The sequence below is a fragment of the Musa acuminata genome, chromosome BXJ1-1, assembly GCF_036884655.1.
Source record: "Musa acuminata AAA Group cultivar baxijiao chromosome BXJ1-1, Cavendish_Baxijiao_AAA, whole genome shotgun sequence".
Lineage (NCBI taxonomy): Eukaryota > Viridiplantae > Streptophyta > Magnoliopsida > Zingiberales > Musaceae > Musa > Musa acuminata.
In genome coordinates this window covers 10,980,978-11,043,211 of record NC_088327.1, presented here as the reverse complement: position 1 = coordinate 11,043,211, position 62,234 = coordinate 10,980,978, and the positions used below count along the sequence as shown (strand labels likewise).

The 62,234-nt window shown below is 39.9% G+C and overlaps 9 protein-coding genes and 2 long non-coding RNA genes across 31 annotated transcripts; 9 read left to right on the top strand and 2 right to left on the bottom strand.

Moving 5' to 3' along the window:
• The first annotated feature begins 4,143 nt into the window (after positions 1 to 4,143).
• LOC135673012 (pyridoxal kinase-like) lies at positions 4,144 to 14,449 on the top strand. 2 transcript variants are annotated; one of them, XM_065181673.1, is made up of 13 exons: positions 4,145 to 4,489; positions 4,603 to 4,702; positions 5,813 to 5,906; positions 6,063 to 6,167; positions 7,432 to 7,515; positions 8,219 to 8,292; positions 9,165 to 9,229; positions 9,599 to 9,662; positions 11,174 to 11,239; positions 12,353 to 12,409; positions 13,066 to 13,110; positions 13,221 to 13,274; positions 14,071 to 14,449. In XM_065181673.1, exons 1-13 carry the CDS (start codon positions 4,416 to 4,418, stop codon positions 14,209 to 14,211), a joined length of 1,023 nt encoding a protein of 340 aa, XP_065037745.1. In that variant the 5' UTR covers positions 4,145 to 4,415; the 3' UTR covers positions 14,212 to 14,449. The 2 variants fall into 2 exon arrangements, with proteins under 2 accessions (XP_065037751.1, XP_065037745.1); XM_065181679.1 differs by lacking the exon at positions 12,353 to 12,409 and having other exon boundaries at positions 4,144 to 4,489.
• A 1,188-nt stretch (positions 14,450 to 15,637) lies between these two features.
• Positions 15,638 to 17,571, top strand: LOC103992201 (uncharacterized). Of its 2 annotated transcripts, none has more exons than XR_672244.3 (3): positions 15,638 to 15,743; positions 16,093 to 16,926; positions 17,181 to 17,571. It is a non-coding gene; the product is annotated as an uncharacterized LOC103992201 (long non-coding RNA). The 2 variants fall into 2 exon arrangements; XR_010513202.1 differs by having other exon boundaries at positions 15,653 to 15,743; positions 16,796 to 16,926.
• A 6,280-nt stretch (positions 17,572 to 23,851) lies between these two features.
• LOC135673004 (uncharacterized) lies at positions 23,852 to 24,500 on the top strand. The gene has a single exon (XM_065181657.1). It carries the CDS (start codon positions 23,904 to 23,906, stop codon positions 24,363 to 24,365), a length of 462 nt encoding a protein of 153 aa, XP_065037729.1. The 5' UTR covers positions 23,852 to 23,903; the 3' UTR covers positions 24,366 to 24,500.
• A 360-nt stretch (positions 24,501 to 24,860) lies between these two features.
• On the bottom strand, positions 24,861 to 32,841 carry LOC108951151 (ATP synthase subunit beta, mitochondrial-like). Of its 12 annotated transcripts, none has more exons than XM_065181610.1 (10): positions 31,902 to 32,841; positions 29,665 to 29,740; positions 28,800 to 29,150; positions 28,533 to 28,710; positions 28,123 to 28,454; positions 26,489 to 26,652; positions 26,357 to 26,408; positions 25,779 to 25,850; positions 25,640 to 25,687; positions 24,861 to 25,530 (listed from the first exon to the last, which is right to left on the bottom strand). In XM_065181610.1, exons 1-3 carry the CDS (start codon positions 32,370 to 32,372, stop codon positions 29,017 to 29,019), a joined length of 681 nt encoding a protein of 226 aa, XP_065037682.1. In that variant the 5' UTR covers positions 32,373 to 32,841; the 3' UTR covers positions 24,861 to 25,530; positions 25,640 to 25,687; positions 25,779 to 25,850; positions 26,357 to 26,408; positions 26,489 to 26,652; positions 28,123 to 28,454; positions 28,533 to 28,710; positions 28,800 to 29,016. The 12 variants fall into 12 exon arrangements, with proteins under 12 accessions (XP_065037682.1, XP_065037690.1, XP_065037657.1 ...); XM_065181618.1 differs by having other exon boundaries at positions 25,640 to 25,692; positions 25,779 to 25,846; XM_065181585.1 differs by having other exon boundaries at positions 25,779 to 25,846.
• A 3,523-nt stretch (positions 32,842 to 36,364) lies between these two features.
• On the top strand, positions 36,365 to 40,251 carry LOC135672958 (2-hydroxyacyl-CoA lyase-like). The gene is made up of 2 exons (XM_065181537.1): positions 36,365 to 37,866; positions 39,709 to 40,251. Exons 1-2 carry the CDS (start codon positions 36,475 to 36,477, stop codon positions 40,021 to 40,023), a joined length of 1,707 nt encoding a protein of 568 aa, XP_065037609.1. The 5' UTR covers positions 36,365 to 36,474; the 3' UTR covers positions 40,024 to 40,251.
• Positions 40,252 to 40,982: 731 nt separating this feature from the next.
• Positions 40,983 to 44,681, top strand: LOC103992231 (alpha-1,3-arabinosyltransferase XAT2). Its single transcript, XM_009411863.3, has 3 exons — positions 40,983 to 41,564; positions 41,659 to 41,733; positions 42,932 to 44,681. Exons 1-3 carry the CDS (start codon positions 41,423 to 41,425, stop codon positions 44,122 to 44,124), a joined length of 1,410 nt encoding a protein of 469 aa, XP_009410138.2. The 5' UTR covers positions 40,983 to 41,422; the 3' UTR covers positions 44,125 to 44,681.
• Positions 44,682 to 46,906: 2,225 nt separating this feature from the next.
• LOC135672949 (beta-1,2-xylosyltransferase XYXT1-like) lies at positions 46,907 to 49,273 on the top strand. Its single transcript, XM_065181519.1, has 4 exons — positions 46,907 to 47,213; positions 47,320 to 47,400; positions 47,827 to 47,949; positions 48,055 to 49,273. The coding sequence occupies exons 1-4, from the start codon at positions 47,087 to 47,089 to the stop codon at positions 49,245 to 49,247; spliced, it is 1,524 nt and encodes a 507-aa protein (XP_065037591.1). The 5' UTR covers positions 46,907 to 47,086; the 3' UTR covers positions 49,248 to 49,273.
• On the bottom strand, positions 49,048 to 49,856 carry LOC135672954 (uncharacterized). The gene is made up of 2 exons (XR_010513191.1): positions 49,656 to 49,856; positions 49,048 to 49,563 (listed from the first exon to the last, which is right to left on the bottom strand). It is a non-coding gene; the product is annotated as an uncharacterized LOC135672954 (long non-coding RNA).
• A 329-nt stretch (positions 49,857 to 50,185) lies between these two features.
• Positions 50,186 to 52,774, top strand: LOC135584698 (alpha-1,3-arabinosyltransferase XAT3-like). Of its 4 annotated transcripts, none has more exons than XM_065181503.1 (3): positions 50,437 to 50,562; positions 51,044 to 51,245; positions 51,357 to 52,774. In XM_065181503.1, exons 2-3 carry the CDS (start codon positions 51,140 to 51,142, stop codon positions 52,562 to 52,564), a joined length of 1,314 nt encoding a protein of 437 aa, XP_065037575.1. In that variant the 5' UTR covers positions 50,437 to 50,562; positions 51,044 to 51,139; the 3' UTR covers positions 52,565 to 52,774. The 4 variants fall into 4 exon arrangements, with proteins under 4 accessions (XP_065037560.1, XP_065037566.1, XP_065037575.1 ...); XM_065181512.1 differs by having other exon boundaries at positions 50,438 to 50,562; positions 51,053 to 51,245; XM_065181488.1 differs by lacking the exon at positions 51,044 to 51,245 and having other exon boundaries at positions 50,186 to 50,562.
• A 523-nt stretch (positions 52,775 to 53,297) lies between these two features.
• On the top strand, positions 53,298 to 55,811 carry LOC135672932 (alpha-1,3-arabinosyltransferase XAT2-like). 5 transcript variants are annotated; one of them, XM_065181463.1, is made up of 5 exons: positions 53,298 to 53,357; positions 53,620 to 53,811; positions 53,896 to 53,967; positions 54,095 to 54,178; positions 54,471 to 55,811. In XM_065181463.1, the coding sequence occupies exons 2-5, from the start codon at positions 53,679 to 53,681 to the stop codon at positions 55,658 to 55,660; spliced, it is 1,479 nt and encodes a 492-aa protein (XP_065037535.1). In that variant the 5' UTR covers positions 53,298 to 53,357; positions 53,620 to 53,678; the 3' UTR covers positions 55,661 to 55,811. The 5 variants fall into 5 exon arrangements, with proteins under 5 accessions (XP_065037535.1, XP_065037527.1, XP_065037516.1 ...); XM_065181455.1 differs by having other exon boundaries at positions 53,330 to 53,524; XM_065181476.1 differs by having other exon boundaries at positions 53,341 to 53,361.
• Positions 55,812 to 56,703: 892 nt separating this feature from the next.
• LOC103992282 (alpha-1,3-arabinosyltransferase XAT2) lies at positions 56,704 to 59,152 on the top strand. Its single transcript, XM_009411921.3, has 3 exons — positions 56,704 to 57,277; positions 57,360 to 57,614; positions 57,824 to 59,152. Exons 1-3 carry the CDS (start codon positions 57,139 to 57,141, stop codon positions 58,999 to 59,001), a joined length of 1,572 nt encoding a protein of 523 aa, XP_009410196.2. The 5' UTR covers positions 56,704 to 57,138; the 3' UTR covers positions 59,002 to 59,152.
• The last annotated feature ends 3,082 nt before the right edge of the window (positions 59,153 to 62,234 follow it).

Sequence of the window (62,234 nt, the reverse complement as noted above, 5' to 3'; positions counted from 1 at the left end):
AGATTTTAATATATATTACTAATGTACGATTTTTGATTGATCTGTGAAATATTTTATTATTTAAAAGTTTTGAAAATAATATATTACGTATCTTTGCAACCATTGAAAATGTATATGTTTGTTTTATAACTATTATTTGAAATAAGTATTGGCCTACAAAATATTTTATGGCTTAAAATATTATAAAATTCTTTTGCAAAATTAGTTCTAAAAATGCTATATGTTTCGGTAAAATATTTTATAAAAATCCGTTCAAAAGTTTGATATATTAGTTTCTTTGAACTCCGACACAAAAAGATATATATTATCTATATGATGAGGTCAAATATGATTTTGAGTCTTACGAGGATATAACATGTTAAGTTGTCATTGCAAAAACCATATTTGTTCGACATATTTTGGGTTCAAGACACGTCACAGCTGACGTCATACGCTAGGTTAAAATCCGTACTAAGGTGTTGCTCGGCACGTCACGTCTTGAGAATCCCGAGACGACGCCACCCCTAAGACACGCCAAGTCAGAATTCGTACCAAGGCATTGTTCGACACGACACGCTAGGTCAGAATCCATACTAAGGCGCTGCTCGACAAATCACGTTTTAGGAATCCCGAGACGACGTCGCCCCCAAGACACGCTAAGTCAGAATCTGTACTAAGACACTGTTTGGTATGTCCACCGCACCAACTTGCGTACGACCGAACCACGTACAGTAATATAAAGACCTCTGGCCGGCATCTGGCCAAAGGGAGGAGAGGCAAAAATCAATTGAAACACTCCATTAACTTGCTCGTCGAAGGGGCCAAAGTCAGGAATCACCCGACGAAGGCCATTTTTGCAGGAAAGCGACAGCTCACGATCCACAAGCGTCTCAACCCGGGAATCGCCATCCAGTGTACGAAGACGTGCTGCCAACCACCCCAGAGATGGAGAGACGTGACTCAGCATAAACGGTGCACGGATCGGCACACCGAGGAACGTTGATCAATACCCCATTGCGAGGGCCCGGTCGACCTCGGCATCCAGTTCAGCCGACAAAAGAGTCCCAATATTGACCCGTGGACAAGACCGTGCTGACTCACCAGCCACGACATATTTGTTCACCAATAGTTCTAATACGTGATATATATATATATATATATATATATATATATATATATATATATATATATATTCATCATATAATCTTATAATTGTTCGTGCTCATCCATATTTATTATTACATCTTGACAATAATTATTAGATGATTCATAGACCATTACATGGTTACATGGTGTTGATTTATGCACGGAATATATTTGAGGCCATTGTTTGCTTTTCATTTTAGAAGGCCTAATACTTAGTTATGAACAACACAAGGTTTTGTATTCTTAAGTTACCTAAGATTATTTTAAATTGTTGATTAGCTTAGTTAGAAAATACTTTAATAACTTTGTCACTTTTGTCTTTTATTCTTTACAAACAAAGAATATACATTCTTCAAATCAAACTCTTATGACATTTATTCTTCCCAATCCTCCTTGTGATATCTTTGTTTGATAGGAACAATAACAAGAACACCCGTGCATCATATTTTACATGGATCATCAAAATTAAAATGTCGAACCATCCAATGGACTCGCATGTTTTTTGATTGGATGCTTATATCATGCCTCATTTCAAAGGAAACTTCTTCTTTTACAATTTATAGTACAAGATTAAAAAAATAATAATCAGAAGAAGTCAACCAAGATACCTCAATTCAATCATCAAAAGTAACCTCAATAGAATCATAAAAAGAAACAAAAAATCATCATCAACATGGTAGAAGTTAGATAGTTCGTGTAGGTCATAAGAACACAAGAATTGCATTTTTTTTTTTCCAAAAGATTATTTAATTAAATAATATATATTATTTAATTAAATAATAAAGGTGGAATCGAATATAAGATACAATGATAAATCGAATGTCTCAATAAAAATAAAGATCATGTGTTAATTACATTGATAGAATTGTATGTTAAGTGCATCGACGCAAGCATTAATCTTTCCGCGATGGACTTGCAAGCATTAATCTTTCCGCGATGGACTTGTAAAATTTTGACGTAACATGATAATGGAAAAAAGGGACAATATCGCTTTTGTTAAGTAGTTTCTCTAATATATTTTTTTACGATCAACGATTTTATTGTCGGAATGGGGGAGGGGAGACTTTCTTATTTGATCTACATTTTTTTGTAAGAGAGAAATGGTGATTAAATCTTTATATTTCTAACTCTATTAAGTCAAATTTTAATAGATCAGGATTAAAATATATATTTATTTATTTGATAAGATCATTTAGTCTCATATTGATTAAAGAATAGGGGAACCAAGAGCTAATAAGTCTGTTGGGCGTTCCTTATTCGTTTTTTGAAGCTCACGAGCTTCGAAAGAACAAAATTGTGATATATACATTCATTACCCAAAGCGGATAATTTTTTATAAGCCTACGCATTGCACCAATGGCGGACCGACCAAATATTCCTTTATCAGATTAGTACTAAAAAAAAGAGCAATGAGCCATTAGCTCCTATACGGGAGGGAGTACTGATAAGATCATTTAGTCTTACATTGGTTGAGGAATAAGGGAACCAATAGCTCATAAGGCCATCATAAGATTACCGGATCTCCCTTACATTTAGAGATTCATTTTAAAGCTCACGAGGGAGGGGTATACTCATCGCTCAAAGTGAACAATTCCTCGTAAGCCTATGGACTACACCAATAATGGACCGACCAAATATTTTCTTATCATGTTTGATTTTTTATTTGGAGATAGTTTGATTTATATGTCATATACGAACGATTTAATAATACAGTATAAATTATAAGCATAAAGGAGCTTACAAATTCTTCCATAATTTTAAAATATAAAATCATCGATTCCTTTGGATTTGATTTTTTCAGTTTTATTTTTTTCAAAAAAAACTTGTTGATTTATTCTCATTATTTGGCTCTCGAGTAAAAAATGTTTGACTTTTTATTATTTACTATGGATTTGATAATTATCATAAGCACTTATTAGAGCACATAAAAATTACCCATCTACTTAGTTATGTATTGCATCACAATCTCTATATTTTAAAGAAGTTATATTATTATTTCTATGCTTACAAAAGTAAAACATTCAATTCTATTTTGTTTACACTATCGACTATGTTAAGAGAAGATATCGCACATAGTATCATGTGTAGAAATGATGCTAAAAAGAGATAAAAATATAATTTCTATCCTCATCGTGCAAAGAGATTAATTTCATATAAAGATAACTAATGTCAAAGCTTCACTATCCTCCCTCTAGTTTTATTTTATTATTCTCCCGGATTGTCTACCCAATGACTACGTTGGTAGTGATCCTCATCTCCTACATTATCCCATTTTTTCTATTTCTCTATCCTCTCGGAGGACCTACCCAATGGTTGCTTTGCTTTCTTGGACATCGGCTTCACTATCCTCTCGAACGGTCTACTCAACGGTGGTGTTGATGATGCGCATAAGGCCGGTGGCTCTATGTGAAATTAATCTCTTTAGACGATAAGGATGAAAATTTTTTATTTATTCTTGTTTTAGTATCTTTTCTATACATGGCAGCACGATGTGGTAGCTTTCGTTAGTAGAGATCGTTAGTAAAGTCAACAACGTGAGGAGAAACATGATTAAATATTTTACTTTTGTAAATATAAAAATATCAATATAATTTTTAAAAATACATATATCAAAATACTAAACATAGCTTACAACAATACGTAGTATGCCTCAATTTATTTATGTGATGAGTTTCGCAAGTCTTGTACTCCCTACTTTTAGTCTAATTTAAATTATATTTGGACGGAATTTGATATCTAAACTCAAACCTAAATCTAAATTACTCGTCATTGTATTCACTCCAAATTCAATTAGAAAAAAATGACTAAAATTCTGAGTCAACTGGATCCTACTGATGTCATATACTTAGGTTCTTATTAATTGTTTTATAATCATAACAATATACCGTCTCATATTTTTATTCGAATACAATATATCGATAAAAAGAACAAAATATTTTTTTTTGTTCAATTTAATTATTATTATTTCCCATAATGACTTTATGCGAAAAAGAAAAAAGTCCAGCCTCTCGTTGTCGGGTTAAAGAGTTCCAAGCCGCGAACGCCATCCGTCGGATGCGTCGTTGCCACGGCGGCTGGCGCACTTTGCTTTCCTGATCGGGAAAACGGACCTGCCTGCCACGCCGGGTGGTCGGTACAGCCACGAGAGAGAGAGAGAGAGAGAGAGAGAGAGAGAGGAGAGTCGAGGAGGCGTGCGCGTTCGCGGTCGCGTGGGCGCATCATCGCAGCCGTGGAAATGGGGATGTAGTCCTCCCCTCTCCCATCAGCGTCAGCCGTTCCGATGAGATGAAATGAAGCAACCACTGGTGCTGCTCCCACGCCGCCTCCACATCGGCCTACGAACTTCCCCTTCTTATTCGGCGAGGTAAAAGTTGATGGCGACAGAGATACTGATTAGCGCGGATTCGCCTCTCCCCTCCCCTCCCCTCCATTCTTTTAAAGCGAAGCATAATAGGTTGTTTTGCTTCGTATTCGTAGGTCGTCGGGCCGATCGGCGATGACGCCTCCACCGATCCTCTCCCTCGTGCTGCCCTCCGAGACCGGTCGGGTCCTCAGCATCCAATCTCACACGGTCCAGGTGTCCTTCTATTCCTTTCTTGGCCTCTTCTTTCTTTGTTACTCTTCTTGATCTCGTGCTTTTATGCGCCTTCTTTCCAGGGCTTTTCACATGGTAGTTGAACTTTTTGACTAGGGTAGTTCTTGTTCTTGGTTAAGAGAATCTGATGACACAATTCTATGTGGTTTCGCCATTGTTTAGGGCTCTGGCTGGAGCATGCTTGAGTGACACCATGGATAAGAATGTTCTTTTTAGTATATAAATATCCCCATCGGCTGCAGGGGAATCTTCTTGAGTGTCCATTTCACGTGGTTTCTGACCACATTTTCACAACTAAGTGATCGATTCATCTAGTCGTGATGCAATTGTCTGCTTTTGAAACGCGCTTCGTCACTATAGATGGTAGATGGTAGATGGTAGAAAGAATCATAAACTGAAGAAAATTTTGTCTTCCTTTTGCGATGTCACTCTTTATATCATTGTTCTGCTCCAGGATATGTGAATGTGGGTTGCCTATAGTTGGTCTTGTGGTTTGGAGCATTAGAAGAAGCCATTATGGCAGCCAATAAAATCATGCAGCTCTAAGGCATTACCTTCTGAGTAGCATCTCTACGGGGCAGTTTAATGTACTCCTGGTCAATACAATTCTCTGAGCTATCAGTCTTAGACTACCCTGATTATTTTCTAATCTCTTTACATGCCTATCATTGGATTTGCTAAGTAACAAGATATTAGTTATGTATTACTTTAACCGAAAAAGAAAAATAACATCTGTTTTAACTTAACAATTATAGGTGTATCAGAATTACGTTTCATTTTTTATTACCAGTACTTGTTTCTTCGTCAGAGTTGATACTTTATATTGTCATCATGCTAATTCATGCTTTAGGCTTCCTCTTTACCTCATCATATCTAGGAGCTACAACAGCAGTCCTGATAGACAGAATTCCTTGGTGTGGTTAGCTGAAAATATGGAATGAAAGTCGACTTAATTAAATAAGGCCCATAGATTTTTACAGTTCATGGTGGGATGGTGGGATTTTATCTACTACTTTTTGGCTGCTAATCATGGTAGTTTTTCTCTGGTTACATCATTGTCATAATGCTTGGACTCTGTTTCTTTGTTTCCAGGGATATGTTGGCAACAAATCTGCTGTCTTTCCTCTTCAGCTACTTGGCTATGATGTGGACCCTATCAACTCAGTTCAGTTTTCGAATCATACAGGCAAGCTGCTTTACATAACTTCCTTCCGACAGTCTCGGAATCAGAGGCCTCATTTACGGTGCGATATTATTTGCTGCTGTGTACGAGTGCATGGTTGAGCGGTGCACAGTTTGGATCAAATTCAGTTAGTGGTTTAACCAATAGTTGATTTTGCAGGATATCCAACATTTAAAGGGCATGTTCTTAATGGCCAACAGCTGTGTGATCTGATTGAAGGCCTTTCAGAAAATCATCTATTATATTACACCCATTTATTAACAGGTTGGCCTTTTATTTTATGCTGCATTGCTGTTGCTCAGCAATTTTGCAAAACAAATTACCTGTTGAAGATTTAATGGATAAAGTGACATTTTTCTTTACTTAATTAACATTATCATTTGTTTATTTAAACTTGTTTTTCATCTTATAGCGGAATTGTCTTATTTTTGTGTCTGTTTTTTTTGTCATGCAAAAATAGTTCGCACCATCAAATCGAGTCAAATGAGTTTTTAGTTATGCAGGGCAGTGATAGTTATCATGTACGATTCACATTTCCAACCATGATCATGGGATCTCTGGACAAAATCAGAGTTCAAGGAGCAGTAAGAAGGGCCCATAGACTTAGCGTCTGCTGTAATACCAGAAGCTTCTTTATGGATACCAATTAAGGTGTTGATATTAAGCACTTGTATTTTTAATCAGGCAAAGGCCATCTTCATCAACAAAGAAATATTTTGGGGATGTGGATCGATTATACTTCTGGAAATTGCAAAAAAGAAAAAAAGAAAAGAATCTTTTGGCAAGCTTCAGATATCAATTTGCTATTGTCACTGGAGAATAACTGTTCACTGTACGAAGGAGCCCATGTTGTAATTGAAGGGTAGGAGGGAACAAGTGTACATATGGTGTCAAAGTGGAATTCAACCTATCATCCGATAGTGCTTTCCATAAACAATAAATAGTTCTTTAAGAGGATCTATCAAACAAAAAGTGTTCCAACCTATCTTGTGTTATTATGATGACATCAAGAATTGTTTCAACCTGAAAGCACCAGGTTCTAAACAGAACTAAAAAAAATTAGGAAAGTAGTAGTTACTGCACAACTGATCAGTACAAGATTCTACTTCTAAATGCTATGATGCGATTTCCAAGATGAAGAACAATGTAGGCAATGACTTTGTAGAGACTTGAACATGCACCATATGTGAATGCTCATGTCCATTTATGGGATTAATGTATAATTTCAATTTAAAATTTGTGCTACACGCTTGATGTTCCTTAATGTTGAAATTGTTAACTGTCATTCTTTAGCATAGATGTGATGTTATGTATTTGAGTGACATCTAGTGTATTAAAAAGTTTTGTTTCTATGAAGTTATCATTGAGGTTTAGCAAGTCTTGTTTGTATTTGCATGCCACTATTTATTGTAAACCTATCTGTAAATTCTGGAAAAATGTATTAGCAGCAAATGCATTGTTTTTATCACAGATCTTCTATCATTTTATTTCTGCACAGTAAGTTCTCACAAATTTTGCAAGTCTGCAGGTTATATTGGTTCAGTTTCATTTCTGGAAATGGTATTACAAGTTGTGGAGAGACTGCGGGTGGTCAATCCTGGACTTCTATATGGTTAGTTTTTGACAAACTTTCTTTTTCTTAAACAAGCGCAGTGTTTGACTTGCCATGCATTACAAGGCTTGATGGTAAATTTGTCTTAATTCTCTAAGAAGCATCCAAACTTTTGATTTTCTGTTATGGGATACTGAGAGAGTGTATTGGTCAAGTTATATTTTGACTTTACTCGATTTTTTAAAAAATGTATGATTAACAAATTTGATTACTGTACTATGGCAAAAGATAGAGATCAAAATATTAAAAATAATGAATTGTGAAATATATTTATCAATGTTGAAATGATATCTAGATGATATACTTATGTTCTCATGTAATCTTCCTATTTCGAATTGAGCCTGTGTAAAAGAAATAAACACCTTAGTTGACTTAACCATCTGAATGCAATAGATGGTTGTTCTGGAAATATTTACTTGAGCAAGATGTTGGAGAAATGAGAAATTCCACATATGAGATTTTCCAGAAAACCAATTTATACAGGAGTCCTTTAATTATCTTTGAGCCTGTAGCCTCTTTTATACTTTCAAATTTAGGGAAGTAACCTTACAAAGTTTGATCAAATCTTCTGTAAAACTCTATTTTGAGTTGTACCAGGTAGCCTGTTTGTAACTGTTGGTATAATTCTTCAGTGATGCTGTTGATAGGGTATACTTTCACAATATTTTCTCATCCTGGAATTTATTAGACTTATTCTTACTAGTTTGTGATCCTGTTATGGGAGATGAAGGAAAGCTATATGTTGCACCTGATCTGGTTTCTGTATATCGTGAGAAGGTCAGTTATTGACAGCTCGTCTTCTACTTTGGCACTTGTTGTTACTTCATTTGTTCTGAAATCTCTTTAATATTGGTTTATATACAGTCATTATCGGTTTTGATGGTCTGTAAACTTATTTCATACATAAGTTAAATTTGGATTTGAATGAAATGTGTTACTTTAATTTGGGATAAATCATGCCTGATATTGATATCTGAGAAGCATAAAATTAATCTTTTTGGGCAAATTGGATGGAAGTTTTCAAAACAATAGTACATGAAAGTGATGAAACTGATGAAAGCATATGCAAACTACTGAACAGTCAGGAAGAACTAAAAAATGCGATTTTATATATATATATATATATATATATATATATATTGGGGATAAGACGCCACTCCAGCAGATTACTTATTATGCTGCTTGGCTCCTCCAAGTTTATATTAAAGGCTTTAGAGTTTCCAATTGAATGAAAATCACTGACACCAAGGAAACCAACTGGCAACCCACTTGGTGGATGGTAGAGCACTTCGAACAAGATGACTGTCATCCCGATATGCTAGCTCCTCAAGAGAAAATCCACTTTGTTAGAGATGACAATAAGTGACACATAATTTTTCGGTCCATCTTCACAATTTGCTACCATATGCAACTTATGGAAATCACAAAACAAAACAAAAAAAGACCTGTATTTGTCTTCTATTGAATTTATAGAGCTTCCCAGTATTTACTTTATTATGACTTGAACATGACCTTCATATCAAGTTGTTCCTTTGGCTATATATATCAGACTTGCTAGATAGTAGATAGTGCTTTCCATTTTTTTCCTTTCTTTTCTTTACTACCTTATTAAAATTCAGCTGGAAAATACTAACAATATTCTTTGGTAGGTTGTTCCTGTTGCTTCAATGCTTACCCCTAACCATTTTGAAATCGAGCTGCTAACAGGATTGAGGTACAATTGCATTTTTCTTGTTTGAATTATCTTGATAAAGCCCCATGAAAAAATTCTTAGGATATCAAATCATTAATTGAGAGGACTGGATAGCATTGTAATCCTTAGGTTTTGTAATGTAACATTTGATCAGATGGTCAATTGCTGAACTTAACATTTTGGATGTTCTAGTAGAAATCATCTATGGTGCTGTTTGAACTAGGATTTGCAAAAGGAATACTCATGTTTCCACGTGTTCTTGGAAAAGGAATCTTGCTTCTAATAAGCTGGGAATTGAAAAAGGATAAGCTAGAATATATTTTTTGATAATGAAGGAGAAAGAACTATTTTTGTTTGAATTCTTTTAATAATATTTTTTTTATTTTGTAGAATTACATCTGAAAGTGATGGGTTGAAAGCTTGTAATATTCTTCATGCAGCTGGACCTTCAAAGGTTTATTTTTATTACATGAAAGCTACTCATTTACCTCCCTTTGCCTAATTTTAGATTTGACTAGCTGGATAGACTTCTCATGCTACCATACACTAATTTGTCTTCAAATTTTGAAAATGTTACTTGTGCTTAAGTAATTGACTTCTGGAATTATAAATTGCACTCATGTGCCATTTCACATTTCTTCGTACTTTACATATGCATACATGCACCCTTTCACACTGATCATTGGATTAATTGACAATATTCTTCAGTTAACACATGTTTGCACAATGCTGGTCGGGTGTTCCCTGCCATGCCATTGGGCATGTTGTAGTGGTGGCCTTGTGGAGTAGAGCTCATGTTGGCTGGCATGTAACTTACCCATAAGATTGAAAACCTTGGCTTGCATGCAGACACTTGTTTTTTGTACCAAGCATTTGATAGAAACCAAGTTTGTAAAATTACAAAGAAATTATAAACGGTTTAAACAAAAAGATTTCTTTCTTTTGATTGTTTTAGGATTAGGCAAAATGATTTGGATATGAATGTCTTTATATTATGGAATTATTTGAAAGGTTGTGCCTTCTTGGAGTGGTACAGTTGTCCATTGTGGTCACGACATATTGGGTTTTGAGTTGCGGAACAAGCACTTTTCAAGTGGGGTTAGTTTTATGGACATTTGATCCATCATAAACCACATAATGACTATTGACACCTTATTTATTGATGGATATTTTTCAGAATTATTGGAAAATGCAAATAAAAGAGTGCATTTAGCTGAAGTATTGCTTATAAACTTATCGAGCTGAAGTACATCAACCATGTGTCAGATATCGAGTCATAAATGTAAACAAAATGCAGAATATGTTCTAAGTGTATGCTCTATATTGCTGTTGTATTATGTAAGCAATGAAATTAACTATGCTAATCGACTATGTCATCAATGTTTATAATTGAGGCAGGATCCAGTGGAACATTTTCATACAAGTACAATGTAGAATATTTGAACCCACATAAATGTTAGTTTGACTTGCAAAATTGCCCCTTGATGGAGCTTAATGGCAGAAGATGATCTATGTAGTCAACCCTATAGCTGGGATCTGTGGCTCATTGTTTGTATTGCCTCATGGGCTACTTAAGCACCTAAGGGAATTGATTCTATTTAGTAGTAAAAATAACTCTTCAACACATTGAAAGTTGAGATCGGTGTTCCAATCCGGAAAAAAACATCATATTTTTTGCAACATTTTATTATTCTTTCTTTGCAACTAACGACAAATAATTTAAGTTAAACAACTTACATAACTTGTGATACTTATTTTACAGTTAGGCCCAGTTTCACTTTAATTTACTACCTGATTTATCCATAAAATTTGCAATTATTACTGGACGTACCAACTGAACAAGCGTTTAGTTTCAAGCACCATAATTTTATTTTTATCTTATATTCTATGATTTCTTCTGCTCATGATTCTGTTTTCTTCTTTTCATTTGCATAGTTGTGATTCAATTTGAATTCTTAACTCCAGGTGGTGATAACAAGCTTGAGTATAAAAGAAAAAGTCTTCCTCATTGGCAGTCATCGGAAAGTGAAGGTATTGTTCCAAAGTTCATAATCTGCATGTTAAAACATCCTGATGATGCTAATTGCAGGGAGATTGACACTAATGAAGTTTTTGACTAGTATATGGAAGGAATTTTTGTTGATTATTTGTGCTCTATACATTTCATTTAGAATTTTAAACTATTAGTTTTGCATCTAGTCCATTTATTCTTGCATGGAAATAAGCTGTCTGATGAGGCATTGTGATATGTTCTATATCATTCTTTTTTTTTTGCCTTTAACTCTTAAAATAAGCTTTCTCTCTTTTTAAAGAGAAACAGAATACTTCAGTACTATATGATGGATTTCATTTTACTATTTCATAATAAGGGGTGTTTTTGGAAAGTCATTGGTACATGCATCTTCCTTTAGCAGCATATTTGTTGCTTAAATAAAACTTGTTTTCTTCTTGCTCTTTTACTAATAATTTGGGATCACCAGTTGCATGTTGTTACAATCTCTCTGTTTTAGTTGGTTTACAGCAGAACACTGCTGCTTCTTATATCATTCAAAGTCTCCTCTGCGTAAATAATTGTCAGTTCCTTGTTTATGTTGATCAATAACTTGGAAGCACTGGATGCAAGTTGTCTATAATGTCAATGTCTCTGGATTTTGTTCATGACTATTTTTTATGTAATTCAGAGGCTGTATAATGCTTATCAGTTCCTTGTCAAAGTTTATCACTTAACATAGCTTGTAAATCTTGGTTCTAACAAATCTGTTAAACCCTCTTATAGATGGCATGCTGATCTAAGCCATAACAAACCAAATTGTGTATGCGATGAACACATGGCAATCATGATGACCTGCAGAAGATGTAGAGATAATGGTTTGTTTTCTAGAACATTATGTGAATCACAAGGGTGAAGTTGGTAGCAACAGATGGTACAGACCAATGGATAGAGTAATTATTGAGTTAGTGAATCATGCCTGCCTGCTAATCTACATATTCATTATGGAAGTTTTAATTCTTGTTCAAAGACAATTTTAAGAGTGCATAATAGAAATCTTTGGGTACAAAAGGTGAAACTGTTAATCATTCTATTCTGCTACTTGTATATCTATTTTGTTGCAAGACAACATCAGCTCATTGCCTGATTTGCAGGGTCAATCACCACAGCAGTTTAAGATAGTGATTCCTAAGATTCCTGCATATTTTACGGTATGCATTACATATTACTGAAGAAATGGTTTTCTGGGTTCTTGTAAATTGCCTTTTTCCTTTTATTTTTTGCATGTATTTCTGGTATTGATGCTATTTTGAAACGGTCCACAAATTGAATTCATATGATATCTTTTTAGTATCAACCAAGCTATTTCAGATGTCTTTGATGAGATGGATCATTTTTGCAATATGATTTTTTTTGGAGGTGGATAAGCCTTATGTCCTACACCATTTCTATCATATTGAACATGATGTCATTATGGTGTTTTTCCTGTAAATAACTGGCTTACACAAGTGACCCCCGAGTGTTTCAGCATTTAGCTTGCTTCTCGATATCAACTTACATGGGAGGATTTCTGGCTTATTCTTCCTTGTATGACTTGAAACTTGAACCTTGAAGTCCACTGAGTCTTAATATGTCTTTTTAATCAATTACCTGTAATCATGATGTCTCTTTTTTTCCTATGGATGCCAATCGAATTCTTTGTCATACTCTCTATCTTGTTTTTGTTACATAATAATAAAGATGCTTATGCCAGCAGAACTAACTTTTTGCTAGTCTTCTACACTAGCTCATCTTTTTATTGTTATCATGGAATATAAATGCTTATGATGTTGATCTTTTTACATTATGGTGGGGTAATAATCTGCAGGGCAGTGGCGATCTGATGACAGCACTTTTACTGGGATGGAGCAACGTAAGGCTTCACATTTCTTGCTACTTGACCTTGTTATCGCAAATCAATTACTTCTGCTTTATGGAGTGTAGCAATGTTTATTTCTTTTCTTGGGTGTATTTGATGTTTAGATATATCCAGATAACCTTGAGAAAGCATCAGAGCTTGCAGTGTCAAGTTTACAGGTACTCATTCTTTGGCCTTAGTATTACTACCAACTCAAAAAGGAAAAAGAGAAAAAACTATCAGACAATCTTTCAGAGCTTTTTTTTTTGCTTCTGGTTGGGTCTCATCTCTTTTGCAGGTTCTTATTTGTGTTAAACTACTCATGTTTAAATATTAAATGTGTTAAAAGGTATGCATATGAAAAATAGTAAACAATACTAAATACGAAATATATGATCAACCTAACATAGTAATATGCAACTCTAAAATTCAAGTTAAACTACTCCTTTTGACTACTCAAAGCTCAGGTGAGACTTATGAATTGTCTGTTGCCAAAATCATAAAAAAAAACCATCCATATATGCTCCTGTTGTGCACCTGATACCAACTCCTCTATCCCACTTTTATTCTAAACAAATTTGTTTCTCCATCGTCCATATTATTCTGAGCACTCTCATTCTTTTACAGAATTTCCACTTGCTGTGCTTGCTAAATTTGTTTGCCAGTATATACAGCCATGGATTCTCCTGTCTCACTCATAGTTTGATGATTCTTTGATGCTTTATATAATGGTTCTTTATCAAACTTTGTTACAGACAATTTTAACTTCCATTTTTTTTTTCCGCGCTTACATCCTTCAGTACTTGGTACATAAACTCGTATAGTACAAGTTTCCTTGTAAATATTCCAAACCAAACCAAACTTGTTTGTATTATGACTTGAATCAAGTGCTTTCAACTTCACAAATTAATGTTTCATTAGGTGCTCCGAGCGCACCCATATTCCAGCATGTGATAACGTTTTTGATATCTGCAGGCTGTGTTGCAGCGAACACTGGCAGATTACACGACCGCAGGTTTTGATCCACAATCGAGCAGTCTAGAAATCCGATTGGTACAGAGCCAAGATGATATTAGGAACCCAGAAATTAAATTGAAGGCGGAGAGTTATACTTGAAGAAGGCTTGATCATCGTGGTTAAAGGATTACTACTTGCTTAATAAGGTTGAGAATGATAAAGGCATCACCCAAGCCTTTTTGTACGTCATCCTTTTGTTGGAGAAACTCTTTTGGGGGTGTTGGGGAAATCCTTTGAATATATATCAAGGACAAACAGATCAATAGAAACCATCTTATTCTCTGTTAATCTACTCAACAAGCTTTTAGCTTTAGTTGGCTGAAACAGATTTAGGAAAGATTTTTGTGCATTTGCAAGTTCTACTCCTGATCCTTTTAGGAATTCATTGCTTCTTATATGTTATTTCAGGACAAATAGCATATGGGGCAAGGATATTTGCGAAAAATGTACTCTTTATTTCTTATATATATATATATATATATATATATATATATATATATATATATATATATATATATATATATATATATATCTGTTAAGAAATGATTTATTTTATATAAAACCTTTGGATCGCACTGAAATTGAAATTTGCTGTGTAAATCATAACCCAAGGGTTTATAGTGAAAGATAAATCAAATCAATCACATAATAAATCATGATTTCTAAGAGATGTCAAATCTTTTTTTTATAAGGTAGGAATTAGAAATATCTAATCTTCTCATGATCATAAGAATCATTATGATATGATTGGATACGACATCCAACTTGTACACATGAAGCTCTCGAGTAGTTATCATTGTCAAGTACACAGCTACCACATCATAATCTAAAACAAGGAATCATGAGACCAGATAAATGCCTTTCCATTAATAAATTAATAAAAAAAGAAGGATGCCAAATTAGCAAAGAAACAAATCGATCCACAGTGCAACGAGAAGACAATCATCGATCCTTATATAATCTCAAATGTGATGCACGAAGCCAAAACATGGACTCTACCGGACAAGACCTTACCAACCCAATATGCTTGATCAAGCTGAGACCATACGATTATGCTGGCACATGACCTGAATGATCCGTGCTGTGTTATACATGCAAATTAAGATTCACATCCCAAAGTACCGGTGCTACCACCACATGGACATGTAGTAGTAGTAGTAGTAGTAGTAGTAGTAGTAGTAGTAGTAGTAGTACGACAGATGCTGACCCCCCTATTCTGTCAATAGTAATCGAGCAACCACTTGCGTGAATGGCATAATTCCGATGGATATGGCTGATAGAATTGGTAATAATTACTGGTTTAATAGGAGGCGCTCCTTGATTCGGTCAACGAGTAATTACATGTATCAGTCCCTCCCTGCAACCGATCGTGTACTATCAACTTATGACACGAGACATGCAGTACTACTAATGTTCGTCCTCCACTGTTGCATGCAGTACAAGGCGTGGAGGAGGAGTACAACTGGGAAAGATGTACCGCAGCTGCCTGCCTGTGAATGTGTGTGTGTATACGTTACTACTATATATGGATCCCAATTCCATCAAAACCGATATGGAATCCGCCTTGCGAATGGAGTTGCTGAAACCTTAGACACGAAGTCCATTTCGCAGCTGGAGGACTCGGCCAGTATGTAAGTCTTAGTCTCTTTACCCCCACATGTACATGCCCCCATCCTACCTATATAAAAGCCTGTAGACAAAGTTCTTAACATATAAATCGTGCACTAATCGAAGGTTATGTGTTGTAAGTAGTAATACATAAAACACATTCTACGTGTTTTCATCTCGCAGTGATGCATGGATTTGCTCAACTTTCTGTGTCACGCACATACACTGACGGTAGAAAAGGAACACATGTCCTTTCCGATCTGCAGTGTTTAGTTAATTCTTTATAGCGCACTCTTTGATGGCGTGTTCTGTGCTTGCTCAGCGTTCTATTCATGCTTGTTCGTGACCATGCCATTCCATCGTGTCCAACAGATAAACGAGCTCCGCGATGGGTAGGAAAAGGAAGTGAGGACTCACATGGCAGTGGTAGACGTAACCCAGGCACAGCAGTGGCATCAGCTGCTTCTCGGATAACCTAACTACACGATGAAGATAGAGATTTGAATCCAGGATTTTACGATGACCTATTATCAAGGTTTTTATCATCTAGGTGTCGGAGGGGGTGCGCTTGAGTGTGGCGGCTAGGTCGGAGACCTTGCGGCCGAGCATGAGGGAGGCCATCATCTCGTCGGTTACTGCGGATGTTCTCCAGCCGCCGGCGCTCGTACTCCGTCAGGGTATCCGACGCCATAAGCCAGTCGGCGACGAGAGAGAGAGAGAGAGGGCTTATTATCATCTAAACTAGTCAACCCCAAAGTCAAATATCTGTCATTCCCACCTACACCAATTGCGTACCTATATATAGATTTGAGTCATATCCCTTTTCTTAATATATAATCATCAAACCAATATTTGAAATATTAGTACTATGGTCCACATGTCACATAGTTCTATCTTGTATGGATTAGGATCTATCATTAGGCTAGCAAATAATTTTTTTTATTTTTATTTTTTTTTTAATTAAAATTATGATTAATTGTAAATAATTTTAATTAATAATGTGATATGAGGATGCATATTTCTACAAAATTTCCAAAGGTAGGTTAGTCCCATATTAATGATCGGTTTGATGCAGAAGGCCGAGCCGGGTTACGTCTGACATTGCCCTGCGAGTGTTCATCACCTGCGCCACCTGTTTGCCGGGTTAGGCATCGTGCCATTTCGAATCAACGAGACTGCTCTTCGATGGCTACATGTCGAACGAAGGTATGGGGTTAGTGCAACCACAGACAGTCTAATTATGCTTCCATTGTTCTAATGTCTTCGGACAGCAGCACTTCCTATGTGCTTCGACCACAGTCTTAGTAGGATCACCAAAGCAGTAACAACAGCTTTTACATGGTCGGGGATGAAGAGAGAGTGAAGCCCATAAATCGAGACACATCAACATCTAATACGATTACAGGAAGTTTATACGTAATTCGTCTCCTTCACATCTATTGCTTGGATCAATGTTGCAGCTTGGATCGATGACCATAAATCAACGTTGCATGTTGCACTCCACCGCGCTGATCTTCTGATCACCTCCCACACCTCGGTGTTCCTCGATTTCAGCATCTTCGTCGTTGGGTCTTTGAATCTCTTCCCGTTGATGTACAGGTGTGTCGGGTTGCTCGTCGCGCTCTGTGTAGTCATACATCACGATGTACCTCGTCACCATCGCCTTCCTCTCGTCCACTACCAAATAGTTTTGATTAAGCTTGACGGTATCCTCGGTTCATTCATAGTCTTCTTCGATGATAGGATGAACTTCATCACCTTGCTGTTGAGGGTGCTCGTCGGAGTTTTGTTAGGGTACGAATATGGTGCGTTGTTAGTCAATAAAATCGTTGAGGTGTTTGACTTGGAGAAGTCGATGACCACATCATAGATCTAAATCGATGCGAGGATGATCACTGATGTGGCGATGGGCTACATGCTATGGAACTCATAAAATCGTTGAGGTGTTTGACTTGGAAAAGTCGATGACCACATCATAGATCTAAATCGACGCAAGGATGATCACTGGTGCAGCAATGGGCTTATGAAGGTACGTGCTATCGAATTTGATGACGGTGATATTAAAAATCGATTCATAGATAATTATCTTAGGTAGTTATCATTCTAGTTATATTCTAAGTAGTTCTATGTAAGTAACCTATGATCTAAGAAATTATTGTCATGAGAGTAGTTTCTATATTTAACTTATTCATGGGGGACATGAGACGGTGAGGTAGTTATTATTAGGTTCTATAAATAAGATTATAGTTTATGAAGTAAATGGTGCGCACTTATGAGTATTATGACTTTCAATGGTAATTTCATAACTCAAATCTCTTATTCTTTTATTCTTCGACAAATGTTATGAATTTTAAAGTATTAAGATGAAAACTCTATTTAAATTTCAAGATCTTTAAGACTTAATAGAGAATGAATTTATAGATGTACATGAGATAATCTTCTCAATACTTATAGTTATAATCTCAAGACAAGCTTGATTGATGCTTCAAAATGAATATCAAGGCTCATCGAAAGTGATTATGATAAAACTTCAAACCTTTCGTCATGAGTTTGATGAAATTTTGTTCATGAAAAGTAATGAATCAGTGTAAGATTTTCTTTCTTGAGTGACTGAAATTCTTAATCAAATGAAATCCTATAGTGAATATCTTCATGATCATATTATTATCGTAAAAATTTTGAGAAGTTTAATTTTAAAATTTGATCATGTTGTTATTGTCATTGAGAAGTCAAAAGATTTATCTACCTTTTCATTTGATAAACTAATGAGTTCCTTACGAGCACGTAAAACAATGTTGAACGTGTCACTTGAGAAAAATAAAGAATAAATATTTCAAGTTAAGGGAGAGTCTTTTTCTTCAAAAGAAGAGAAATAAAAAAACAAGAAGAGGGCATGGCAGAGGGGGATTTTATGGTAGAGGAAATGGAAGAAGAAGAGGAAGATGATACTTTGATGAGCATGATGAACACAAGCAATCAAATTATAATTAAAAAAATTATAAGAGTAAAATTCAACATCATTATTATAAAAAGTTTAGTCATATAAGAGCATATTGTTGGAAAAAATAAGTAAGCATATGGAGAAAATAAAGAAAATAATAAGTTATTTATGACTCATTCATAAGTTAATGATATTTAACTTTTGAATAGTGGATGTTCTAATCATATGTCAAGCATAAGATTAATATTTAATATTGAGAGATTTTGATGAAGTTCATAAATTAAAAGTTAGAATATGAGATAACACACAAATCCAAACGGAAGAAAAAAGGAACAATTAAGATGAAAATAAGTCGAGGGAAGGTAAAGTACTTTGATAATATTTTCTTTACTCATAGTTAATCATATAACTTGTTGAGCATTGGACAATTGATGAATGATGATAATTCATGTACTATTAAATATGAAGATTTTTATTTGATTACAGTAAATGTTTGCATAACTCAAAAGAATACTCTTATTGCAACTCAAAAGAATGAGTTTAATTTGTGACATTTACGATATGGACTCCATAATATTAAGAGTTTAAAGTTGTTAAATAAAAATAAATATTTTTTAAATTGCCTAAAATTAATACACTTATACAAGTAAATGATACATGATAAGTAAGAAATCATTTCCTATTGAAAAAGTACATAGAGCATCTAATTATCTTGAATTAATTCATGCTTATTTATGTGGATCTATAAATATAAAATCATTTAGTAAAAATTAATATTTTTTATTTACTAATAATTATAACCGCATTAGTTGGATATATTTTCTGAAACTGTAAAATAATATATGCATAAAGATAATTCAAACATAGATGGTGAATTATTATTTAATGAGTTTAATTCTTTTTTATGAAGAAAATAATATTCATAGGAAATTGATAGCATCGTATATAAAACCGAAGTAAAATGATATAGTTGAAAGCAAGAATTGGACTATCATTGCAATGACAAAAAGTTTGCTCAAGAGAAATCATCTTTCAAATTAGTTTCAAAGTAGTTGTAACAATAGTTTATTTATTGAATATTTTACCAACAAAGACTATTATAAATCAAACTTCTTTTAAAGCTTGGTATGATGCGAAGCCAAGTACAAGTCATTTAAGAAATTTTTTATTATATTGATTATGCTTTAGAAAATTTATAAAATCATCATAAGCTTGATGAAAAATCTAAAAAATATATTTTAATTGATTATTCCTTACGATCTAAAGCATATCGATTACATAATCTTGTTAGTGGCAAAGTTATTATTAACAAGAATATTATGTTGGTAAAGTTATTATTAACAGGAATATTATGTTGGTAAAATTATTATTAATAGGAATATTATGTTTAATGAAAAGATAAGTTGAAATTCGAAGAACAATGAAGGTGAAAAATAAATTCAGATTCTAACACTCTACAAAATCAAATGATAGATCTTACTCCAATAATTTCATCATCATCCTCACCCAATAGTAGTCTAGATTCATCATATGATTCCTTAGATGAAACCCCTTCAGGAAAATTCAGATTACTGATAAAAATTTATGATTTAATATTTATTTTATTTATTTCAGATCCTATTAGCTTTTGAGAAAGAAGTTGAAAAATAGAAATGACGAAAGACAATGAAGGAGGAAATGAGTATTCAAAATAAAGTATAATAAAAGTATCTAAAAGCACAAGGCTCTAACTTATAGCAAAAGGATATTTATAGTAATAAAATATTAATTTTTATGATACTTTTTCTCTAGTTATTAGATTTGAAATCTTGAGAAACTCATTGGTTTTAGTCATTCACTTGAGTTGGCATGTTTATCAATTTGATATAAAATCTATTTTTTTAAAATAGAGATTTATAAGAAGATATTTTTTTAAACTCAACCTAAATATTTTTTAGTTAAAAAACATGAAAAAAATGATGTATAAGCTAAAGAAAACTCTTTATGGGCTTAAACAAGCTTTAAGGCATGCATGATATAGAAAAATTAATTCTTATTTTCATCAAAATAGACGTAAGATGAGCAATAATAAATCTATTCTTTATTTAAAAAATAAAGATAAACATAACCTTCTTATTATTTCTATTTATATTGATGATATTATATATATTCATCTAATTCTCTTATGGTAAAATTTAAGAAATACATGATGAATAAATTTGAAATGTTAGATTAGGGTTTGCTGTATTATTTTCTTGGGTTGAAAGTGAAATAAGAATTAGATAAAAAAAATTTATTTTATAAAGAAAATATGCAATAGATCTATTTTAAAAGTTGATTACTTACAAAGTTACAACAATACCCATAAATGTAGATGAAAAATTAAAACTTGAAGTTGATACATGTTTGACAAATACAAGATATTACATAAGTTCGGTTAGATGTTTGATTTATCTAACTCATACTCGATTGGATATTACTTTTCTTATTAGTGCAATATCCAAGATTTTACATGATCTAAGCAAGCATCATCCTAAAATTATTAAAATAATCCTATGTTATATTACTAAAATTATATATTATAACATTTGAATTTTTTATATTTTAAATATAAATTATTTTGTTTCACTAATAGTAATTGGGTAAAAGCTTTGGCGATAAAAAGAGTACTTCATGAAACATTTTCAATCTTAGATCAAGAGCTATATCTTAGAGTTAAAAGAAGCAAATAATAACTATATTGTTAACATTAAAAGCAAAATATATAGCTGCAACATCATCAACCTGTCAAGTAATTTGGTTTAGAAGACTTTTCGAAGATTTTTATAAAAAAAAAGTATATAAAATATTTTATGACAATAAAGTCACAATTGCAATGACAAACAATTTAACCTTTCATGGAAGAACGAAGCATATAGAGATACACTATCATTTTGCTTAGGATTTTATAGTAAGTAGAATTACAACGATGAAGTATTGTAACACGAATGAACAAGTTACATATATTATCACTAAGTCTTTTTTATTTCAAAAATATATTTATTTCATATTTCAAATTGATATATGTAACTATAAATAAACAAAAAAATATTGAGAATTGATTCATAGATAATCTTAGATAGTTATCATATTCTAGATAATTCTATTCATGTTCTAAATAGTTCTATAAGTAACTCGTGATTAAAAAATTATTATTATAAGAATAATTCATATCTCTAACTTTATCATGGATGATCTCTTCTATCAACCCAACTCCACGTGGATGCCACGGTTGGTTATATAAACCAAGAATGGCCACTATGATGTTGCGAGAGGGGTAAAAGATAAATCAAAAGCCGGCAATTGCAGGCCGATCCAAAAGAATCCACTGGAGTTTGAAGCAAGAGTTCTGATGCTTGATGTGTTGCATGTTAATATTCCAATGGCAGTGTGGATGCCATGCGGCAAGCGATGCATCAAATCCAAACCTCTGATAAGTCCACCAATTAGTGACCCACAAGCACGGCATGCATGAGAACTGTTGCTAGACGCAAAACACATCCAAGAAATAGTGTGTGCGTTTAGCTTTTTAGTTCAAGCAATCAAATCAATGGCCCAGGAAGACGATGACCAACTCATTCTTTCCCCCAGCGGTCTTAAGCAAACAGTGGTGGGGCTTGTGTGGGTCTTCCGTGCATGGTTTTAGTTTGGATTGTGGCCTTGGTCTTCCGGTAGGTCACATAGTTGAAAGGACTGACGCGTTAGAATGTCACCATCATCCAACTGTGGGAGGAACAGCGTGCAAAGCTCAACAATTGACACATGAAGCTGCCATTGAGAATAGTTCCATGGCGTAAGGAGTCCACCACTACAGCTTGTCTCCATCCAACACCACTTGCCTTGCCCAAGAATTTCCCGCATGACACCAGAAATTTTCACATCAAATCCTCAATCTAGTTAGTACACGGATGTGCATTTTAAAGAAATAGCTTTGACATGGAGGTTTAGCGTACGCAGTGGTTTCCAATCTACGTTAGATTTGGACTGTGATAAGATTTTGACAGATCAATGAGGTCTTCCGTGTTCAATCTTCTTTCCCTGTCAAATCGGTTCAAGGTTAGGAATCAGAAATGTATAATCCTTCTTTCTCCCCCTTATGTGTATAGAGAGATGATGATGATGATAGAGACAAGGAAGAGGAGACGAGAAGAACAAGCCGAGTTTGGTCAGCCTCGGCCGAAATCGAACGGGCGTTTGGCGTACCAAATGCCATCCGGTAGCTGAGGATTTCTTGGGAACAGAGCCCGTTATAGATGGAGGCCTGAGTTGGGCTCAGAGACGTCCCAGTGACCCTCACCGAGGTTGCCCACGACGTCGCCGTCGAACGGTTCACCTGGCCAGCACTGGTTGGCTCAGCACTCAGCGCTCCGAGACATCCACCAATGACCCACACCGTCGTTTGCCACGTCGTCGCCTTCGAAGAGTTCACCTGTGGCCATTACTTGTTGCCTCAGCACTGCATCAGAGTGACATCGACGTGCCTGTGATGGTCCCTCCCAGGATCCACCGAGTTGCCTTCACGATGCGTTTCTTTCTCCGCTCACACCTCGCTGGAACGCACGCGTGCATCTGTCACCGTTGGTGGAGTCCGAGTTTTCTGGGCTCACAGTCTCGGACATGATTGGCGGTTTCCCACTCACGGGAGCACAAAGTGGGCTCCGTCCTCCATGGAAGCACACGCTAAGGAACTCGAATCATCGCAGCGTCCCAAGAGACCGTTGAAATCAGGAGGAGTTCCTTTTGATCGAAGGTCTCGGGCTGTCGACCGATGGCAGGGATGATCGAGTCGCTCTCTTAAACCGTGACTGAAGCCATCATCTATGCAGCGTCGAAAGCGATGATCATCATCTCGTTGTTGTCATCCATCAACGGAAGCTACCTAATAACTTCCTCGTGTCTGTAGAATGAGATCTCCGATGACCGACGTTCTTGCCAAGTCGTCGCACCGGAATAATTAAAGGAAGAAAACAGAAACCCAATTTAAGTCGGCGAACGGTGCGGCGACACCGACACGTGTTGACCTCCTCCTTCAGTGACTCATACGTCCGGCCTTTGTCCCGCTCCAAGATGATACACAACCGACACGTGCCCCGCCCACGGGCTGTCGACCGTTAATTACCCGCCCAAGATTCCGTTTCACATGCCGTCTCCGCTGTTATAAATCCACCCAATCTCCCGATGCCTTCTCATATCTCGTCTCGACTTCTTCTTCCCAACGAGCACAATGTCTGCTTCCATCGTCTCCCCCCCATCCCGCCACCCTTCGTCGTTCCCGGCCCGACTGCCGAGCCGGCAAGCTGGGCCGCGGCTTCCAAACCGGCCGAGTTCGATCAAATCCGCGGCCTCGAGGAGACGCGCCTACGGTTGGGAGTACAGCGGCGGCGGGCTGGTGGACCAGAGCATGATCGTGCTGAGGAAGAGGATCCACGAGATGAAGATGGCGGAGACCAATTACGAGTCGCCGTCGGAATGGATGGACTGGGAGAAGCGGTACTACACCAGCTACCACGCCGACGTGTGCGAGATCCTGTGCCTTCTGCAGACGCTGCTGATGGACACACGGCCCAGCTTGGCTATCGGGATGATCGCCGTCGTCGTGCTAAGCGTGCCCACGTCTGCCATCTTCATCGCCTTCCATCTGATGGCGGCCGCGAACTCGATCCTGGCCGGAACGCACCTCGGTTGATCGAGGTTTTCGTGTTCCATCTGTGTCCTACGAGTCTTAGTTTGACGCATCTGTAGCATATTTTTATTCTTTCATCCTGCCATGTATACGATCGAATGCTTCAGCAAACGCTAATTATTGGTGGTCTCTCAACAATTATTATTTGTGACTCGAGCGGCGCCTTAGCATTCTTTATCATTAAGCCATGTGCAAACGACCTTATTCATCGCGAATACAAGATTGTCAGACTTGTGGATCAACCTATACGTTCCTATCACAATCACTGCTCAAGTTAAACATGAGAAACCATAAACCGGAGCTCTCTCGCTAGAGGATGATGTGGATCCTAGGACTGCATGACGGTGGAAGATACTGTATCTGTCTCCGAACTGAGACTGTAATAGTTAAATAAAGCCTGGATTCGCTAATGACAAATTGGTGCCGTGTCAGAGTAGTGCAGTTGGGAGAGAATCCAACCCATAGCTTCTTGGATACCTCCTGAAGAAAAGAAGGAACTCAAACCTCAAATCATTCCAGCATCCATTGATAGCTGCGTTCTTAATATCGTAACAGTACATTCCACTAGGCAAGTGGCCCTTGTTCTACGCCAAATCAAAATCTCGTGTGCAGTCCTAATCATTGATCGACCATACATTGAACAAACTATAATTTTTGACTGGCTTCGGGCGTTTCGTGATAGGACCGCACTACCTTGGCAGGAACACTCGAGACGTAACGGGATTAGGCTGGCAGACCTAATCTGTTCCTCACCACTGAATAGAACGAAGCGGAAACAGAGCACGCTGCCCCCACACGCTCGTTCATAGCTTCCGCCATCGACGCGAGACAAATCCGAGTCTACGCGGATGAGTCGCAATCATTCACAAGTCCGACAGTGCTGCCGAATCTTCCTCCGCTGTGACTGAACCCGCTTTGAGGTAATAAGACGGATCGGGCGTTCTTCTTTGTCGGCACTGCTGAACATAGTGCATGTTTTGTCTTCACATGTTTACCAGCTCCAGAACCGGTAGCCCCACCACAATGGCTCAGGTTCAATGCATCTTTTCCATGGAGTGATGGTATCGATAAAGCCAAGTCGCCTTCACGTCGACGCGATTGATGTGGGATGGGTACCGGAAGAAGCAATTAAGCCTTTACTCCGAATCATCCACCTCCGACGCCGTACCTCCCAAAATTGTAATAGTCATTATGTGCACGATTAATACAAGAAGATAGACCCATGAGAAAACTACTGACCACGTCGTCGGCGTATAAGCTGCGTAAATGCATTTTACCTCGAGACAATGCCGACTCTGATGTTTAAGTAGTAACTGCTGCTTGTACTGCGCTATAAATACTCTAACGTAAGATCATTACATGTCACGATAATTTGACTTCATCATCCTACTCATATTACTGGGGTAGAAATCGAACCTTCAATTCATTGACTTGACGTCTGGCGCATGCAGTAGCCGCCACCTAATAGAAGATGGTCTATAAACCTGGCTTAAAGATTAACAAAAAATAAAATAAAATAAAGTTAAAATCATCCAGAGCGAAAGAAGATTTACCTCGTATACCACGCTAGCTAGAAGCACAAAAGAAAAAAATGGAGCAGAAATTTAAGCATACTAACAATTGGTCAAGAAATAGATACTACACTAAATTAAGCAAATCAAGTTGTGGAATATCATACTGGGATGTGCTTTAGAGGAGAAAGCAAAACAAGATATCATCTCATACCTCTTTGAGACAATCAAACAACATTTCATCCACCAGTTATGCAAACTTAAGAATAACCTATTAAATTGTCTATATTTCAAAAGAAAGGTAATCATGAGTGGGCACGAAACCACAGCGAGAGAGAGAAGAAGAAGAGAAGATTTTAGACAAAAGGACACAGTAGTGACCAACATCACAAGTTCTGTAAATGAACCAGAAACACGAGTTCAGTAGAAAAAGGACGGACCGAAATGCAAAGAAAGAAAGAAACATCCAGATAACTTATTTACCGGAAGTAACCCTGCAATTGCGGTGGAGGAGTTTGTTCATTCATTGAAATACCTACAGGAATCCAATCATAAGTGGCACATTAAAAATAATATTAAAAAAGGAACAGTATTTCCGATAAAAAAAAAATGGACCTTTTTTGCGGTGCGGGATTATTGTAAATAAATAAAAATCTTGCTTAGGAGGCAGATAGATTCCTTTGCAATTTTTTCAGCCTTGGTTGTAACTTCCTCAATCCCCTCCAACCATGTAAAAAGACTGCTCGGGAAGATCATCAATACTTCCCATCCATAACACCCTGCAAATATAGTAGAAAATAACTCATTAATAGTACTTACTGAAAATATAAAAATATATCATGATAGAAAAGCAGTGAAATTGAACGTCTTCCTGAGAATACGCCCTAAACTTTTTACCAAGAGGTTTTTTACTTACCTCTTCGATAATTTGGTTATTACATTAAACCAATAGAAAATTCAATACAAACTACATAATCTATCACCAAGAGGAATACATACATATATATAACATGGACATTGTATTACAGTGCATCATAAGCCCTAAACTTCTTACCAACACAACAATAATCACATCTGCAATTTAACATATCATAGTTGATTAGATTTGTCATCACCAGCAAAGTGCAAGTTCGAATAACATGATAGAGAAGCAATATCGTGTATTAATAACTCGACGGCAGAGAAGCAACACCCTGTACTATAAATAGCTTCATATAGAAGCCAACACTGTGCTGCCAGAAAAAGAAAAGGGGAAAAATATATGATATATATTCTTCTCGTTGTGTTTGTCCGAACAAATGATGTCCTTGCATGAGTAAAGCATGAACTATCCTCCAAATGGCCCAAGACTATGACAGTTGAATTGGCATTCAACGATTAGTTGACTAATAATTGTAGTAGAAGACCTGACAGAATATGAACTCTACTTTTTTTTTGTCAGAGTTTTGGTCATTTTCAGTTTTTCCTTAAAGATTCTAGGAAAGATTGTCTATGGTTCTGCTTCTCTGGTTGGTCTATATTTATCCCACTAAATCAAATGACGAAGAACTCAAACATACGAAAAATACACTATAAATAACAAAAAGAAGATATTATTATAAGAACCCCAAACATTCCTTTCGTCTATGGTTCTGCTTCTCTGGTTGGTCTATATTTATCCCACTAAATCAAATGACGAAGAACTCAAACATACGAAAAATACACTATAAATAACAAAAAGAAGATATTATTATAAGAACCCCAAACATTCCTTTTGATTCAAACAAGAAAGTAATGAAATACTACATGGAACTTCTATCCATAAATGAAAACCAGTTTGCAAATGTGTTTGGATGCTATATATATGCATAAATAATAAGCAAAACCAGGGAACGAAATTTCACGTATTTGCAGAAATGATGACAGAAAAACTCAGTACAGAGTCATGCATGGCACCAGAATGGTGCTTCGTATCATCAACTTAACTAATATTATAAAAAAACATTTACTAGTTTTATTTAATCCAAAAGAAAACTCAAGTGGCAATTTCCTACTAATTAATGACCAAAATTTAGGATCTACTAACTAATGGGTGGAACTGAGGGGACAGCATTACACACGAAGCCCCTAAGAGCCAGTCCCAAATATATTCTAACTCAGAATCATAAAATTTAGGGTTGACAAAATGAAATGTAAATATTTAAAACCAGCAGAACTTTTCACAAAATCTATTGATACTATAATGCCTAACAGTCGCAATAAACCAGTACTTTTAAAATCATTTTCATCGCCTGGAAGCTGTTAATGCTCTCCTTCAGTTCTACATACTTCCCAGGACACCAGTGACCACCTCAGCAACGTGGAAAGGCTGGCTCAGAAATCGCTGGATCTTCCTAGCTCAAGCCACGGTTAATTTGTCATCTTCACTAAGTTCATTCATTCCCAAAATTGCAATAAGATCCTAAAGATTCTTGTTGTTCTGGAGGACGTTTCGAACACCACAAGCAGTGTTGTAGTGCTCTTCACCCAATACGTGAGGAGAAAGCATTCTTGACATAGAATCAAGAGGATCGACAGCAGGATAAATACCAAGCTCAGAAATCTAGTCAGGAAACACATCAATGTTAGACAAAAAACACAAAAGAGACATTCATAAAGATCAAAACCAGGGAAAAGAAACCTGTCTTGACAGCACGGTTGTGGCATCAAGATGAGCAAAGGTAATTGCAGGTGCTGGATCAGTCAAGTCAACAGCAGGCACATAAATAGCTTGTATAGAGGTAATATAACCCTTTTTTTTGTTGTGATATGCTCTTGAAGTCCTCCAAGATCAGTAGCTAATGTTGGTTGGTAACCAACTGCAGAGGGAATATGACCAAGCAAAGCAGACACTTCAGAGTTGGCTTGAAGAGCAAGTCTAAGGAACTTAGCATCAGAAAACTTATACCTGCTTATAAAAGATCAGATCAGATTACTGAAAACTCACTTGGGTGAACTGAAAAATTTTGTCAATGAACAGAAGCACATCTTGCCCTTCAGCATCTCGGAAATGCTCAGCCACTGTCAACCCAGTGAGGCCAACACAAGCACGAGCACCAGGAGGTTCATTCACTTGACCACATGTTGCCATTTAAGTTGAAAGTCAGCATTACAACCAGATATGGTTACGTTGACAAAGCCAAGTAGTCACAGACCCGTCTATCTCCAAGCTTAATCACTCCACTCTCAATCATTTCCCTGAACAAGTCATTACCTTCGCAGGTATGTTCTCCAACACCAATAAAGACAGAGAAACCACCTGGATAGGGTTAACTGATAAATGCATAATCTAAAAGGATATCTCATCAGCTAAAAAAATTAACTGAGTGACCAAACATGAGTCTTGGCAACATTATTAATCAGTTTCATAATAAGTACAGTTTTCCCCACACCAGCACCTCCAAACAGTTCAATCTTACCATCTCTCTGGCAAGGTGCAAGAAGATTCACTACCTTCAGGAGAGGAACACAAGTAGCAGGAAGTGCACAAAAAGAATTGCTAGTCAAAACTAAGGATGATAACCAAAGTGCAGTTTACTGTATTATAGAAGGGCCTGGACCTTGATTCCAGTAACAAAGATCTGTTGTTCTGTTGCCTGCTCGACAAAAGCAGGTGCTTCACAATGAATGGGAAGGAAGTCGTTGGTCTCTAATAAGGTAGGGGGACAAAAAGTAAACCATAAACACCAATGAAGATATAAAAAATGATAAGAAATGCTACTGAATGAACATTAATTTTCATGACCAAAGATAATCAAGCACAGGAAGCTTACTTACTTCACCCTTCTCATCAATTGGTTCTCCAATAACATTCATGATCTTCCCAAGGGTGGCCCTACCAACAGGTACCTGAAATGTAATATTTAGTCATAGAGAAGTTTAAGCAAACACAACCACATATATATTAAACTAGTAAAATGAAAGAATGCTCCTAGATAGTAAGAATACTGAAGATGCCACTGGAGAAAAAATAACTAACATTAGGAAATCAATTCCTAGATCGAATTCTGAATAACATCCAATTTAAAGAGTTAATGAAAGAAAAAAGTCCTGTACATCAAAGGAGTAGAAATCTAATGCTCAAAGATGTAGAGTTTCAACATAAAATCCTGATTTTTCATGTCAGTTGTGTTTGCCATAGCCATAACATGACATATACTGTTTTAAGTATGGACACAAAGGAGCAGCAGAAAGAAGACTAGATAAAGAAAAGTAAGATAAGAACAGATACAATAAGTAGGAGGTAGTTAAGGTCATTATCAAGATACTGAAAAGTTTCAACTAATTTATCCCATTATAATATATATTAAACTAATACTTCTATTATGAGAAGGAAATTTTTAACATAAGATTCTAAGAGAAAAATCAATAATAAATTGTATAGATTCCATGTAGAACAGCCTTCATGTTCTTTCATATCAGACTAATTTGATTTTGCATGATTGGTCATTTTATCGAATATTCTTCAAATCTGGAATCTTGTTTAGTTAACTGTTAACAGGCAGTTATAACTTGTCTTACAATGTACTTATCAAAATCAAGATCGATTCCCTTTGATATGTGTTTATTTGCATAAGCACAACTGTAGAACTTGGAAAATTAACAGAAGTCCAGGTCTAAGAGGACCCTAGGAAGAGCATCATGTGATAGTGGATTTTAGCCAATATCTAATTATGGTAAAAAATTGACCTACAGAAATCTTTATAGTCTGGCCAACAGGAAACTTGGGAGAGGATGCAACGCTAAGCAGTACTACATATCCTAAAAAGGGCTCCCAGGGTAGTTACTAACTGTCTCAAGCCTGAATTAGATTGTGATCTAAACAGGAACCCAACTGGATAAAATCTTAACAAAATTGGACTCAAACTCAGATCCAAACAGAATATTATTGGATTCGGATTGAACCAATTCAAGATCCAATTATAAATAATTACATTAGACTCATACATATCGTACTAACTAAGAAATCCAAGATCAACATGAAGATCTTAACCCGACAAATTACCTTCTCAAGTTTTTTCTAGAAAACAATCTGAAAATCCACAATAAATAGAATGGTTCTTTTTTTTTGTTACTCGATCAAGTAGACAAAAATATCGATCAAATGCACACTTCACTTGATCCTTCACTAAACTACAAAAGAGCACATTCCACCTTTGGATGTTTCAAAATTTTGCTTGGTCTGAACTGTGGGCTCCTCTTTCCCTTCTTTTTTTTCTTTCCTTCACTTTATGCTTGATTTGCCAAGGATCACTTTTGATGATTAAGCTCCACTATTTATAAGCTCAACAGAACCATAAATATTTTCTGATTGTGGTTTAACCTGATTCCAGTTTGGCAATTTGCTTCAAATAACTTTTTATCTGGAACTACAATCAGAATGGTTCATTCAAGATTCTAAATAGTTTACATCGAGAAATCCTTTTCCGATTCCAATTCCTGAAAGGAATAAGATTCCAGATACTGATTTCAATCACATGACTTAACTGCTAGGATATTCTCTTTCCTATTAGGAACAAACTATTACCTTGCATTTTGTTACCCTGTTACATATTATCTTTTTCCCCAGTTGAGCCATAATCTCACTCCGTGGATCCCAATGTGTACATATGGAAAAATGGTTGTGCATCTCTATGTTAATGTAATGCCTCAAAGACTTTGTTTCAAAGAGTTTCCATAGACTAACCGATCGGTAAGACGAACCATGAAAAAAATAATATCAAAAGGCTCCAAACCTAAACACCAACAAGTATCATTAATATCTATCATTGATTCCATTTCCTCTCCTGTGTCTGTCCGATTCTGATTATGATGCTGATTCCATATCCTGAAACAAACACAACTAGAACTCCTCACTGGCAACCGTATTATCGTTTCATCAAAATTATAACCGACAGTTACAATGTCAAGGATAAGTGTTTCAGATTCATTTGGAATCAACAATATCCAAAATTTGTACCGCAGATTATGGCATTGCTACAGAGATAAGAGATTTGAGAGGTAGGCTTACAGTGATCGGCGAGCCGGTGTTCAACACCCTCTGCCCACGAACGAGCTCCTCTGTCTCATCCATAGCGATTATCCTCACCATGTTCTCCCCCAAGTGCTGTGCCACCTCCAGGACAAGCCGGATCGAGTTGTCCAACACCTCGAGAGCCGTCAAGAATGGCGGCAATCCCTTGTCGAAGCGGACGTCGACGACGGCGCCGATCACCTGGCATACCTGCCCAATGGCACCCGCTCCGGTGAACTCGTCCGTGATCTTGCCGCTGGGACTGGCAGCGGTCCTCGGAGGCGGGGTCGATGGGGCAGGAGAGGGAGCAACTGCGGTGGCGTACTCGACGGCGAGGGAGAGGAGGAATCCAGCCGGAGAGGGTCGGGTCGAGATCAGGGGCCTAGGGGTGGAGGCGGGGGGCCGCGGCGCCGGAGAGCGGCGAACTGAGGAGCGCAAGAGGGAGGCGAGGACCCGGCGGGAGGCCATGGCCGGATCGACAGGTCAAGGGTCTGGGGATTGACCGATGGGCAGCAGATCTAGGGTTTTGATGGGTGACATCGTCGATCTTGTAATGTAACGCATTGACGAATCTGTGGCGATGCTGGCTGCATGTACCGCGGGCGAGGATGGCAAGGGCGAGGCAAACATGGGCGGGTCCGATGGGGGTCAGCGGGGTCCGTGGAGGCAGGGGCGATTCAAGGAGGCGAGGGCGGTGGTGCAGGCAGAGGCCCCCGTCTCCGCGGACCCCGTTGGCCCCGTCGGATCCGCCCCTGCCTCTACGGATCTCCGCCGAATCTGCGTGTCTTGCCCGTGTCGTCCTCGCCCGCGGCATAGGCAGTTAGCGATGAACGTGTAAGCAGACGGGGCTACGGGCTAGGAAGGAGGGGGCGAGGGCCGTCGCCGCTGCCGTCGTCACCTTGGCGAGGACACGGGCAGGCAAGCCCGACGTGGTGGCCAGCAGGGATAATATTATCATTTTAGCCAATTTTTTTTTTCAAAAAACTGTAAAAAATTTTACAAGTGAGAATGCTAACCGAAATTTTTTCAAAAATTCATCGTATAAAAGTTATATATATATATATATATATATATATATATATATATATATATATTAGTGACATCGCTTTGCTTCGCATGAAGTGGCATCGAAACAAATATTCCTATTGCCCCTCATTCTACCATTTGAAGGATTTCAAGGTCAATTAATAGCTTTGGAGAAAACTGGTGATGATTTGCAATGAATAATTCATGGCAAGGAGTCACCGTGATTTCATTTTTGTTCTTGGATAAGGCGTATAACAGAGAGAGATAGGAAGTTTCGAGAAGAACATAAACCTTAAAGTGATCCATTATGTGATTTTGTATGGAGAGAAGAAAGTACTAAACCACTCAATTCATTGTTTCCCAAATCTCTGCAAGTAGCTTCATGATGTTAAGCCTCAATAGAATCACTACGAAGCTGATCACCTTCTGCAGAAGAAGCACTTTTAGTATTGGATTTCACTGAGGTTGGCAAAAGAAAGTTGATATTTCGCCAGTCAATGCTCTGTGCGAAAGATTTCTGCAGAACATGTGGAACCCGTTACTGTGTTCATCCATATTCCTTTTGCTTCCTAAAATCCATATTTTCTTTTGTGTAATTGCTACATTATCTTCATGTTAAATTACAGACTCACACTGCAGTGATCCTTGAAACTCCAGCGACATCAACAATACAATTCGATCCATCCCAAGCATAAGCTTTTGGCATGCATGGATCGCCCATCCAATTCCTCTTCACAGCATACGTTCCTTTGATTGCCACCATCGCATCGACTGATTGAACAACATGGCAGAAGGAAACAAACATAAGATACAGCGCTGAAGTAGGGTTTGTGCTGTATACAGCGCTGGGGGAAAGGTAGTCCGGGGTGAAGGGTTTGGCATCATTCTGCGAGGTTCCTCCGAGGTAGACGAAGAACTGCCTCGATTCATTCTGGAGCAGTGGCTTCAGCTCAGAGGAGTGTAGGACTGCATAGTATTCATCGAGGCCTCCGGTTTCTGTCGCCAAACTGAGTTCCGGTTTGATGGAGTTCACAGGGACAACTACAGTCTTCATGACGACATGAGATACCTCAAAGTGATCATCCACAGGATTTTCGACTTGTGTCGTCAAATGGATTGCATTATGGGAATCGGAACGAAACCTGTTATGTTATCAGGCGAAAAGAAAGATCAATCTCAAATGGATCAATAGCTATGCTGATGGATCTCATGTGACTGACCTCACATAATCACCTGTCCGCCCTATGTCAAACCGCGACTAGAGAGTGAGACCGAGAGATGCGTTCACAACAGGATAAAGAGTGGGGTTGAGTGGTCTCATCTCTAGCGAAGAGGTGAAGGGAGTCCCACGGCCAATGTTCACTAGGCAAACTGATATCAGATCGATTGTGGCTTCCATGATAGTTTCTGTGTAATACCCATCGATTGGTCACAGTCATCATCTTCCAAAAGTTATGCCAAGATGGAGATCAAACTGAACAGAAGTGGCAGGCGAACGATGGACGACGAGTGGGTGCGGATGGCGAGCAGGTATGGTGGGTGAATAGGTTGGAAAGAGAAGGAGAAGAGAAAATTAAAAGTTATATAAAATTGATCATTTAAAGATAATAAAAAAATATTTTTATTCTCTTCGTTCGTGTTATTTTTGTATGTGTTTCTTTTTTTCGACAAAATTAACGAAGAATTGAGATTAAATATTTCTTAAGAATCTTAATATTATTTTTCTTAAAATATAAAGATTAAAAATATTAATCATAATTAATTATAAAAATAATATATAATTATCCCTGTGAGACGTTGACAAAGGCACCTAAAAGTGGATTTTATGTTCAAGAATTACTTCACATTGGCTAAGGCATTAAAGTTTAAATTTTTGAGTCATTTGTGTTTCTAATAAATAATAATAATAATAAAAATATGAATTTTGACTACTAACACAGTTTGTCCACTCTCGACAAGAGCGATTTGATACATAGATCCTCGCGATTCGACTTAATTATCGATACATAAACCCTCGCGATTCGATTTTAACTATCGATCATAAAGATTTGCTTATTGTCTAGCTTCGCCCAAATAATTTTAGTGATTTATTTAAAATGATAATTCTTTTTTAGAATTCTTTCAGCAAATGTATGATGTGAGAGTATAACATAAGATTTAAACACAAAGTATTTTAGGAATTTAACTTTGTGATATTTCTTTTTCTGTTTATGGCCACCTCATTTTGAACAAAATCTTAGAAAATTAAAATGGTTATGAGCTTTTCTTTACAAGTATTCGTACGCAGTCAAAATTATTTCTTTAAAAGTGTATATATATATAATAAATATCATAAATTAGTGTTTTCAGTAATATCAGAAAAATATCATACATTATTTTATATAATATTACATTATTTTTCTAGTATTATTGAAAATAATATAGCATAGTATAAAAATATTATAATTGAATCGGTTTATCATATGGATCAATTGATAGAAAAAATAAATGGAAAGAGAGAAAAATTAAGTATGTGACTCGGGATATTGCAGATATTTAAAAAATATTATTAAATAATTCTAAAAAAAAGGTATTATCTAAATATATATATATATATATATATATATATATTTTTTTTTTTAAGATATATATATATATATATATCTCAGGATCGGCTTTCTGATGGAATCTAACCCATCTGTGGATGATTTGCTTCGATCAAATGATATACAAAGATCGTGGATGTATCATAGGATCGTTCTGCAGCTCCATGAGGTGGATGTTTCCAAGTTGGAGTCCACCACCGAAACGTCGGCCCCAGCGGTGAGTAGCCGGATAGAACACTAAGCTGAGTTGCTGTTGGCCTTCTCCAAAGTTGGTATATGATGCCGGTCGTATTCATCGCCAAGAAAATTCCATTTGCTTATTCATCAAGCAACTCATCGGGCACGATAAAGAAGACGGCCGACGACACTCCCCACCGACAATAATGTCTTCCGGGTTATCGTCCGTGTTGGATGCACGGCTCCATGAGTGTGGGGTACGCACAAGTAGTGAACACACATTTCTTCCCTTCTTCCCCTTTTCCCGAGCTCATCTGGTCTTCGTCGTGTGTGCTGGACCCATTACGTTATCAGGGCGATACATCCCACCGTGATTTGCAGATGCCTTCCCGGGAAGGCACGACTGACTGATATTTGTAGACGTATGTTTCCTACCCGCCAATCTCTCGTCCATCTGATCCGGGTTCCACCTATGGGACCGTTTCTACCTCCAATGATAAGGCAGGTATACGTTGAATGATATGATTGCTCCGATTGCCACCGTCTCGGTCGCTGCAACAGACGTAGAAGCCACGTCACTTTGGCACCGCGTCTTCGGGTGCGGTCGTTGGGAAGCTGAGTCTACACTTGATCGCATACCGTCGATAGGTCTATTAAAGATAGTGGATATTACTAACCCTCGCCATCTCTCCGGGTGGCAACTGTTCTCTCTCTCTCTCTCTCTCTTTCTGGAACGCACGCAACCACGCGACCAAACGCACGCATAGCAGAACCTTTTGGTCATGGCGGACGCCCCTCAGACGCTGATCGATGGGAGCACTCTGGCGGCCCTCTCTTTGGCCCGCGCCGGCGTGCAGCACATGTTCGGGGTGGTGGGGATCCCCGTCACCGCCGTCGCGACCCGAGCCGTCGCAGCCGGCGTCCGCTTCCTCGCGTTCCATAACGAGCAATCGGCCGGGTACGCGGCAACCGCCTATGGATATCTGACCGGCCGCCCCGGCGTATTTCTCACCGTCTCTGGCCCCGGATGCGTCCACGGCCTCGCCGGGCTCTCCAACGCCGCCGTCAACGCCTGGCCCGCCGTGATGATCTCTGGATCCTGCGATCAGGCTGACGCTGGCAAGGGCGACTTCCAGGAGTTGGATCAGATCGAGGCCGTCAAGCCTTTCGTCAAGTTCTCCGCTAAGGCCACTCACATAGCGCAGATCCCTCGCCTGGTGTACCAGGTGCTGAGCCAGGCCGTCGCCGGGCGGCCGGGAGGGTGCTACTTGGATCTCCCATCCGACGTCCTCCACCAGACGATCTCTGATTCCGAGGCCGACAAGATCTTGTCCGAGGTGGAAAACCCTAGGATCGAGGAAATTAGGGACAAAGAAGTTGTAGATATTGAAAAGGCCGTGGCTTTGCTGAGGAGCGCGGAGAGGCCGTTAATAGTGTTTGGGAAAGGCGCCGCCTTTGCACGGGCAGAGGAGCCACTGAAGAAGCTGATCGAAACCACGAGGATTCCCTTCCTTCCGACTCCGATGGGAAAGGGTTTGGTGCCGGACACTCATGAGCTTGCGGCCACCGCTGCACGATCTCTGGCTATCGGCCAATGCGATGTGGCGCTCATCGTCGGTGCACGGCTCAACTGGCTGCTCCACTTTGGCGAGCCACCAAGATGGTCGAAAGATGTGAAATTCATTCTTGTTGATATCTCCACGGAAGAAATCGAGCTCCGAAAGCCTCACCTTGGTTTAGTTGGTGATGCTAAGAGGGTTCTGGAATTGATTAATAAAGAGATCAAGGATCAGCCTTTCTGTTTAGGGAGATCGCATCCCTGGGTGGAGGCCATTTCAAAGAAGGTAAAGGACAATGTGGCGAAGATGGAAGTTCAATTGTCTAAGGTCGTGGTGCCCTTCAATTTCTTCACACCAATGAGGATCATAAGGGATGCTATCCTTTCGGTGGGCAGCCCCGCTCCGATATTAGTGTCTGAGGGTGCAAACACAATGGATGTGGGGAGAGCAGTGTTGGTTCAGAATGAGCCCCGGACGAGGTTGGATGCTGGGACCTGGGGGACAATGGGAGTAGGTTTAGGCTACTGCATTGCAGCTGCGGTGGCCTCACCTGAAAGACTGGTGGTTGCTGTTGAAGGGGATTCAGGTTTCGGATTCAGTGCCATGGAAGTTGAGGTAAGCTTTCAATTCATGTGCTATGTCCATGTATTTCATGTTAATTGGGTTGTATTGTTCTTGTATAGTTCTTTTATAAAAGGCATTCTCCTATCACTGTCTGGAATTGGATAATTAAGTGCAAACAGAAGGGTTATGGTTTTCTTTTTCAAGTGTTAATATCTTGATGACTTACCAACAGGGATCGGAAGCCACAATTTTCCTGGTGGCTGATCTATTGATTTCATGAGTTTGAGTATTTGAAAACATTGATAAGGAGTATGGATAAACACATGTACTGCTTTATTTTGCTTCTTTTTTAAGATATATTTCATTATAATTAGTCCATAATCACATAATAACAGCTTTCCAAATGATTTCTGATTATATGCTTTGTGTATCTCCTTAAGAAAGCATGCTGTATTGTCTCTCTTGTGTTATACCTTAGAAAGGTCTTATTGGTGTTGCATTGTTGATGTCTTCTTTGGTTTAGAACTTAATATGCATCCGAAGAAAGAAATAGCATTTTGTTTGCCACTGGAACATAAGTCATGAACATGTCATAATAAATTGTAAGCTGTGGCTTATTATTGAAAATGTGGTTTTCTGTAGCAGAATGTTTTTCCAACATCTTCATCTGTACCTTCTTCAACTCTACAAAAACCTACCTGGTTATTTCATGCTCACATGATCTCAATGTGCAGTCTCATCAAGTATAGTCCATACCCGTTGGTAGGCTGCAAGTATCATCCTTGTGCTTGCTAATCGATCAATTATTGTATTTGACATTTAATTTTAAGGTTGAAAGTTGGTGACAACATTTTATCAGTTTTATGATCTTATCTTAAGTCAAGTTCACAATTATAAGGCTAATTCTCAAGTCAAATTTGCAAGTATCAACTTTGCAATTGCTTACATACTATCAAGATGAGTTGTAAGGCACCCACCAGTACGAGATCCTGGGAGGATCATTGTACACAGTCTTGCCTCATCTGGGGAGGATCAATGTACGCAGTCTTGCCTCTATGAGCAAAAGCTGTTTCTTGTATTGATATGTAGTCTGGAAAATGATCCATTTTCTTTCAAGGCTTTTCTCGCTTCTCCAACATTCTCTTTCTTCATTCTCCTCTTGAAATGTCTGTCAAAATCCTCTATATTTGCCTTGCCTTTGCTTGACAATTTTTAAGTAATACTGCTGTAATATCCATTCCAATATATAGGTATTTGTGATAAGTTCAGGTTATATTCACTTCAGCACTATATAAACTTTCCATTTGTTCACATTGCACATCCCTTTTGGATCATTTTCCCCATCCTCTTATCGTGCGTGGCTCTTCTATTTGAGGTTTTGGCATATAACAACTGTATCTGTCCACAAAGTTATCCATCAGATCTATATCTGTTAATTATATTTTCTCTTGTTCCTTCGTCCAAGATTCATATTGATTCCTTCCATTCTGTGCACCAAGCGGCATAAATAATCTTTGGGAAATGGAGTCATGGTTATAAATAATATTTGCAGTGTCTTCTTAGCGAGGTCTATAGGTAGAAGCTATGTAGCAACTTGGCTGTGGCTGTATGTGAATACTGTATAAGTTACTATTGCTATATTTGATACTTGGTTCTTTTTTTATTTGTCGCTCATGGTATCAACTTGCTTAAGAAAACTATAATTTGGTTGATGATTCCTGTCAATCAACACCTTGTGTTTACCATGAGTCGGTCTTTTTTTTTTGGTAATCATGCATCTGCCATGGTTGAAATAATCCCAGAGTATTATTATTGTTCAATGAATTTGCCAGTACGTGTACTTGAAGTAGTGTGACTTTCACTCACTCACTCCCTCTCTTGTAAACTTCACAGACACTTGTGAGATATCAGTTACCAGTTGTCGTGATTGTTTTCAACAATGGTGGCGTATATGGGGGCGATAGAAGATCCCCTAATGAAATTACTGGACCACACAAAGATGACCCCGCTCCTACTTCCTTCGTTCCTGGTTCAGCTTACCATACTCTAATCGAAGCTTTCGGTGGGAAAGGGTATCTAGTTGGAACTCCCGAAGAACTCAAGTCTGCACTCTCTGAATCTTTCTCTGCTCGGAAACCAGCCGTTATCAATGTTATAATAGATCCATATGCAGGTGCAGAAAGTGGCAGAATGCAACACAAAAATTAAGGTACCTTTACTATTATTGCAGCAGTAAACTCTTCTCATGTCAGCCAAAATAGTCATCCGTTGCCTTCAACGACCATATAACGTTGAATTGCCTTATATCTAGATATGTTTTTGATAGTTCCTTAACTGATGAGAGAGAGATTATGGTATCTGTATAATCTGTGATCAATAAAGATGTGTCTGTAGCATCTTCAGCTCTTCTATTTAAGTTTAAGTTATATTGTTCAAGGGTTATGATAATGTTTCAGGCTTTAGAAGCATCAATCCCTGTGATCAGTGGAATAATACAAGTAGAACATTATGTTTCAACCGAGCTAAAGAGTTCTTGTTCGTATGAGTTCAAACCAAATCCGATATTAGCTGATATTTCTCATGATACTTGCTATCTGCAATGTAAAGAAAACAAGATGGAGATACTAAATTATGTTCGTAAAGGTAGAAATTAGGCTGGGTTGGGTTGGTCTGAGGTGGCTCGACCTTCCCTGACCCAAGTTGAGGATATGTCCAACATCTTCATATTTGGGACTCTGTTGGGCTGCTCATACTTAAATGCCCACCAATTTCCGTCTTCAACGGTCTGTGATGTGCTTCTCTACCCAAATCGCAGAGATCAGATGTTGCATCGGGAAGACCACGGAATGGACGAATACCTCATTTATTTAATTGTCAAATTAAGAGTAAAAACGAAAACAAAAAGAAGAAAATGCAGTAAATTCACCAAAAAAACAAAGAAAAGGAAAAAGAACACAAAGCTTGCGTTGAATCGGACAAAACGACATGACACGTTCACTCAGCAGAGACATGTCCTCGTCCGAGTCGATGGACGTTGCGTCTGCAGCCATCCTTCCTCGACACCAACTCCTCCGTGACCGACGCAAGCAATTGGTTCATCCATCGGGCCACGGTCACCTTCTTCCAATCAAGGGTTTGACGAACACTTCCATACACGAGAAATAACAGAGATGGTTACAACTAACCTTCCAAATCGTCATGATCTGTACGCATGGAGGAGAGAAGAAATAAGCTCCGAAGCAGTCAACACCTACTAAAATTTCCGCTGAGCAACCCGATTGCGTCCAGAGAAGGTTTCAAATGGGGCTGTTCATCTATTTGCAGGTCAACTCCGACTCTCTTACGTACGCACACACACAAAGATCTAATAATTTTCTGCGGCAATTAATTATTACCGTCGAGTACGAGAGGTGGCGAAGAGGAAAAGAGGGTCTGATGTTGTCATGACAGCCATAACCCTATGAGGTTGCCAGGGAGAGGCACGAGGGGCGGTGGAGTAGTTAGAGTCTAATAGTTTGCCCCCTCTATTTCGCCCTCGATCATGGCCGGCATCCATGGACCAGTACATGGAGATTGAAGGCTAGCTGAGGACTATTGCAACTCGGAGATGGGGAGCAACGCGAACTTGTTGAGGAGCTTCAGCAGAGTGGAACCTCAGACCCTGAGTTTTGTCATCTTCACAGGATGCTTCCTCATCTCCATGGCCCTTCTTGTTGTGTCCGCAGGCTCTTTTGTCTCCTTTCCCAGTTGTAAGTCGCCTGCCTCTCTCTCTCTCTCTCACTCACATGGTCGTGGTAGTAGTGGTCGTTATTATTCAGGTTCTTGTCTTCCTTGTTTATGCAGTGAACTCTTGGCTGTCATCTCACGCAGCTTCTCCTGTTCCTGGGGCGCATGAAAATTTCAATCCTCAGAACCCGGGTAAGCCTTTTGTTTGGTGTCTTCTCGGCTCAAATTATTGCTGGGCACACCCAGATCTGGGAGGTGGGGACTCTCACCCCCTGCATCATTTACTCCAGAAAAAGCACCAAGAAAGTGTTACTTGTGCAATTTCTCTTGCTCTGGGACTAACAATTAGATGTTTATGTAATTCTAAGGAATTCTTTCCATTTTAGAAATGGCAAATTTTCAAGCACATCTGACTGAGCTTGATGATTGCTCAATGCTGCTTCTCTGCTGCTTTCTAGTGTGAAAGTGAACTGCAAAGATGAACATTTTTCACTTGCATTGGTAGAAATTTCAAACAGAGTGTAGAAAAACGCATGTTCTTTGAACTTCCATGGCCGATTGAGGCCATTTTTAGCATGAACCTTTTTAGGCTTAACAGAACCTTGGTTTGCAATGAAGACCAGGAAGTACCAGAAATCAGGGTGCTTCCTAAGGTTTTAATACAAGCAAGATCCAGATAGACGCTGACTTTAAGCATGAACCGAAACGATTTGGTAGGAGGATCCGGATATGTTAGTTTTATGTATCTTTGATCACATCTGATAAAGAGAATATTAGAACTGAATTAGGATCACACCTTTTACTGTGTTGAATTCAGCTTAAAGACAAGATGGGTGCTTTGTTTTGGCTTCATTACTGGAGTTTATAAGCAATCACAACTCTTTGTATAATGCATTTGAGTATGTGTCCTTGGAATCTTCTCTGTTTTATGCTAATTTAATGAGCTCATAAGTCCTCTTGGAAAAAGCTTCTATTTAAATGATGGACATTTTGGCATACCTACCAGTTAAGCTGAGGAAACAAAGATGCAATATAGGCACAAGGCAAGCACCACAATAGAATTTGCAAAAAAATCAATTGAGTTGATGGCGTAGAATGGACTACGGAGGAGATAAATCTACAATACTACAAAAGCTTTATGTTCTCATTTGTATATAGCAATGGTCAAACAAAAAGGGCATTAACATGATTTCATTTTTTTGATACTATTAATTTATCTTTAGCTAAAGTATGAAGAGAAGTACAATTGTTGGAAAGCTATTCAACAAGCTAAATACTCGTAGGACTCATTAAATGGTGATTGACATAATAACATCACAACTGAATTTGTTATGCAAAGTCTTCTGGCAAGTTTTTCAATCGAATTTTAACTCCTAACTTTCATTTGCAGACATAGTGAACCAAAATGAGAATTTACAGAGAAAGCCCTTGTGTGACACTTCTGACAGAAGAGCAGATATTTGTGACATGGAGGGTGATATCAGGATCCATGCAAACTCTTCCTCCATCTTCTTTATAACTTCCTCAAATCGGAACACTACAGAACTGCAGGAATCATGGCGGGTAAAGCCTCATCCTCGGAAGGGAGATCTTGCTGCATTATCTCGTGTTACTGAAATGTCAGTAGGCTATTTGAGTAACAATGAAGATGTTCCGAAATGTGACATCAAGAGCTCAGTTCCAGCAATCATCTTTGCGACTGGTGGTTATATGGGCAACTTCTTCCATGAAACCACTGATCTGATAATCCCCCTATACATAACGTCGCATAAATTCAATGGGGAAGTTCAGTTTCTTATAAGTGACATGCTCCCATGGTGGATTACAAAATACGAACTATTACTAAAGAAGTTGTCTCATTATGAGATCATTGATTTCAACAGGGATCCTCTGGTTCGTTGCTATCCTCGTGTTATTGTCGGCATTACATTCCACAGGGACATGAGTATTGATCCTGCAAGATCCGGTGGTGTTACAATGTTTGATTTTGGACAATTTATAAGAAGCACTTACTCACTGAAGAAGGAGAGAGCAATTAAGCTAGGAGCAAATCAAGATAAGAAGCCTAGACTTTTGATTATTTCAAGGAAGAGGACGAGAAAGTTCACCAACGTTGATGAGATAGCTCGAATGGCAGAATGGGAGGGCTTTGAACCTGTCGTATCAGAGATTAAGGAAAATCAAAGTTTGGTGGAATTTGCACATACAGTGAACTCATGTGATGCAATGCTGGGAGTGCATGGTGCTGGGCTAACCAATCTTATATTCCTCCCAACCAATGCGGTAGTGATCCAGGTTGTTCCTTTGGGTGGATTGGAGACATTTTGTTGGGCTGACTATGGGGTGCCCACTTTAGAGATGAAGATGAGGTACTTGCAGTATAGCATAAGCATCACGGAGAGCTCACTAGTAGGCCGGTATGGTATAACCGATCCAGTGGTTACAAACCCAAAAGTCGTTCTGGATCAGAAGGATGGTTGGCGCAATTGGACCTCAATATACTTTTTCAATCAAGATGTGAGGCTTGATGTTGGCAGATTCAGAAGTGTCCTCACGCATGCTCGCGAACTTCTTCATCAGTAGGAAGATAGTGCGATCGGATCGACTTATAGTTGTCTTCTCAAATCAACTTACTGCAGCATCTCATCTTTCGCTATGAGGTTTGGGCTGAATTTGAAGTTCCTGATGTACATATAAGAACATGTTTAGAGTCTGAATTTTTCTGGTTCATTTGGAGAGGCACTCAGACATGACAATTTTTCTCAGCATTCACAAACAGAAGTTAAGTTGCTTGGTTTTGCATGATAATATATCAACAAAAAGGAACTTGAAATTTTACAGTTCATGAGAGATATATATTCCGAGGTCAGTCCTTTTTGCAGTGATTTGTTCTTGAGAAAAACATGAGCATGAATCACTTGCTCCTTCTTGATTAAGCAAGAAACAGAGTATGCATAAATGTTCCAAGACAAACTCATTTTTGCAGTTACTTGTTCTTGAGAAAAAAAAACTTGAGCACGGTCTTGTTTCTCGATTTCAGTTTTTGCTTCTCGCATCGATCTCTTGTTTGTGAATCACTGTAATATGGCATCCGATTGGTTTTTACATGCAACAAGATGTCAATAAATCACCTTATATCATTGCCAGTATCAATACCCTTGCTAAGAACTTATTTGCGTTTCTAAGCATCAAAAGATGAATTGAATACGCATCAGATGCCTGGAATAGAGTGCAGGTGATCCCATTTCTGTCCCTGCATGCATACGAGTCTCAGTCCTGCCATGGAAAACAACAAATCTGCACTGTTTTCTAGTGAGTTAGGTGCGATCCTTCAGCATATTATCAATTCATATTTTATGATCGTAGCTTCAGAGCTGAATGAAGACAACCTGTGTGGCTGCAATTTCAAATCCCTCGAGACTCAGCAGCCAGCATGTTGTGTGATAGTATTCTATAGCCATTATTGATTTCCTGGAAGAAGGTGATCCCATCACATGTCCTCTGGTTGACACAGAGACCCCAGTCGATGTTTCTACTCGATAAAAACCCATGTAGAAACAGAGTGGATCACCACCTTTGCTTTCGAAAAGAGAAAAAAAACAGAGAAGAGTGAAAGACGTGCAGGATAAAAACTCAGTTCCATTGTTGGGGTACAGTTGAGCCCTTTGACCTCATTACACAAACACAAGCCGAACAACTGCCAAACTTGGGAAATCTTTTACGCCGAACAAAGTATGGCACGAAAACATTCTTATTTCTGGTGTGTGTGTGTGTGTGTGTTTTGATTGCGTTTTTGGGTTCCGGAAAAGTCGAAGAAGCACCTCTGTGCAGAGACATGGAGAAAGTGTCCAAGCAAACTATGGATCCGGGCAAACTAGTTTATGATGGATTCACATAACAGATGCAATACCTTCAAATCGATCATCATCCTACACGATTTCAACGGAGTTGTTGGAACAATTTATGAGCTGAGATTCCTTATTGGATCCTTCTGTATGAGACCACAAGTTCTAGCTGTCACAGCATACTTTGATGACTTTTCAGTCGGAAAACCTGATCCTCATGCTGTGAAACCATTTCGACGATGACAAGCAGTCCAGAAGATGAGTCAATGATGGCAGACGGAGATGCTACATGCTCCGAATGAAGCCACATTTTCTTCACCCATACCAGCCATTTCAAAGTTCGACAAATCCCAACTTGCATACCACTTCCAATTGGACCGCTGAAATTGAGGCAATGTGTTGTTTTACTGTGCCGGCAGTCTGCATGTGAAGGCCAGAGCTCGGTAATGGTGGTAACAAGGAAAATGAGCATACTGTAAGTGTCTCTTGGGACATCCCCGCTGCAACAGGGGATGGATGGATGCATATGCACCCCACTGTCCTGGAATCTAAAGGACCATTTCTTGGAAGGGGACCGATTCGAGAGCTAGGAGCTAAAATGAGAAGTGGATGGTGGGAGTATCATCAGAAATGGTACATTAACTGTACCTTTCATTATATTTTTCGATGACAACGAGACAAGGGAGGAAACGAAGGAAGAAGAACAGAGAAAAGAGAATGCGATGATCCTTCAATTATTGGAAGGTCTTTGGCCGTATCGGAAGACTCCAAACTACAACCGATGGCAATGAAAACAAACCCACGTTAAATGTGCAGTATGACTTGTGTCGAGCATGGTTACTCTGATATTGAGTTTGCTGTCGTGTTCTTCGAGATCTGATGTTTAACCTGCATCTAACATTCCTCGGAATCCATTGCCGGCTGTTTGTTTCATGTCCATTGGTGCTGTCTCTATCTCACCACAGTTACGAGCTCCATTAAGAACAAAATGGAGACAATGTGATGTTCTTCTGTGAACTTGCACCGATTTATCGGCATGAGTGTCTTGTAGTGGCCTTGTACTCGGGGGAGGGTGCACTGCAAAGACTCGAAAGACGAGGACAAATGCTCTCATTTGGATCCATGCGCTCATCTGTCATTCAATACTCGTTTTGATCATAGAATGTGAGTTGGTACGCATTTTACGGCAGATGTTGCCGAACATTGCGAAGAAGGTAGGTTGTACCACACTTAGCATGCAAAGTCATGCCAGATTCGACTGTTCGGAGGATTCACACTGCTTACTCTCGGCTTCGTATTTTTAGTATGAGGCATATGATCATTCAATATTTATCTACATTCAGAAGCTCATTAATGAGATCTTTGTGGGGAAAGCAGTCGGTAATGACATGACATTGGCAAGAGGAATAGTTACTGAAAATGTCGTTCTTTTTTCGAAAGAAAAAAGGGAAAAAAGAAGTCCACTAAGAACATTATATCCTTTAAGAAATTATATTTAAAGCAAGGTCGAGACGAAGAGGAGGAGGAGGAAGGAGAGTTAAGGTCAACTAGAGAGGGAGGTCATAAATCAATTCCACTGCAAACTCTTCTCAAGCAGGCTTTCGCATCTTCGTCTGCACCCACTTCCACACGGCTCTCTCTCTCTCTCTCTCTCTCTTTCTCTGTGTACTGAAACTTCCAGACTCGGCGAGACCCAGAAGATGGGGTACGACAAGACCGTAGCGAGGAACATGAGCCGGATCGAAGCACGGAAGCTCGGCGTGGCGTTGCTGGCAGGATGCTGCCTTGTCATACTGACATATTTCATTTCCATGTCCGAGACCACCGGTGAGTCTCTGTTGCCTGAGTTCTTTGCAGCTTTTCATGACTACAAGTGAGAGTATTTGGAGGGAGCAGCATCGCCTTAGAATCTTGCGTCTTTCTTGTTCTGCAGTTGATCAGCAGCCATCTGAAGCCTTCGGGGTCGGCGCCGACGAAGAGGTGGAAGAACAAATGTTGAGCTTACAAAAGCCAGGTAAGAAAGCTGTGCCGCTTATGAGCTTACTAATTTCTGCGACCACAAAACCTGTCACTTGGTCGGTACAGTAGATTGGGCTTTTCTAGTTCTGTTGGTAATGACGCTGTTTCCAGAATCCGCATAAATCATCGTCAACGAAGCACAAACGTCCTTTCGAAGGGAGATTCCGGAGAGTACTCAATCGTTGGTCGAACCCTTTTAGCTTCGACTTCTTAGTTTGCCACTGAGTTCCCTGAGAAACTTGGTGTTGGGGAGAGAACAAGCTGAGAAAGAAACTAAGTGGGGGATCCCTGTTTCTGGGAGAACACCATATTATGAACTCGATGCAAGTCCTCGTCGTGTGAAATCGTTTTTTGGAGTTCTTTTGCAGCTTTAGGACATCTAGATCAGCTCGAATGAGGCCCTTTTTCCTGTATCTCACAGAAAGAGAAAAGAAGACGGAGGATGCGCATGAAACTAGTGCAGAGGAGAGGGTCCATGACGACAGTTCTTCTACTATTACCCACGCAACTGCGAAGGAAGAACTGACAGAAACCAATAAACCAAGTAAGCTTCCTCGCGTTACTAAATCGGAGTCATCTGTTTCACAATCAATCAAGAAAAGCGAGCTATTTAAGACATGAACATCTAATATGAAACTGATGTTTTTAGATGAGGTTTTGATTGCTGCTGAAAGAAGCGATGGTGAGAGGATTCAGATGATGAAGCCCCCGGCGGAGCCAATATGCGATTTTTCGAACCCGAGAACAGAGTTCTGTGAGATGAAAGGTGATGTTCGAATCCACGGCAAGCCTTCCTCTGTGGTGTTTGTTTCTCCTCAGCAACAAAGCAACGAATGGAAGATTATGCCATACGTTCGGAAGCAAATGGAAAACATCGAGAAAGTCTCAGTAAGAACAGCAAGCAGTCCGGAAGGAGTCCCCAGCTGCACCATCAATCAAACCGTCCCTGCCATTGTGTTCACACTCGGTGGATTCATCGGAAACTACTACCACGATTTCACCGATATACTGCTCCCTCTGTTCATGACCGCAAGGCAATTCGACGGCGAAGTCCAGTTCCTGGTCACCAACATCCAAATGTGGTGGTTCGGCAAATACCAACAGATCATTAAGAGGCTCACCCGGTACGAGTTCGTCGATCTCGACAACAGCGATGAAGTCCTCTGCCACCCACATGTGATGGTTGGCCTCCGCTTCCACAATGACCTGATGATTGATCCTGCACGAGCTCCCAACGGGTACTCGATGACCGACTTCACCAAGTTCGTGAGGTCCGCATACTCCCTGGAGAGAGAGTACGCCATCAGCTTGAGGGAACAGCCCGACAGGAAGCCGAAGCTCCTCCTCGTAACGAGGAAAGGGAGTCGAAGGTTCACAAACGTTCCGGAGATTGTTGCAATGGCGAAGGGGTTGAACTACGAGGTGGTGGATGCAGACGCAAGTTTCGGGGACGTCGCCGGCTTTGTCGGTATGGTGAACTCCTGTGATGTGATCATGGGTGTGCACGGTGCCGGGCTCACCAACTTTGTGTTCCTGCCGATGAACGCTGTGTTGGTACAGATAGTTCCTTGCTGCGAGCTGGAAGCCATGGCCACGCACACCTTTGGATTCCCATCCATGGCAGCGAGGCTTCACTACTTGGAGTACAACATTACCGTCGACGAGAGCACTCTGCTACAGTTGTATCCCAGAGACCACGCTGTGTTTACGGACCCACAGTCGATCCACAAGCTAGGGTGGATGGACATGGGGAAGATATACCTGCGCAAACAAGATGTGAAGCTTGACGTGAACAGGTTCAGGCCCGTCTTGCAGAAAGCCATGGATCTTCTCCGTCAATAGGAACAAAGCTTTTCTTTTTCTTCTTCTTTTTGATGATCAATTACTTGCTACCAGTGGTTGCATCACTTCTGAATTTGTTTAATCTTACGAAAACAAGGAATATTCATGTGGATTGCGATCCCTTCTCCCAAACTATCTTTCGCTGTGTCTCCTCAAAATGTCAATTACATGTTTCTGAGCAGAAAAATTTCTACGTGTTCTTGGCTGTGGCCTAACTCAGAACTTGCAGCAGTTTAAAGAGTCTAATGCAAATTATTTCTGATAAGTAACACCACTCGGAGAAATCATTGGCCAGCCTAAATGCATTCGTTAAAGTCTGCTAAAAAGTAGAACAATCAGTGGAATCATCCGTAAGCAATAATGCATGCATCTGATACTCCCTATCTAGATCGAGAGAGCCTCACTCACCTCTGTAGCACATTGGAATCCTACCTCGGTTGCCTCCAAAGACGACTTCTCTTTCTCCTTTTCCCCTTTCTGCTCTGTAATCAATCTCAATTTGGTGCATGGAAAGTGACAATTTGCTGGACACACTGTGGCAGGGAATCCTCACGATCCTTTTTCGCTTAAAGAGAATAAAAGAAAGGGAAAACTTTGGCTAAAGTAAGCTTGGATTCATTGACCTGACAACGTATGGTATTGTGGAGGTCTCGTTTGTTCTTGGAATTTTCCGCATGACCTAACTTTCATGACCTCTTCCAACCTGCCCTGTCCCCCATTTGCCATAAGTCTAATCAACGATGACGCCATAATGGCTGGAAGAAAATAAAAGGAAATCTAAGCCGCCACGTAAATTGAAAATTACAGCGCATCCTCCGCGTCAACACAATGTGGAAGCAAACGTGTCGGCATGTGTAAGACGCAAACTATGAGGCTGACTCTTTATTGTCTTGTGAAGTAAATTTATATCAGAAATCAATATAAACCGGCAATGGGCAGTAAAAATTATCTTGGAAACGTGAGCTTACTGTAGTGGTCACCACTTCGGAGCTCCATCGGCTCTCTGTTCTTATCCTCTTGGAGAGTTCCACAAGTTTTCTCTTCCTTCTCCACTCAGTTCTTTCTGCTCCGGTTAGGTCCATTCAGAGCTTTGCAGCTTGTGCCTAACATCCGTAAAGAAGGGATGAAGCACCGGTGAGAGAAAAACAGAGGGCGAGAGTGTCGCTGGAAGGAGGAGAGGAGATGGCAAAGGGGTTCAGGAATCTGAACCGTGCAAAGCCTCAAAACTATGGGATTGGATTGCTTGCAGTGGTCGGTCTGGTGGCGCTGACCTACGTCACGATGTCGAGGACTACTGGAATGCGCTTCTCTGTCGGTAAGTCACTGCTTCTTTGGTCAGCTAGATTTGCCATCAGCTCATCCCGACTTCTCCTAGCTTATCGATCTAGCAGCAACTTCGCAGCTTCAACCGTTGTTGAACGTGAACTCCACCTCCATGAGATGCGAATTTTTTGGGGCTAAAGGATTCTGAAGCCTCAGATCTTCCCATTTGTTGTCTTTACTTTTGGGGCAGAAAGATCCTCACAAATTTCTCTCTTTCTTGGGAAAACATCCTATTTCTGATCCCTCTCTTCCTCTTTTTTCTTTTGTTCCTTTAGGTTTGTTTAGAAATCTGTTCCTTCTCGGGAGATCTTCTTCCGATTTCTAGACCAAATGAATGTTCAGAAAGTACCCAAAGCCAGCCTTTTTCTTTCACAAAAATCATTATCTAAGCCTTTTCTATCCTGTCTTGAAGGAGTCGAAGATCTTAGTTTCCAGTTTTATGGCACCTCTGCTCTCTTGTGACTTTCCTGTAGACTCCCCAGGATGCATATATATGTATGGATCGATTCTGGGCCAGTCGCTCGAATCACCAGTGCAAGATTTGTGAAACGAATCTATTGTGAAGGAAGATGAAGCCTGGTTGTTTAGATCCCCATCTAATCTTGAATGGGACTCCTCGTACAGAAGATGAAACCTCAAAGAAAACGAGCTCGATGGCTTTTGTTAGTTCCCAAAGTATGAAGCACATTTTAGATTGTGTGTGTTCTTTTGGTTTTTGAGGAGTAATAGTTTGATATGTAGTTTGAGCTTCAAATTCTGAATCAAAACGTTACATGTCTTGCAAAGGTGGAGCAGGTGAATTTGTGAAGGCTGAGAAGAGGCCAATGTGTGATCTATCGAACAGGAAATCCGACATCTGTGAAGCGGACGGCGATGTCAGAATCATCGGCAAGGATACCCGGTTGGTGTATGTCGCCCCTCCTGGATCCGTGGATGCCCAAGGAGGCGAATCATGGACGATCAAGCCTTACGCTCGCAAATGGGATCCCGGATCCGGCGCCCGTGTTCGGGAGGTGACCTTGAAACTAGTCCATGGCCACGGAGAAGACAGGCGCTGCTCCGTCAACCACACCGTCCCCGCCATGGTTTTCGCAGTTGGTGGATGGACCGGCAACTACTTCCACGACTTCGTCGACGTCCTCGTCCCTCTGTTTGAGACCGCCCACCCTTTCGGCGGGGAGGTCCAGTTTCTCATCGCCAATATGTATCCGCCATGGATGGACAAGTACCGACCGTTCTTCCGGAAGCTGTCGCGGTATGAGATCATCGAGTACGACAACGACGACACTGTCCGTTGCTTCAGGCATGTGACTCTGGGTCTGAGGTGCACCAGCGCCGAGGACTTCCAGATGGAGCCCTCCAAGTCTCCGCACGGGTACACCATGTTCGACTTCGCAAAGTTCACCAGAAGCGTTTTCTCGCTCGAGAGATCCCACCCGTTGAGGGTGGGCGAGCAGACCGACAAGAAGCCGAGACTGATGATCATAACCAGGGCCCAAACAAGACGATTCATGAACGTGGAGGAGATCGTTCGGATGGCGGAAGAGGTGGGCTATGAGGTGGTGGTGGCCGAGGGAGATCCTGATATCTCCAAGTTCTCGAGGATCGTGAACTCGTGCGACGTGCTGATGGGCGTCCACGGATCGGCGCTGACAAATATGGTGTTCCTTCCCACCAACTCTGTGGTGATCCAAGTCGTGCCATGGGGTAATCTGGACTGGATCGCCGGCCATTACTTCAGGGAGCCTTCCAAGCAGATGAGGCTGAACTACCTGGAATACAGTATCAACGAGGAGGAAACCACTCTCACCGCGCTGTACCCAAGAGACCACTCTGTGTTCAAGGATCCCATGTCGCTGCACCCTCAGAACGCAGATTGGGACACCTTCTCCAGGATCTTCCTCAAAGAACAGAATGTGAAGCTCGACGTGAGAAGGTTCCGCCCTTTCCTGGAACATGCCCTTCACATCCTCAAGGAACAGCCGAGGGAATGAGATGGTCGGAGGTTCTGTATGAAGAATCAAGCTCTTTTATTTTCCTTTATTTCGAAGAATAGTTGATGAGTTTACTTACTGTTCCAAGTTATTCATTAAAATTATCGACAGCAAATGTGACCGGACAATGTCTAAATGCGTTGACTGGACTCCTCAATGTCCTGTATCTTCTGCGTTTATCTTACTTTAGATGATTCCATTGTACTGCAATCATTCATTCGTTCAAAGAATCCAAACTCAAGACTAAGTGAAACTCCTAAATCACTGTTTAACGATCTGCTGTGGATGATTTCGACGCGACCTCAAAGAAAGTGACAACCAAATGCATTCATAAAGGCCCTTAAAAAGCAACACCAGTTGAGACGCCAGTCCTCGGCACGATCGCATGCATGCCATATGTACTTCGTCTCCTTCCACCGGAAGCTTTCTTCTCTAGGGTTTGCTAAAAGTTGTAGTCTCCTCTGACACGCCGAGTCTTTATTCTAATCTCAATTTCGAGCATAAAAGTGAGAGCTTGTTGGACCATGCATAGCAGGGTATCAACTATCTTTTCTGCATTAGAAAATATCATACTTTGATGTGTGTTTGATCTAGCTAGCAACAAACTAGTCATCTTCTTCGATGTGGAGTTCCTTACCAGTCTTTGAATTGTCTTCATGTCACTGTTCTCATCCCAACTAACTTCCTTACACGCCACCAACTAATCAACCATGACGCCATATTAAAAGAGAAATAGGTTTCTGCGAGCTGAAAGACTGAGCTCGTCGTGCACCGAGGAGGAAGAAGTAAACGAGTTGGTGCCCACTACGCGTTCTATTATCTGCCTTTCCTTGGTTGCATTTATTTTTCTTTAATCGAGTTTATATAGCAATTAATGTGATTGGAATCTCAATGCTTTAGCTGTAAGACGATAACACTCCATGGTCGATCGTCTCTCCTTCCAAGGATCATTATAAAGCAGTAATAATAATCATCTGAGTGTCTGATGATTGGTTGTGTGGCATCGATAGTTTGCAGACAACCTAAAGAACGCTTCCTCTCAATCCATCTTGAAGGAAAAGGCGAAGCGCTTCGTCAGCTTAGCAGTAGAACAGACTATAGTTGGAAGGAGGAGATGGCGAAGGTGTTTAGGAGCCTCAACCGTGTGAATACTCGAAACTGTAGCGTTGGATTGCTTGCAGCGTTCATTTTGGTCTCGCTAATGTATGTGACGATGTCGAGGACTAACACCATGCGCGTCTCTATGGGTAAGTTCATACCATCTCTTTATCAACTAGATGTGGTGTCATTAGCTCGTTGTAGTTCCTTAGCTGATTGGTTTTGATTTGCAGCAAGGTCTCAGCTTCCACCGGTGTCGAAGGTTAATGCCTCCATGACATCCGGTGATTCCATTAGACAAGAAGGTTCTTCTATTTCATTTAAGCTTATTTTTGCCCTCTGGTTGATATCAGAAGATTCAAAAAGAAAATTTGATGCTTGATCGTTTCTTTCCGAATGATCCAATTGACGCATGAATCATTCGTGCTCCAGCCAGTGCCAAGGCAGCAGAGATTGGGAAGAGTTCACCTGTCGTTCACGTCGAGATTCCAGTAAAAGGAAGCCCCGATGAATCAGGTATTCTATTTGCGTTTCGAAGTTTGACCATATCGAGCAAGTCTGTTCCCAAAAGGGCTAAACAGAGTTTCTTGCAGAGATTGAGTTCTTTCAGCCTTTTCTTTCTTGTGTTCTCGAAGAAATTGATCGACTAATATCATCGCACTTCGTGCACTATTTTGGCTCCTATTAAGTACTGATTCGTTGTAGCTCTGACGATCGAGCACTATTCGTTTAGATCACCAACGTTTTATTCGTCTGAAAGAAAACATGACAATCCCATTCTAAGTCAACTGCTGTGTGTTTTGCAAAGGCGGAACGAAGGCCGAGAAGAAGCCAATGTGCGATCGTTCAAATAGTAAATCGGATATCTGTGAAGCAGACGGCGATGTCAGAATCATCGGCAAGGACACCAGGATGGTGTTCGTCGCTCCACCTCAATCAAACGATAACGGAGAAGGTGAATCATGGACGATCAAACCTTACGCCCGTAAATGGGCAGCAGATTCCGGTGCTCGTGTTCGGGAGGTGACCTTGAAATCGGTCCATGGTTACGGAGAAGACACGCGCTGCTCCGTCAACCACACCGTCCCTGCGCTGGTTTTTGCGATCGGTGGATGGACGGGGAACTTCTTCCATGACTTCGCCGACGTGCTCGTCCCTCTCTTCGAGACTGCCTACCCCTTCGGCGGGGAGGTCCAGTTTCTCATCGCCAATATGAATCCGCCATGGATGGACAAGTACCGACCGTTCTTCCAGAAGCTGTCGCGGTACGAGATCATCGAGTACGACAACGACGACGCAGTCCGTTGCTTCAAGCATGTGACTCTTGGGCTGAGATGCAGCAGCGTCGAGGACTTCCAGATGGAGCCCTCCAAATCTCCGCACGGGTACACCATGTTCGACTTCGCCAAGTTCGCAAGAAGCGTGTTCTCCCTCGAGAGCGAGCACCCGTCGAGGGTCGGCGAGCAGAGCGACAAGAAGCCGAGGCTAATGATCATAACCAGGGCCAGAACGAGAAGACTCGTGAACGCGGAGGAGATCGTTCAGATGGCAGCGGAGGTGGGCTACGAGGTTGTGATCACCGAGGCGGATCCGGACGTGTCCAAATTCTCGCGCATCGTGAACTCGTGCGACGTGCTGATGGGTGTTCATGGATCGGCGCTGACGAATATGATCTTCCTTCCTACCGATGCAGTGGTGATCCAAGTAGTGCCGTGGGGAAACATGGACTGGGCTGCAGGGCATCACTTCAGGGATCCTTCGAAGCAGATGAAGCTGAAGTACCTGGAATACAGCATCAATGAGGAGGAAACCACGCTCTCGGAGCTGTACCCAAGGGATCATGCAGTGTTCAAGGACCCCTTGTCACTGCACCGGCAAGGATGGGCTACGTACGCCAGGATCTTCCTGAGAGAACAGAATGTAAGGCTTAATGTGACAAGGTTTAGGCCTTTCCTGGAACGTGCCCTTGGGCTTCTTCACCAAGAGCAGAGAGAATGAGTTGGGTGAAGGCTCTGCTTCATGTCCATGGCCAACTTTTCGTAACGAAGTACTCTGTGATATAAATAATAGAAGATAAGAACAATAATTGAAGAAGCTTTATTGTAGAAATGAAATAGCTTTAGCTTGAATATATTAACACATCCCTCCACATCCCTCTCCTATTTATACAGATTAGGAGAGAAAATTTTCCTCAACAGAATAGAGGATTTTCCTCAACAGAATAGAGAAATTTCCTTTGGAGAAATCTTATCTTCTATCATTCTGTTCGGGAAGGAAGGGCAACAATCTGCTGGATGAATTAATTCCTTTTTTGTCTAAAAAAAGGTGCTAAAGAAACAGCACTCAAAAGAGAGAGAGAGAGAAACATCATTTCTAACCTTTCAACGAAAAAAAACTATATCGAAAGGAGAAAGAAACACTAGCAATGAACTTTTTCACCTCAGAAACATCCCATGGTCTCCACCTTTAAGAAAGTAGGCATCTTATGCGAATGTCTCCATCTTCAAGAAAGCAGGCATCCTATGGGAGCCTCAAAAGCCCCACCCATCATTCCGCATGTGTGGGTTTGATCACTCCCATTCATGCATACACTGTCACACCTGATTGATTGATTGATTGATTTCCAAATGATTAAGTTATGCATTGGCTGTCTGTATCATTGTGCTGGAATGGCATCCGAAATCTGTGGTCAATCATGTCCACTCATGACTAACTGGAAAGCCCAAAGCATATATAGTTTAGCTTTTCTTACGTATAGGAATATATTCTTTACTCGGATATCATATCATTGGGGAAAGATTGGAGCCGACAATATGATGTTGATGATGATAATAATAACCACAAAATAAGATAAAGATGCGAATAAAGTTAGTACATAGTTGCATGTCGCAACTTTATGGCTTTAGTGTGGGAGACAGTCACCGGGCTACTGCTTATGTTAATATTGGGCTTTGAATTGGGCCTCATTCGACATGTTTAGTGAGCTTTGGATGATAAACCCCTCATTAGCTTACTCTTTGCACCGACATGATTAGTGAGTCTGCTGGGGATTCTTCGGAGGAAAAGTCTCAATCTTTGGGCTACCCTAACCGGCACTCTATCTCCACATGCCTAACCGGTCGTCCAGCCTTCCATCCATGTGACGGCCACGCGGAACAAGTTCCGATTGGTCTTCTACTCGACTCCTTCCACAAGTTGGACGCAGCACGTTCGAGGAAGGAGCACAGCAGAACAAACAAGACGCGATTCTCGGCCACTCGGAGATGTATGTGCAGGTTGTCAAGCAGACCGACGTTTAGAATATTCCATGAGGAAACCAATGCTACCGACGACAACCCGCGGCCTATGCTGCGTTATAAGCTCCACCGCGTGCATGTCTATTCTTCCAGAACTGCTTGTCCTCCTCCTTATGCGCCTCTCTTTGTAGAACATGCCGTGCTTTAGCATCTGATAGAAGAGTCGGCGCCACCTACAGGATGAAGCTGGTGAAGAAGTTCCGGCCACCGGTGGAGCCTCGGAGTTTCGGATCAGGACTCATCGTCGGATGCTTTCTTGTGTCCATGACATTCGTGATGTTGTCCAGAAACGACATAAGCATGGACCATTTGTCCATATGTGAGCCCCCCTCTTTGTACTTGAGCTTTCCCTTCTTCTGTCTAATTCTAATTTTCATAACTCGCATTGGGTTTTCTTGCAGTGAATTGCCTGCCGTCATCGTCATCATCATCATCATCCGGAGATGCAGCTCCTATGAGTTCTACGGTCGAAGAAGATACAAGGATTCGACTGTCAGGTAGGACAAAGCAAATTGACGCTTCGTTCATCAACCGACCAGATGGAAAGGGGAAAGAGGGAATCAGCTCATCGTGCGAATCAAATTCGAGTGATTGCAAGACGGAAAACGATACACAAGTGCTGAACGGACCATCTACCGGTGATTTTAATGAATCAGGTACGCTAATCTTTCCAAAGCTAATGGAAAGCAAGCTTGATCACTGTTCCCGAGCATTTAATCTGATAGGCAGTAGTAATGATCACAAGTGACTTGTTTCAAGAGAAGAAGAAGACTCGTCTCTGTCTGTCTGAGTTCAGACATGCCATCGGAGATTCCAGTCTACCTTCCCAAGTCTAACAGGAACAATTTATTGCGTTGGATTCCAGATGGTGGGGCGCCTAAGAGGAAGCCAATGTGTGATTTCTCCGACTATAGATTGAACATTTGCGATATGGAAGGTGACATAAGAATCAGTGGGAAGAATCTCTCCTCTGTAATGCTTGTTACTCATACGGGCAGCAGAGAAAGAAACGAGTCATGGCAGATCAGACCCTATCCTCGCAAGTACGACCACTCGGCAATGGCTAAAGTCCGGCCACTGAACTTGACGTCACTGCGCCGCCATCAGGAAGCTCCCGAATGCAGCGTCAATCACACAGTCCCCGGCATCCTGTTCTCCACCGGCGGTCACTGCGGAAACTGCTTCCACGACTTCGCCGACGTGCTGGTTCCCCTCTTCCAAACCGCCGGCCCGTTCCACGGCCAGGTCCAATTCATCATCACCAACCAACAAGGGTGGTGGATGCACAAGTACCGGCCGTACCTGACGAAGCTCTCGTCGTATGATGTGATCGACTACGACAACGACGAGAGAGTGCACTGTTTCGACCACGTCGTTGTCGGGCTGAGGGCCGAGAGGGACCTGATGATCGACCCCTCGAGAGCCCCGCGAGGCCACTCCATCATGGACTTCGTGAAGCTAACGAGGAGCGCGTACTCGCTGGCGCGCGAGCGCGCGTGGGCGGCCGGCGGTCCTCCCGGCACGAAGCCGCGGCTCCTGTTCATAGCAAGAGGCGGGACGAGAAGATTCGTGAACCTGGACGAGGTCGTGGGCATGGCGCGGGAGGTGGGCTACGAGGTGGTGGCGGCGGAGCCGGACTTCTTCGACGTGGCCCGGTTCGCACACGTCGTCAACTCGTGCGACGTGATGGTGGGCGTGCATGGCGCAGGTCTCACCAACTTCCTCTTCCTCCCCACCAACGCGATCGTGATCCAGGTGGTGCCACTGGGTAATCTGGATTGGATAGCAACGAACTTCTACGGAGATCCTGCCATGGGGATGAAGCTGAGGTACTTGCAGTATGACATAAGCGTAGAGGAGAGCACCCTGACGGAACTCTACCCGAGAGACCACCGGGTGTTCCAGGACCCGGAGTCCATTCACAAGGAGGGCTGGCTTAGACTGGGAGACGTCTATCTTAAGCAGCAAAACGTGAGGCTTAATGTGAATCGCTTCAGGCCTGTGCTAGAGAAGGCCCTCCAGCTTCTTCATGAAAGGAATTAGGGTAGCAGAGGAAGCCAGAGATCATCGTCTCCGTTCATCATGTCTTTTTCCATATGTATACTGATTCAGTCGAGCCACTATCATACAGATGCCTTTATTTTGTGACGATCATTCTTTACATAAACAATTTTGTCATTGGTTGTCATGTCTACTATATTCACATATGCATAGGTACATGACAGAATCACATAATCAAATTATTTTCCTTTTTAAAGAGAGTTATATAGTGGTGGAAGGACTCAATTGATCCCTCCTCCCCACAGAAGTCAGGGTAGTCAAGGGAAAACACGACATGCTGTGCATCTACCTCGTCTTCTTCTTCTTCTTCTTCCAACACCAATACCGATGATCATATTATATTATAGAAAGCAGAGAAAGAACGTGGACGGACGAGACTACGTGGGGATAAGACCAGCCAGCCTCACAATCTTCCATGACGAGTTGAAGTTGCAACGGGCTTCATCCGGTGTCTGATGTTACCCAAGTGGAGGTCTTATCTGACGGAAAGATATGCATATAAAACTCCATGGATTCGGCGGTGCCACCTGCTTGATTCCGGAGCGTCGGCGCTGATGGTGAACAGATGCATCGTCGCTAACGAATCGACACGGTTTGGTTCATGAATCGATGTCGGGAGTCTTCGATCGTCTGAGTTGGTTGCCAAGGTTGGAAAGCTAGTCGATGGCTCTTGTTCGAGACGTTGGTCGATAGCTCTCCACCAGGATGTTGGTCGGTGCGTCGGGGGGAGGCGATCTCTCTCGATCGAGATTATCTCGCTTTGGGGATGATTGTTCTCATGCATAGAAGGCCCCGTCGACTGTGGCCCCTCGACGAGTAAGTCAATGTGGGGTTCTGCTTTTTGCTCTTTCTTTCTTTTTTTCTTCTCTAAGCCGGATGCCGGTCATGTGCTTTTAAACTACTATACGAGAGTTAGTCATATGCGGATTTGACGTGACGACCAAGGGGTGAGATGATATCTTTGTGCGATCGCCGTCCCGGATTTACCGGGACGGGACATACCAAGCGACGTCTTGGTATGATTGATGGTTCGACACGTGGGGGTACTTCTCTTGCTGACTTGACTGTAACATGACGTGATATCGATTGTGATATGATTTGGGCCCAAAATACACCTTATCGGCGCCATACAAACGTGCATGTTTCGTTCCTACGGGACTTCTTACTGGAAGATTATTTTTGATAAAAAAAAATTAGATATAAAGTTTTGAATATAATATAATGATAAACATTAAAAAAAATCTATTATGTGAATCAAATAAAAATATAATTTAATATTAAATATATTATAAATAATCTAGTAATACATGTCGAGCAGATCAATTTATCACTATATAATAATAAGATCATAAAATTCATAATTTTCAAACTAATCAGATGGTATCAAAAAAATTGAGACACTCAGATGAGTTTCAAAAAATCAAGAAAAAAAAATTGAACTAAGTAAAAGAAAAAAATCTCAAGGAATTACATCAATCAATGTAGAGAGCGCAGTATCTATATCAGTAAATTAGAAAATCATAATAATTGAAATCAATCTCACTAATCAATCATGTATTTTCTTCTCTAACCGTCATGGATGTGATCATCCAACAGTCAATTTTCCAATTGGCTTCGACCACATCCGTCGTTGCGTGTAAGGGGCCTCCGCGTCGCCAAGCATCATTGCCAGAACAGCGAAGGTGATTGATGTTATCTTTTGATGATGGGAATGTAATGCTTTCTTAGTCTTTTCGTGCATGATGAAGTCTACAAACTAGCTTGCAATTGCGTGTATCTTTTTGTTTACTTATGAATTGATAGTTGCTTCTCCATCTCTACAAACAACGTTAGGTCCATCTAATTTTAAAGGCTTAAAAATATGTTTGCTAATGTCGATTTATAACTTGACAAAGGGTCGGATGATCCATCACGTCATGCTTTGTCATTCCAATGTTGTTGCGGACAATTATCTCCTCCAATTAATTTTAACTTAAAATTCTTAGAATTTATTTACAAAATGGGAAAAAATGATGAGTTACCAATGGCATTCCATTTATTAGAATTTGGCATTTTTAAAATTAATGCAAAACAAAATCCCTCTTTTATAAAAGAATTGACTAAGTCAATTTAAAAAAAAAAGTTTAAATAAACTTAATCAAGAAATCTATTTTAGAGCTTCAAATCCACTCATGGACATCATAAAAATATTATTTTTAAAGATCTTGTCCACTTATCACTCTTACTTTTATGTTTGTTTTAATTATCTCACATTGTTAGTTAATTAGTTTTCAAGGCTTAAAACTAGTATAAATAAATACTTCCTCTAAGCCTATTAGATCATAAAATAAATAATATCTCTAAGCATTGTAAAAAAAAAATTTCTAATATAAGGAGTTATTTTGCTTTTCTCCTTTACGAGGTTAGTTCGTTAGAATCCTTTTTAGTAATATTTTTTTATTTCTATTTTGTGTCAGTTGATATCAAGAGTCGTATTCTTGGTTTTAGCATAATATGTTTATGGTTAAAAAATTAAGAAATATACTCTACACTCATTATTTATATTAAATCTTATATATTAGAAACTTAATTTGTTAATTACAACCTTGTAGTCTATCAAGATGAGGTCTAGTTTAAAGCAATAATGATAACAATGATGACGACAATGGTAGTGACAGTTTTAACAGTGACAACCTTTATAGTGGAGGTAATGGGAATGACTCCAATAATAACGATCAAGGAGTTGACAATCGTATGAGCAGTTTTAAAAGCATAAGAAGCAAGAATGACTTGAAACTCTAAGAGATTTGTGACATATTCACTAACTTGAGTTTAGGCGTAAATAGAGTTTGTACTGATGGTATGATAAATCATGTTATAGTTGATGCTCATAGCCAACCAAAAAATCAACATGGGTCTATAATTTAACATTGGTAACCAACTATACGACTCATACGAAGAAAAAGTGATTGTGGATTATCATAGAACCAACTAAAGAAGAGATATAGATGTAACTTAACCTCAACACTTCAACCGATGTGATATTATCCATTCATAATAACCAATAGTATCTGATGATGACTTAGAAAATGATAGTGAAAGATATAAAAACATCAAACACCACCCAAATGAAATAGACTACTTAAAGATTATCATCTTAAAGTAGATCTTCCTAGTTTTAGTGGCCACTTCAACATTGAAGCTATTCTTGATTTGAGTTATGAAGTAGAGAGGAT

What these genes read in the sequence shown, in the direction of transcription:
- LOC135673012 (XM_065181673.1), top strand. Translation starts at nt 4,416, where the DNA reads ATGAAGCAACCACTGGTGCTGCTCCCACGCCGCCTCCACATCGGCCTA. An exon ending in TCAGTTTTCGAATCATACAG is followed by an intron (nt 5,907 to 6,062) that starts GCAAGCTGCTTT and finishes TTGATTTTGCAG; the next exon opens with GATATCCAACATTTAAAGGG. An exon ending in GCAGTCATCGGAAAGTGAAG is followed by an intron (nt 11,240 to 12,352) that starts GTATTGTTCCAA and finishes CCTGATTTGCAG; the next exon opens with GGTCAATCACCACAGCAGTT.
- LOC135673004 (XM_065181657.1), top strand. Translation starts at nt 23,904, where the DNA reads ATGTCTGCTTCCATCGTCTCCCCCCCATCCCGCCACCCTTCGTCGTTC.
- LOC108951151 (XM_018825259.2), bottom strand. Translation starts at nt 32,372, where the DNA reads ATGGCCTCCCGCCGGGTCCTCGCCTCCCTCTTGCGCTCCTCAGTTCGC. An exon ending in ACACCGGCTCGCCGATCACT is followed by an intron (nt 29,741 to 31,901) that starts GTAAGCCTACCT and finishes ATTACATTTCAG; the next exon opens with GTACCTGTTGGTAGGGCCAC. An exon ending in CAATTGATGAGAAGGGTGAA is followed by an intron (nt 29,541 to 29,668) that starts GTAAGTAAGCTT and finishes CTACCTTATTAG; the next exon opens with AGACCAACGACTTCCTTCCC.
- LOC135672958 (XM_065181537.1), top strand. Translation starts at nt 36,475, where the DNA reads ATGGCGGACGCCCCTCAGACGCTGATCGATGGGAGCACTCTGGCGGCC. An exon ending in TCAGTGCCATGGAAGTTGAG is followed by an intron (nt 37,867 to 39,708) that starts GTAAGCTTTCAA and finishes TAAACTTCACAG; the next exon opens with ACACTTGTGAGATATCAGTT.
- LOC103992231 (XM_009411863.3), top strand. Translation starts at nt 41,423, where the DNA reads ATGGGGAGCAACGCGAACTTGTTGAGGAGCTTCAGCAGAGTGGAACCT. An exon ending in TTTTGTCTCCTTTCCCAGTT is followed by an intron (nt 41,565 to 41,658) that starts GTAAGTCGCCTG and finishes TTGTTTATGCAG; the next exon opens with TGAACTCTTGGCTGTCATCT. An exon ending in TTTCAATCCTCAGAACCCGG is followed by an intron (nt 41,734 to 42,931) that starts GTAAGCCTTTTG and finishes TTTCATTTGCAG; the next exon opens with ACATAGTGAACCAAAATGAG.
- LOC135672949 (XM_065181519.1), top strand. Translation starts at nt 47,087, where the DNA reads ATGGGGTACGACAAGACCGTAGCGAGGAACATGAGCCGGATCGAAGCA. An exon ending in TTCCATGTCCGAGACCACCG is followed by an intron (nt 47,214 to 47,319) that starts GTGAGTCTCTGT and finishes CTTGTTCTGCAG; the next exon opens with TTGATCAGCAGCCATCTGAA. An exon ending in GACAGAAACCAATAAACCAA is followed by an intron (nt 47,950 to 48,054) that starts GTAAGCTTCCTC and finishes TGATGTTTTTAG; the next exon opens with ATGAGGTTTTGATTGCTGCT.
- LOC135584698 (XM_065181488.1), top strand. Translation starts at nt 50,430, where the DNA reads ATGGCAAAGGGGTTCAGGAATCTGAACCGTGCAAAGCCTCAAAACTAT. An exon ending in TGGAATGCGCTTCTCTGTCG is followed by an intron (nt 50,563 to 51,356) that starts GTAAGTCACTGC and finishes TGTCTTGCAAAG; the next exon opens with GTGGAGCAGGTGAATTTGTG.
- LOC135672932 (XM_065181444.1), top strand. Translation starts at nt 53,550, where the DNA reads ATGATTGGTTGTGTGGCATCGATAGTTTGCAGACAACCTAAAGAACGC. An exon ending in TGATTCCATTAGACAAGAAG is followed by an intron (nt 53,968 to 54,094) that starts GTTCTTCTATTT and finishes TTCGTGCTCCAG; the next exon opens with CCAGTGCCAAGGCAGCAGAG. An exon ending in AGGAAGCCCCGATGAATCAG is followed by an intron (nt 54,179 to 54,470) that starts GTATTCTATTTG and finishes TGTTTTGCAAAG; the next exon opens with GCGGAACGAAGGCCGAGAAG.
- LOC103992282 (XM_009411921.3), top strand. Translation starts at nt 57,139, where the DNA reads ATGAAGCTGGTGAAGAAGTTCCGGCCACCGGTGGAGCCTCGGAGTTTC. An exon ending in CATGGACCATTTGTCCATAT is followed by an intron (nt 57,278 to 57,359) that starts GTGAGCCCCCCT and finishes GTTTTCTTGCAG; the next exon opens with TGAATTGCCTGCCGTCATCG. An exon ending in CGGTGATTTTAATGAATCAG is followed by an intron (nt 57,615 to 57,823) that starts GTACGCTAATCT and finishes GTTGGATTCCAG; the next exon opens with ATGGTGGGGCGCCTAAGAGG.